Here is a 65,485-nt window from a genome sequence, read left to right on the forward strand (position 1 = left end):
GAGAGTAGATCATCAGTACAAGAGAGAAGCCTCCAGCTGAAGTTCCACAAGTTCAAGGCTGCAGAAAATCCTCATCGGTTCTTTTGTTCTATTTCTTTAAGACCATTCATGTTCTTTTATTTTATTTCTATTATGTTTATTAAACTCACCATGAGTGAGTAAATCCTTGATTCTGGAATTAGGAGAGTAACGCTTGTAATTATTATTATGGACGAATATTGAGTTTTATTTATTAGATTTGAGTTTTGCCATTTGATTCAATTTCTTGTGATCTTAATGCATGCTATGTGTTGATACCCACTTGGTATTGATTACAAATATTAATTGAAGGACTGAAAGGTGAAGATTAATATTAAAAATCAGGATTTTGAACCTAGGAAATCTGACCTAGAGATAGGCTGATGACCTTTGTGGAGTTTCAAAATTAATCATAGATCTTAAAGGGTTTTGTTAGGACTAATCACTGACGAAAGTAGGGCTTGGCTCTAATTGGAACACACCTTAGGTGCCTTGAGAGAGGACCTAGGATATCCTAGGATTAATTTCCATCAAAGTGACGATCCTCAATCCAATGAATAGACGAGATTAAAATCCATAATAAGATTACAGTGTGATATCTTAATTCTGGAATTGTTTCAATAGATAGTTTTAGTCAAAGTTTATTTTCAGCATCCAAAATAAGTTTAATATACTCTTCATTCATATTCGGTAGCCTAAACAATCAGAACTGCTGTGTAGTTTGGTACTTACTAACTAAATTCCTCGTGGGACGATACTTCACTCACTACTTTATTACTTGTTAGCGATTTGTGCACTTGCAGGGTTGAAAAACCAGTAAACATACACATGTAGAGAAAAATTTGAATGTCATCTTGACTGTCACTCGGCTGCCATGAGCTGGAGTTGAAATTCTACACCTTCTGTATTGCTCTTGTTGACTTGCTTCCATAGAGAAACTCTTGAAGGATTAAACCTATTGAATAAAAATTGACAACAATAGTAGAGCTAAAATTTTATCTAACAAATTAAATAAGAGAACATTTTAATTTTACTGAATAAGAATTAACTAGTGATGTGCCAACCAAAATTTATTTAATAAAATTAGCTTTGAATTTTTTCTAATACTGGGCTCACAATTTTCTCTTAGCTCTTTATTTTATTTTTCTCTTTTTTTTTTATAAACACACCACTCTCTTTTTTTTCAACTAATAACCAATGGATCAATTCTTCTCCCAAGCCACAAAGACCCTCAAAAATTAAAATAATATGGTATTTTAACTCTCAGAGACCCACTCACAATTATTTTTCTCTCACTCAACCCATCAACTTTCTTACCTAATTACATGAAAGAAAAATAGAACCAAAGGTGTGAAATTAGCAATTTTAAATTTTTAAACCCTAATGTGTCATGCAACATGTAAGTTCTTTGTACTATTGTAAAAACACATGTTTTAGTTACAACACTTGTAACTCAATTGCTAAAAAGCCTATTAGCCATTTGGAAATTTAAACCTTAAAAATATTAAGATAAAATTAAGGACTTTACTCGTATAGGCGCAGAATCACAATCAACACCTAATTCGAGAAGCTTATATCGCCAAAAGTTAATCCTCTAGTCCGTCCACATGAACAAGATGATCAAAGCACCAATTTCCACCCAAAACTCCTTTATGCTTCCTCTCTTTGTCTTGACCAAGCTTTCACAAAGATGAAGTTTAAGGTTTTTCTTGGTTTTAAGCTAATGAAAGTATAGAGAAATAATTTCTCTACCTTTAATTCAACAGTAACAACTTCAAATTTCTCTTGAATTGATCATAAGGAAGAAGATAAGAAATCTTGGCTTGAGAGAAAAGCGGAGGAGAGGAAGAAGATTAACCCCTTAATCTTTCATTCTCTAACTCTTAGAAACTTTTAATTCCCTTAAGGTCAATTAGTGGTTAACCACTAATCATTACCTCCTTTACAAGTGTCCACATCTAATTCTCCAATTAGATGTGTTTTCTTATTTTGATTTGGCCACTTGTCAACTTAACTTAATTTAGGGAATTAAAACCTTAATTAATTAGTATTAGGTAAAATACTAATTAACTATTAATTTTCTCTCTCCTCTCCCATGACTTTCTAAGTCATTTTAATCAAATTAAAATCTCTTACCTTATAATTAATTAATCAAGTTTATATTTAAACACTTTAAACATTAACTTGAATACTTTCATTGATGAATTTAGTTTCAAGTCATGTTAGAAACTTTGTAATCTTATTGCAAACCAAAAGCATTAATTTAATTAATTAGTTAAATCATTTAATTAATTAATTTAATTAATTATGCTTTGATCATATTATTCTTATTATGTGTGACTTTCTATATTCATTACTAATTGGCAATGAGAATAATATTAACTCTTTAATATTACTAAAACTATTTCATACTTAGAGTGAAATTCTCATACCACTCTTAGTTCTCATAAATCATAGTTGACGCCTAGCATAGTATATCATTACTATCTAACTAGTGATGAATTAATTTATACTTAACTCATAAACCTTGATCATACATACTGTACACTAAAATCTCTCTGTTATATAATCCCAATTCTAGCTAAAGTCACGGTTTATGTCAAACCCTAATTACTTAGAATCATATGTGCTCATCTTAATTCCAATTCTGGATTAAGACTTTTCAACTAGAAACTCTTTTCTGAATCAGTCTATCTATCCTGACCAGGAACTTTATATATCAAGAACAATTGAGATAGACATAGGATTTTATCCCTATTTACTTAGGGCAATAGATTCCATCTTGACTTAACACCTATCTCCATATATAACTAGTTAGAGCCAACACATGCCCTTATACTCATACCCAGTACAAGTATGCAAGCGGTATCAAACTCAAACCACCTATATAAAAGATATGTAACACCCCTCATCCATCTATAGTGTAGTCGAGCAAGGTGTGCTACATTCGGTGTCGGAGCACCCTATCCTGTCTTGTCGTGTACAATATTAATTTAATGTCTATTTAATTTCATTATCTTACGTGTAGATTTTTTTTTTTTATCCCATTTCATTTTTATAGAGACCTAAACAAAGTCTCCTCTGTTTTATTAGTGCATGGCGGGTTTCCTTATTTACCTGTTAAAATCAATTATATCTATTTCATCACATCATTTCTCATATCAATTATTCATGTACCATATCATATCATTACTCATAAAATTTTCAAGAAACTAAACTTTCATTACATTCACATAACATTACATACAATAATGTACAATTATATATATACAATCCAAAATTTAATTACATGTCTCAAAATAATTTACAACATTTACTTATATACAATGATCAAAATGCAAAATCTAAATTTACATGAGCCCTACCAAAACGGACTGCTGAGGTGACACCGACATCAGAAAGTGTCTGATCAAAGTCCTATCTAAGCTCTACTGTGGCTGCTGGTGGTCTCCTGTACCTACGCGATGGAAAAACCCACGCGCTAAGCATAACGCTTAGTGGTGCATAAATTAAAATAAAAGTAACTAAATAATTGAAATATTTATTCCACGTATAACTTTATAAAGAAATATAGATTTCATGAGTTTATAGTCTTTTACATGTTTATAGAACTTTGGAAGCAATTAAGTTAATCAGGATCTTTTCTGTTCATTTATTTCATGTTCAGTCTTATTACTGATATCTGTGCCCAAGTAACCTATAACAAACTATAAAGACTGGATACACGAGAGTATACTAGTTAAATATCCATATGTCTAACATGTATACATCTGTCATATCAGGCACAAGGCCAGCGGACAGGCATAAAGCCAGAAATAAAATCAGGCACAATGGCCAACGGGCAGGCATAAAGCCTATAGAACAATCATATCAGACATATATTGTCTATCAATGATTATTCCTGTGAGCAGTACTGCAATCTGTAGTCCCTAATTGGTATACCAATTGATCCATACTATATAAATAAGTCTAGATATACTTTGGGCAAATTAATATTATTAATTACTTATGATCTTATCATTTCATGTCATGCACTATTAGTGCTTTACAGTAGTTTCATGTTAATTTATAGTGAGAAAATAGGTTCCCCCTTCATTTTCATGTAACTTATACATTTAGCAATTCATATAGGTAATTTACATGTCATGTATCACATAATATCTTGAACCTTTCTTTAGGTCTAGATTTGGTATCTTATCTTTTCTTAGCAATTTGGCCAAGATGTGGCCACTGTTTGGCTATGCTTCCTTCATGGAAGTTGTCTCTCTATGTCTTGTCTTTGTTTTCCTCTTTGAATCATGTTATTTGAAGTTTTAGAACTCAAGTTATGGTCAAATAACCAAAACTAGTTCCTTAACTCACTCAAGTTTCAGAACCAGGCAGATTCTGGAGTCAATATTTTTCCTAATTATTTGGGCATGTTATAGCCACTTTTAAGCCTAATGTTCTTCATAGAAGTTGTTACCCTATGTCTTATGATTACTCAGAATTTTAAATTACAATTTTTTAGGTCTTGTAGAATTAATTATAGCAAATTAACTGGCCTGGACTCAGGTGCCCTGTGTCTACAGGATTCCAGGTTCAGGTCAGTAGCTTTGATTCTCATTTTAGGGTTCTTACACTCAAATTTTGAGAAAAGTTTTTAAATCAAAGTTGAAGCCCTATCTCTTAGGTTTCCAGAACAGTTTGGCTCATCCCATTTGGGATTTCCTAGTAAAAGTTATGATATAAATTCTGTTCTGGGGTTAGGTGGTAGTTGAGGCAAATTCTAGGATTTGGTATACTAACTTGTTCTAATAATTTGACTTAATTCCCTTAGGTTCTGGGTTCTGGTCAAAACATCAATATTGTAGATCTATATCTTGTGGAAATTTACCACTGGTTTCATGGCATTTGGATTTTTGTAGACCAAGTTATGGCCATTTTGCCAAAACTGGTCGGGTATGCCTAAGTCCAGAATTTCTGGACAATATGATTCTGGATAGTTTGGTATCCTAACTTGGGCCAGCAATTTGGTTTGGTTAGAGGCATTTCTAGGTTCTGTGTTCTTCACGAAATTTGTAGTCCTATGTCTAAGCTTTCCAATGGTATAAAATTCAGGTCATTTGGACCTGTCTAGAGGAAGTTATGGCCGTACTGTTCATTTGGCCATTTTTCTGGGTTCAGGATTTGGTAGGCCAGATTGGAACAGTAATTAGGTCAAGATTTGAACAGAATTTGGGTATGGTTTCTTTATAAAAAAAATGGAGTGTTTTGGGTCTAGTTTCATATCCAATTGGCCTCATATCAATTGGAGCCACACAATTTCAGTTATGGGTCAAAATTCAAGCTGGACTCAATGAGTCCCTCAACCTGCACAAGAGAGCACTCCCAATTTCAAGTTCCTCCAACTCCCTTACTTCAATTTAACATACATGGCACTTCAATTAAGCAACAACCAATCTCAAGATGCAAATTTTCAATAATTTCTCAAAAGTCCTAATTTATGGCCAAAACCCTAACTCAAAGTTACAATTTCAAGCATATCACTTACAATTCAATATATGTATCATCTCTACTTATTAATTAACACCACTAATTACAATTATGTTCATAATTTCATCAAATCTCTACATCTCCTAAGGCTGTGGAATTTTAGGATATTCAATTGGTAAGAATTTCCTTTTTATTTTATGCAATTTCTACTCCTATCAACTCCAATTCAATGTTTAATTAAAGAAAAGAAAAAGGATTAGCACTAACCTCTTGTAGTTCAATTCTTGACTTGTCTAAACTTTGGAATTTCTTCACTTTTTGATAACCAAAATCTTTCTCTTGGTGTGAGGATTAATTTTAGTGAAGGGATATTAGGAAAATTATAGTGAGCAAGGGGGAGATTTCAAGCTCAAAAGCTTGAAAATGGAAGGAGCACCATAACCATGGTGGACGGCAAGATGGAGAAGGAGATGAAGAAATAATTTCAATTTTAATTCTTTGTCTTCTTTAAGTGTTCTTATCTCTTAATAACCCTTTGTCAATTTCCCATTGGCTAATTAATTTAAATGATGTCATTAGGACATCATGCCTATGCAATAAATTTTATTTCCTTTTCTTTTCTCTTCTTGTCTCATTTTTTCATTACATAATTCATAATTTAATTTATATTATGTGTCTTAATCTCTTTTATTTTAATTGACATTTAGGTCAAAATTTAACTCTAGGGTTAAAATGACCAAAATGCCCTCCGTTGGACTTGTCGGTTTATAATTTCCTTTACCGATCGACTAAATTTTCTAAATTTTCTTTGGCATTTTTAATGTTATTTATGCCTCAATAAGCCTTCAATTAAGTCCTAAAAATTATTTCTTATGACTCCCCGCAGGTCTGGGGTCGACAACTGACTTTGCAGTTACTTCCCCGTACGGTCACCCATCGCTGTAACCCCAGCTCGTTTAACTCATTTACAATTCTTGTCTTTTATTTTCTCTTAATTTTTCTTAGTCTTTATTCCATCATTTAATGTCTCCTCACCCTAGTTTGAGTGTAGTTCCAGATATTCTGGCTGTCAGAACAGACATTAGTAATCGGAACAGTAGAATACACGGACTACCTAAAGTGAGAACATTACAAGATAACCGTATCATCTCTGGTCAAGAGATTATATGCACTATTATATATGATCTAGATGATAATGTATTGACAAGAGTAAACTCCACGTACACATCATCTTAATGTCACTGGTTCAGTTTATTTATTTTATAAGTGTCCACCATGCTTGTTATATGGTATGAGACTTAGCATTATATCTCATTAATATCTCATACTAATATCTGGAAACAAATAGAAGTATAGTCTATACAGATAAATCATACCCAATGAGGTATCCTTGACTGTGAACCAGGATTTATAACACTTGTATTAGATTGTTCCATCACTCATATTCTTAACATCTTAAGAATGAAATATTTAACAAGCTGTTAAAGAATATTTTCAATTAAATTTAAACAATTTAAATTAAAAGAAAAGATATATGCCATTAAATAAGAATTAATATTTACAAAATACAAATTATAAATTATACTCTAGAACATGCTGCTAATATTATAGTGGACTCGTTCTCACAAATTCCTTACCCAAACAAATTAGAGTATCAACTTTCTTTTAAAATGGTCTCAATCTCATATCCCTCACTTTCCAAGCTTTTCAAATATAATGAGCCCATTTCACAACTCTTTTACCCAAATAAGCCCATCAGCTTTCTCACCTATTCAGACCCAAATTTCACATTGAAACCCAAACCACCAAGACATATCAAAGTCTCACACACACACACTCTCTCTCTCTCTCTCTCTCTCTCTCTCTCATCTCACAAATTTTCTCTCAACTTTCTCAATTTCCACACCCAAACTGTCATCTCAAATAAGAACTTACAAAACCCACCCTAATAACTATTCTAGTTGGCAAAAAGGAAGAACAAGGTGCCACCATTGCTGACCAACAAGGGAGGAGGAAGAAGGGAGGACCACCGTCAATGAAGGGAAGGAGGAAGACAGCAACGCGCCAAAGGGAAGAAGAAAAATGAAAGGAAAATAAAAGAAAGGAGGAAAGGAAAAGGAAAAGTGAAAGAAAAAGAAGGAAAAGGAAGGGAAAAAGAAAGGAAAAAAAGAAAAGGAAGGGGAAAGGTACGTGTTCTTGGGATTTTTCATGGCTTTTTGATGTATCAAAAATTTTTTGGGTAATGGACAATTGATAAAATTGATGAAACTAGTATCAAATTGCATGATTCTAAGTATCAAAAAATTTTGGAATGATGAATCGTAGTTGAATTTGATGAAATTGTATGAATTTTTTTAATATTAGAACCTTATGGGTAACGAACAGAATTGATGAGAACTGACGAAGATGGGTATCAGGATTTTTTGGGGTAGCAAATAATTGATAGAAACTATTAATCTTGGGTATTGGATCTTTTGGGTAACGAATTTTGATGGGAATGATGAAATTTGTGTATCAGAAAATTTTTGCATAACGTACATTTGAAAAAAACTGATAAATTTTGGCATTAAAATATTTCAGGTAATGCACCTCTGATAAAATTAATAATTTACTGCATGATTATTGATTGTACCATGTAATTGCTTGATGATACTTGTGAATTGAGCTTCTATGAATTTTTCTGGACCCTTGATGTTGAGAAAAATGTTGATCACATGTTGAACCTTTGTATTGTGTGACACAAAATTTGTAAACTTTGAATAACATCATTAATTTTTATGATTTGTGTGCGGTGTTAAGAAAATTTTATTAAAGCAATTTATATGAGAAAATGCTGCCAAAATTTCTGTAGGACCAAATTTGCACCTTGTAACACCAAATTTTTTCTTCCTCAATGGAAAATTGATATCCACTACACAAAACTAATACTTTTTGCTTCTTGAGCAATTCTGGACCTAATTGACTTGTGGTGCCAATATGAACTATTTATTGCTTGCCCAATAAAAACAAGTTGTAAAAATATATTTGTATAGTTGTACCAATTAATTTTCATTGCACAACACCATAAACTCTTCATTATTTCTCAATTGTACTCCACTATATCCTGTACTAATCAACTCTTAGGCTTGCCCAAACACTTAGAAAGCACAACTTCACTTCATCATACCAAGATTTAGTCCACTTGTATCAGCTTAAACCACAAAACCTTCCAGCACATTCAAAGAAATCAAGCCATCTCATAGAAACAAATAATGCATCACAAAAGTACTTTCTCCAAAACCCAAGGATACTTTTAAAAAATTCTAGCAAGGCAATCTCATGGAGCACATACCAAGTTCTAGAAATTTAAACCTCAAGCCACGCTGCAATTTAACCTAGATACCGCAACCTACTTCCAGTCATTCAACTTTAGCACATAAAGCACACACATATTCTACCAAGATCTCATTTTTGCCTTCATTTTAGCTATGCCCACCAAAAATTAATCTAGCATAGCTAAAATCCTTAAAATAATGAAACTTTAGGGCAATGAGAGATACCTTTCAAGCTCCTTTATTAATTATGCTTGTACTTTCATAGCTAGAGTTATGTTGGCATTTCCACCGGTACCCTTGATAGACATCTTTCCAGCCAGTGTTACCAACATGGACAGGAATTCATCCATCAATCCCAATATGTATCATTTGTCCATTCACTACAAGAAAAAAGGGAATTTGAAACCAAAAATTTGGTTTCAAATCATTGAAAATCGATTTCTAATTGCAATTAGAAACTGATTTGAAACTGAAATATTCAGTTTACAATCCACTGGTTTCTAAATAAATTTAAAATGGATTATGAAATTCGTTTCAAATTCTGAAACCATTTTAAAACAGACATTTCCGTTTTTAAATTAGAAACCGAATTAATTCTGTTTCTAAATTCGTTTCAAGTTAGAAACTGACACTTTTTTGTTTCTATTGACCTGAAATGGATTTCCATTTCTAATCAGTTTCTAACTTGTAATATTAATAAGACAAAAATAAAACACTTTTTAAAATCGAAATGCATTCGATTTTCCATTTCAAATCCATTTCTAAACATAATAAAATTAAAAAAGAAATCCTTTCTATTTCAAAACCAAATGCAATTTGTTTCAAATTACTGTAAATTTTTTTAATATATTATTTCCTATATTGAAGCATATAATAGTGCTCAATATCACAATATTTATGATATAAGGGTATCAAATATTAAATATCAATCAATATTATATATAGATAACATAAACAATTCAAGCTAGGAATTAATAATAACATAAACAAGTTCCATTGGAACCTAGAGTCTAACAAAATTTGGGACATAATAATAAAAGATAAAATAATTGCCTGGCATTTTGGAACTAAAAACAACTCAAACCCTCAATCCCTTGCTATTTCTCGTCCCTCTAGCTCTCTCAAACTTCCTTCCCTTTGACCGCACATGTGGTCTAGTACAGCTGTGTGGCACACCAAAAGCTGGGCCAAAGTTTTTCATAGTTTCATGAGCATTCTTTGGATTTCATGAGCATTCTTTGGACCTCCTAGGAGAACCTTTATAAACAATAGAAACAACAAGCTATAACTAAATAAGAAGCAATTCGTGAATTCATGCAGCCCCAATACACAAGTTTAATACTGCCCATAAGATAGTATAATTATTCACAATAAAGGAAGACAATCAAGAGTGAATAAAAGTAAAGAGAAATATCATTCAACAAATTCATTGTCATATAAATACTTGCAAGATATAACTTATCTTTTTTTTTTTTTTTTCTGGAAAACAATTGTGTGAAAGAAGGATTTTGTTATCCACAACTTATTATAGAATCTCAAATTTCTCCCATACCTTAGACATATCTCAAACTGACTTGGAGCAGAGAGGGCAAGCATATCTGTTGACAGTAAACAATATTACATTTGTAAATATTTTGCACCAAAATGTTTACAAAAGAGTAAAGAACTAAATAGAACAGAAATAGCAATAGTTGCATAGGCACTCACTAGTAGTGTTCTCTCATCTCCTTCAAGCATTTCTTGTGAATTGTGTGTCCACATGGCAATATAGTCACATAATATCTCAACTCAAAATAAAAACTGCAGGTAATCATTTGAATTGTAATTGCAGAGTTAGGTGCTAGCCATTGTCCAAATGCACTTCTATAATAGCCATGAAAAGAGGTAAGAGAGTTATAATCTACCTCAAAACAAGCGGGCAGTCATGGTACATTGCCCCCAGTACACATGGATAGCTGCCTTTCAGAATAATTGAGTAGCAGCAGCCTTCATAGGATGCAAAGAAAGCAGAAAAACTCACCATATTAATCATGCCATAGCAGCTTAAGTTCAAAATTTACCTGCAACTTCTATAGGTGAGCCCTTTGCTGTCAATGATGCATTGCTACAAAGAATACCTTGTATATGATGGAAGTGACTATTACTTTGACTAGATTATGCTAGACCATGGCTCTTGACATTTCTCTGAAAAAAATACAGCAGCTTCTCAAATTTATGTGCTTTATTTGTCAAAAAAGAAAAAACACAGCAACTCCTTAAATTTACAGCAGCAAAATTGCAGTGAAAGTTCTGAGAGGAAAAAAATACAATAGCTTCTCAAATTTGCATAGAGCAATTAATTATGCAATTGATAATTGATAATTCTTGGAACTGTTGTGATAATTTGAGCTTCATGATGCCATGTATTTGCTAGGCAGGCGGAACATGCATCTTCCCATGGATGAAGATCCAGCACAAGATCTTGGACCTCAGGGAAAACTGATATAAGTATTTGTTCAAGTATTGCATATGCAAGTTGCTTTATGCATATAGTAGACTACAATTTCCAAGAGATTGTACCAGTAGGTTCAAGTTATATTATAAAATAAAATACATAAAAAAAGATTGGGAATAAAAAGATTTTACAACACAGCTCATCATATAAAAACAGCAAAAAGCTAGATAAAATTTCACTTATTATGCAAAGTGTTTCTTCCTTTGCTTATTTTTCCTAGTTACCATTTCTTCTCTAAAACAACATCAAACTTCCAATACAATTTAAGGGTAGCAAAGAAAGTGCACACAAGCATGCTAGCATGCATGTATATACAACAAAGAGAGACCAATTGAAAAACCGAGGATAACATCCAAAAAAAAAAAGAGCTGAGATAAATAACTCATAAGTCACAACTGCAAATAAAATAAATATATACCTATTTAGGATATTGGAGGTGAAAAGTAATTCAATGAGTAAACTAAGATGATACGACAATCAAGGACACATACACATACCTGCCAGAGTTCATATAATTGAGGAAGATTTCCCAAAGGAGTAATTCTTCTAAAAGGAAAGAGAAAAAAATATAAAATAATAGAATCATTCATCTTACTAAATGAAAAAATAACGTAGAGGAAAAAAGAGAATTAAAATATGTTCAAGCAAAATCTGTGGCAATAAATATCAAGATGTCAACAGAATTCACACCTTGGAGGAAACAAATAGGAAATCCCATACTTCATGCTGTTCAGCAACATTAGCTATAGAGGAAACAAAAGGCAGCATAATTAGAGCAGCAGAAAATAGAGTAATCTAAAGAAGAAAAATAGAGCATGTGATAAAACTTGTATTTGGTGAAAAGAAATTGTAATTGCCACATCTGAAAAGAAATACAGTAGAGTTTCTTTTATATATCCGTATAGCTGAGCTGGAACTAATAGGGTTCAAGAAAGGAAAGAGATGTTTATCACCGATATGTTGTCCAATCATGCAAGGTATGAACTGGATTGGTCATCAAGAAAGAAAAAAAGGGTAAATGATAAAACTTATATGTGTATGCAGCCCCTAGCAATATATTATCCACACTAGAGGTGAGCATTCGGTTCAAATCGAACTGAATCGAATTAAATTATAAAAATTGAATTTTAAATTTTAGAAACCGAACTGAACCGAAATGGGTAAAAAATCGAATCGAACCGAACCGCTCTATTTAGGTTTGGTTCGGTTTAAACCCATCGGTTTTGATTTTTGATTGGTTTTTTAATTTAAACTTGATTTTCAAGTTATTTGGTCTAATTTTGACTTTGGTTTGAACCTAATAACCATTAATCAATGAAATTAAACAATTAGTATATAAAAAATTAAATATAATTCATAAATTTTTTATAAAAATAAATCAATTCAAAAATCGATTCGGTTAGATTTGGTTTGATTTGAATATATAAATTATTATTCGGTTCGGTTTAATCGATTTTTTTCTCTTCAAAACCGAACCAAACCAAGATAATCGAAATTTTTATAATGTAAAACCGAACCGAACCGAACCGATTAAATTTTAAAACCAAACCGATTGAACTGAATTGACTCAGTTCGATTCGATTTTTCAGTTTGAACCGAATTCTGCTCAGCCCTAATCCACACGAACCTGAGCAGCATATCCAAAGAAAATGAAATTAAGGCAATTTCCAAGAAAGAAAAATAGAATACCTGCACAACAAATATCAAATATTCAAGGTGAACAATACAAGTTATGTCACCTTTATTATATAAGAGAATTCCTCCAAATAATTTAGGACAGCCTAAGACAAGAATTTACTATCTCTCCAAATCTGAAAGTATATGATAGGCTTCAAATGACTCTTCCCACTAGTTCCATCAGTGTCTAGAGTAGAATGCCTCTCTCTGTGCATATAATTTAAGCCAGATTCATTGAAGCTCATTACATGATATGAAGATGTGAAGGTATCGCAGTTGATGTCTTTAATTGTTTTCGTATTAAATGGAAGCATAAACATGATAAAAAGAATTAAATTAGTATTTGGAAAGGTAAAATCTATTCATTATCTCCATACTAAACTCAAAAGTTAATTTGGCTCACTATAACATAAATTCATACAGGTCATGCATTATGAAGCTAAATAAATTGGCCTTTCACTAGCAAACGAATTAGAGACAAAATTTTATTAGGATTAAAGTACCACACAACTCAAGCACAAATTTACACAGCTGCTTTAAGAAACTATAGGACTTTTGGAAACATGTCAAGGATGTTTAAAGTGAGCTGCATTACTAAAAGAATGCTAAATCCTAAATGGATGGCTGGACTAATTGAGCAAGGAAAAAGAAGTAGCATACCTCAGTGTGACCCAATTTAAGAAGGTTAGTCCCAAAGTTAATGGCAATGTTGTCAAATAGATTGATGAAACCTCCAATGATCCACTCTCCCGTGGCTTACAACATTTGAAGCTCCAAAGGAGAGCCCATATGCAGTCGAAATCCAAAATTATATGGTTCTAAGATTCTCAGAATGAACTCAGATGCAAACAAACAAAAATTGTTTGGAAAAAGATGAGAAACTTCTCTCTTGACTTCAAAACAGAAAGTCTGCAGCAACCTCTTCAACGAAACACCAATTCCCAGATATATAAATGATAATAAATTATTGTGCTTTACCTGAAATAATTTACAAAATATATAAAATTGAGTTGTGAATATACGGAGCTGATAAAATCCTATCCTTATTGTTAACAGATGTCAAAGAAAAGATCTCAAGAAAAACGACAGAGAAGTTGAAAGAATTTACAAATTGAAAATTGAAAGGGTTAAATTAAAAGGACAAAGAAGACAATTCCTAATCTAACAAACTAGAAACCAAGAAATGCAAATCAATCAAAGATTATAAATAGAAAAAATGGAAAAAAAAAAAAAAAAAGAAGGGGGGAGAGGGGTAGGAAACATCGAAAGCAACAATGAAGAAACGAAAAATAAAAAGAGCTTTTTACCTCAGAATCCTGATAAGGGATAGTGCACACCATAAACTTTCTCCCTCTCTATAATAATTCCACACTATCCATTATCAAGCCATCAAATCTCACCGCTTCCACGACCTAACCAATCGATAACAACACACATCAAAATCACATACAGAGCGAAATGAAATGCAGAAGAAAAAACAAAAACTATAAGACCTTGAAATTAGGGGATTGCGTCGAAGAAAATAGCAGACGGTAGAAACCTGGGGATTTCGAGAGATGGGCAGCGTAAATTGGATAAGATGAGTGGGTTAGGATCCCAAAGCCACTTCCTTCACCAGTAGAGGGAGAGAGTGTGTGTATGTGTGTCAAGTGGAACTCAAAAGCCTTTCTCTGAAATTGCTAGAAGTTGTTTTCACTGCAAAATCAACAAAGAGTAAAGATTTGAAAACTTGTTCCCTGATTTTTAATCTCCAATCTGGCGAAACCGCCGCAGTTTCATAGCATCATATTGCAATTGTTGGAGGACAAAGAACCCCCAGCAAGTAACGGTGTCGCTCGTCGAATCCAATAGCCATGGCATAGTCTGTAAAGATTAATCGTAGCAAGGGCAGTTGTAGAGGTAGTTTTAATTTTGCCTAAAACAATTGGCGCCAGGTTTTTATTTTTAAAGGAAATTGTGAATTTTATTTAATTTGATTAATATTATTAATAAGTTTTCCTTTTGATTAATATTATTAATAATTTCTTAGAAAAATTATTTTTTATTAATATTAATAATAAAAAATTAAAGTATAATAAATTTTAAATTAAATATTGAGTTAGATATATAGAGAATTATTAAATTAAAAATATTTATAAATATAAAAAAATAAATAGTTAATTAAATTAATATTTAATAAATTAAAACATAACAATATAAGAAATTAGAAATCGACCGAAGTAAAATTTCTAATTTGGCCTTAAATAGAATTCCTTAACTTTGAAACCGAGAGTTATCCATTTCTAAATATAATGAATTAGAAACCGACCGAAATAGGTTTCTAATTTAGATTTCAAATTTAATAAATATAATACCTTAACTTTGGAAACTGAAAGTAATCAGTTTCTAAATATAGGAAATTTGAAACTAACTAGCATCGATGTCTAATTTGGCATTTAAATTTAATAAGTAGAATACCATAACTTTTAAAATAAAAAACAATCAGTTTCTAAATGCAAGAAATCACAAACCGACCAAGATCGGTTTTTAATTTGGCGTTAAACTTAAGAAGTAGAATACCTTAACTTTAGAAACCGCATGCAATCAATTTCTAAATATAAGAAATTAGAAATTGATATAAATCGATTTCTAATTTGACCTTAAATTTAATAAGTAAAATATTTTAAGTTTTGAAACCGAATGTAATCGATTTCTAAATATAAGAAATTAGAAACCAACCATAATCGGTTTCTAATTTGGCCTCAATTTTAATAAGTAGAATTGTTTAATTTTTCAAATTGAAAGCAATCAGTTTCTAAATATAAGGAATTAGAAACCGATTGAAAACGGTTTCTAATTTGGTCTTAAATTTAATAAGTAAAATACCTTAACTTTTGAAACCGAATGCAATTGGTTTCTAATTATAAAGAATTAGAAACCGAATCGAATCTGCCTCTAATTTAGCCTTAAATTTAATAAATAGAATACCTTAACTTTTGAAATTGAAAGTAATCAATTTCTAAATATAAGGAATTAGAAATCGACTAGAATCAGTTTCTATTATCGGTTTCAAATCTGTTTCTAATATATTTGATCCGTTCTGCTTAATTTCCATTTCAAAAGCCGTTTCAAATTACAAATCAATATGAATCCGTTTCTAAATTTAATTTCTGTTATGGTAAATTCTTGTAGTGATGTGCACATACCATCTGCTCCACCTACCTTCATTAAATTGACTTTCCATTAACTTTTAAGTCCTTCCAACACAACCATGGGAATGTTGGCGTCACCCACTCCTACAACTAATATTCTAGATACCATCACCAACTTTCTTTACTTACAATGAATTTATTGTAACTTGATTTTCACTTAGTGACTTCTTTGTCTGCTTTTGTGCCATTTGCTCTAGTTGGAAAACTTCTTCATTTTTTCAGGTATAAAACAAATCCTTTTTTTTTTTTTTTGCCTACAGACCGAAGAAAAAGCTTGCCTATAGTGCCTTGCAGCTTCCCTAAGCTCTAGATGCCAACAAGCCAAAGAGTGATTCACCAAAAGATAGCAACTTGCCCAGAAGATTAGAGAGTAGTCAAAGCAATGAGATTATCTTCATGCCCCCTTCCACTTTAGCTTTCTTTGATTGAGTTGTGCCTCCTCTATTATTTTTCTAAGGTTTATCTGCTACATTTGTAACTCTTCTTGAACTTAGAGTTCTGCTGATGATTTGGACAGTCGTGTTTTTGGTTTTTGAGACTTAATGAGACTGGATGATTTAGGCTAAGCCCTAGCTTATGACTGTGAATTAATGAATGGGGCTGAGCCCTCTGCCGTGCCACTGTCACCCATTTCACCATGTATATGAATTATCTTCAACAGGTACCCAACAACCTATAAAGCTCTCTGCATACTTTGTTTGACTTGTCTATGCATGATAGGAACAATAAAATAACTTGTTGAAAACTTTGTCTACTCCACTATACTATTGCTATGACTTTATTACACTACAGACATGGTAGCCATGAGGCTAACTCGATGTAGGCCATGTTAATGGCCCTACACTATTCTGCTTGAGCCTTTTGATTATGCCACCTCTAAAATATAAGGGTAGTACTTTTCAAGGTAGTGTCCATTGATGCACTTCTTGTGTGGGACTCTATCTAGGCTAGTTGACCAATATACCTCATGCTTTAGAATTGTGTGCACCTTGAATGGTCCCTCCTAGTTGGGTGACCATTTTCCTAGTTCTTTGTCTTTTGTCTTGAAGGCAAGATAACCTTCCAAACCAGCTCACCTTTCACAAAACACTTTCTGTTCATTCTTTTGTTGTATGCCTAAGCCACTTTCTGATACCCAAAGAGCCTTTGGTGCTAAATTCCCTTTTGCGATGTTGTTCTGCTTTTAGCCATTGTAATCTCCTTTTTTTTTATGTCCTAGTCAGCGGCTTAGGAAATTTCTTGTGTCAAACTAAACTTCATTCACCAATAGGTGTCTCTCTAGGCGATACCACAAACTGAACTCTTTCCTTTATTTCATTTGGCTTTCAATACCTAGGTCCTATGATCTACCTCATAGGTGCAACCTTCCTTATTAGTCTCATCTGTTGTTTGTCAAGAACCTTGTAAATCTATTACTTTAGAACCTAGGCCCATTTTAGCTTTGGACCAGGAATTTTTTGTGTCCTATTCTCAGTTTTTCCTCCCTCTAATAGTGTCTTTATATCAATATTAGTGGCATTGATGGTTGCCACTAGTGGAAACAGATCCTTATCAATCAACATTAAAGTCTCACTTTTATATGAAGACTTGAGAACAACTTTGTTGATCTTGTCCTATATCATATTCCTGAATGCCCAGTAGTAATTAGTATGATGAGTCCAAACGTCATGGTACTTGCAATAATCCTTGCCCTTCACATCTTCTTTGGATGACATCTTGTATCCCTATGGAAGAGTCAAGGACTTTTCCTGTAAGAGAAAGTCAAAAATCTCCTCCACCCTTATTATGTCAACAAAATATTATTGCTGAAATGACAAAGGGTTAGAAGAGGCTTTCCTCCATGTTACTGGAGGTTCTGCTGCTTTAGATAACACAGGACAAATACAACTACCCATATTTAACAAAATCAAAAATACCATTATCATGAAATGTTTCCTGAAAATATGTGCTCATGGAGGTTTCCCTTTTTTGATTCTCTTCCCTAAGTAGCTTTTCATAGTTTGTCACTTTCCTAGCAAACTCAAAGAAATCTCTAAACTCTATAACTTAAAACTTCTTTCAATTAAAATTTCTTTCTTAGCTTAATATCTAAACCACCTTGGGCCAACTTAATAAACTCACATTTAGGAAAAAATACTTTACACCTATTGCAAATATTTTTGAATGTAGATATGTATCAGTTCACAAATTCTCCTGGCCTTTGGTAAATTTTGGACAACTCAGCAATAGACACTTCACGTTCAATTTTGCAAAATTGTGTGTAAAACAAGTGTTCCATGTCTTGCCAATTGTGCACAAAATCTTTAGGTAATGAAGCACACTTAGAAAATGCAACTACAATTAAGGAATTGGAAAACAACCTTAATAATTCCTTAATTTAAATATGTCAAAATTTTTATAATTAGAAGCTCGCCACATTGAACAATAAACCTACAAATATGTTCTAAAGTAGACTGTGACCCATCTCTTGAGAACAAATTGAACTTAAGTATTTATAACCCCTAAGGAAGGGATTGTTCCTATCCACCTAGTTTGGATAGGGTTTATGAAACTCAGGACGACTTATGTAACGAAGGACAAGTCCATACAACTCTTCAACAACTGTCATAGGGGCTTCACAATCAACATGAGGTTTAACACGAGTGCATGCATAGGTGGTGGTGGTGGTGCTACATAATTCTTCCTAACATTTCCTCATTAGTCACTGCATTATTGAAGAAAACATTTAAAATTGCAGCATTATGTACATATGGGTGAATGGCAGGATTGATAGTAGCATAGAAATTACCTCCCTGTTGGCAATTGAATGACCTTACTCTTTGTGTTGGAATAGCCATTGGAGTTGTTCCTCTCCTTAGATGTTGTTGCTAATGTTGCTCTTCCTGGGTTGGTGTTCCTGGTTTATAAAAACTGTATAAATAGAATTATTAATTTCAATTACGGAATAGAATAAAAAGAAAAAAACAAAAAAAAAAAAAGAAGTAAGCAGTAGTAATAGAAAAGGGATGAGGAAAGGGATAAAAGGTGTACTTAAATTTATCAAAATTATTAGTTGTACAATTATCGGGAGAAAGTCAGTACAAGTCTTAGTAACAAACAAAAACTTTCCTAATTATACATTAAATGTTACGTTAAATGTGACTGGAGATATGAGATATTGAACTTTTAAATATTTATAAATATAAACAATTATAATTTATTATTTTGTTAGATTGAAATATTTATATAATTATGAATTTAAATTATAAAGTGAGTTAAAGTTATGTAGAACAATTAAAATTAAATATTAAAAAAAATTAAGCTGGGTTGAAGGCAGCATGAGATCACAAAAGAATAATTATAATAGGTACCTAATTTTTTTTTTATTAAGAGTACAGTAATCCCTGCTAGCCCCCTCCCTCCTATTTTAATCATTGCCTTCATATTTTTTTGCTATTCCTTTGTAAGTACTTGGGAAATTTCAAAAGAATCACATTTCATGTTAGGTATGGATTCTTTGACTCACATGATACAAATAAAAAATTAATAAAAAAATCCTCCCAATAGGCTTAAGAAATTCGATTGTGGCTTGTGAGATTATAGACAAAAAGTGACTTTCATTGATTTTTTTTGTTTACCATCAATTATAATACATTATGACTCTCCATAGAAATATCAATTTCATTATATATATATATATATATATATATATATATATATATATATATATATATATATATATATATATAATTTCATAAATTAAAAGTGCTTGCAAAGAATTAATTTTTGAATAATTTAATATTAAAATTAAATTTTTTTAATTATAAAATATTCTCTCATAATATCAATCGACTCTAACCAAATAACGAAATAAAACACTTAACAACTTTGTATTAAAGCTAATTTTAATTATAAAAGAAAAAGTAAAAAAAAAAAATGTTATAAAGATAAGTATTATTTTGTATTGATCACTATTTTTAAATGTATTGTTTCCCAATAAAATATATTAAAAGGCAAACCCTAATTAACACACAGAAAATTTATCTTGCATGCATTTTATTTTTCATTTGCGCTCATTGAATTCCTCCTTGTTTTTTAATATAACTATTCTCTTTTATTTTTTGTTTTTACTCCTTTCTCTTTGTAATTTAAATTATTTTTAATTTATAATATTATTAACAATTAACTTTATAGTAATTTAAAATAAATAACCATTACTAATGCATTAATATTTTATCAATTTAATTAAAAGATTTTCAATTTCAATAAATTTAACAAAATAAATAATATGCAAAATATATGAATGGATGCAATATTTTAAAAAAAAATATCAAATTTATATTAAAAACTAAAATAATAAAAAATTTAAATAACCCCCTCTCCCCTATGTCTCATCCTGCTCCCTAACCTTAATTTTAACATTTTTGCTACTAATTTTAATAAAATTAAAATATGTTATAACATTACTTATTTCTAGGGGATTATAATGAGTACTTGAACTTAAATGAAGTCAGATTGACAAAATACTTTAATAATTTTATTAAAAAATTTAATTGGAAGAAACTTATTTTAAAGTATCACTAATTTTAATAATTTTATTAAAAAATTTAATTGGAAGAAACTTATTTTAAAATATCACTAATTTTAATAATTTTTCTTATTTTAATATAATGTTTAAAATTTGATAATCCCTTATTTCTTTTTGTCAATTTTGCATTTAATGAAATATATAAATATAAGAATATTTTAATCTTTTAAAAGGTAAAAAATAAATAATTTAAATTTAATTTCATGATAAAATATTTTAAATTCATAGTTAAAAATAATATAATTTTAATATACTATTATTGCTAGTTGAATGAAGAAATTTGTAATAATTGAAAATAATTCAGATTGTTAATCAACTTTAAAATTAAAAATAATTTAGATTGAGAAGAAAAAAAGTCATTATTAAATAAAATTGTGTAATTTCAAGTAAAATAAAATATAAAAAAAAAGTAAATAGTAATTATCTCTATATAAAGTAGGGGTGGTTTCGAACCATGGTGAACCGGAACCGGTTCAGTCAAAACCAGACCGAAACCGGTCAAAATCGGAATCGATTTCGAACCGGACCGAAACCGTCCTTCTACGGTTTGGTTCAGGTTCATATTTTTTAAAAACAGTGAACCGGCAGTTCCGAACCGGATTGAACTGACAGTTCTAAACCGGACCAAACTAGTGACTTAAATACAAAAAAATTCAATAAATGCCTCACTCCACTCCTAATTCATATATATATATATATATATATATATATATATATATATATATTCTCTACACAATTATTCTCTACACAATTATTCTCTACACTCTCTTTAATTCTCAATACTCTTTTAATTTCTCTCAAATTTTCTAAATAATTATTTTCTACACTCCTTTTAATTCTCAATACTTTCATAATTCTCCTACTTTATTATTTTATATGCTCACTAAAATTTTTAATGCTGTATCAATTACTCTGTTATTATTTTATATATTCAATAAAATTTTCAATACCCTCTATTTTGATTTTTTTTCTTTTATATTTTTTTAATTATCAATTATCATATAATTTTTTAAAAAACAGCAAGTAATACTCAACTCAACTCAATACAACTAAGCTTTTATTCTAAAAATTTATTGGGGTCGGCTATATGTATTCTTTTTCTCCACTCTAAACGATTTTGGGTTAAATCATCGGAAATGTGTAATACTTTTAGGTTATGTTGTACTATTTTCCTTTAAGTTAGTTTAGGTCTACCTATTTTTTTCTTTCTATTATCTAACCCAATGTGCTCTACATGCCTAACTAGAGTTTTCCTATGTCTATGCTTCACATTACCAAACCACCTCAATCTCCATTCTCTCAACTTATAACTGAAAATTTTGATTCCTCTAAATCCTAAAGGGATACATAGACAAAATTAAGTTCATGCACCTTTTTTCTAATTTTTTTTTAAATTAATTTCATCTCTAGTTTTTAATAAGTTAAAGTCTTTGCTTATTAAATTTTTCTTAAAAATAAGTTAATTTTATTCTTTTTATTCTTATTTTATTTTGATTAAAAGATTTCTAAGAAAAATTAAAATATTTTTACAAATATAACTTAAATTATAAATCAATAAAATTTTCTTCTAATTTTTTCCTTTAAGTCGCTCTTAAATCACTCTAAAATTGCTTCCAAACCGTCCTTCAAACCGTTTTAAACTGTCATTTTTTGAACCGTCTTTTAAACTGTTTTAAACCGGGGCTCGAACCGGAACCGGCGGTTCAGGAACCGTCTTCCAAACCGTCCCATGACGGTTTGATTCAGGTTCATGATTTTATTGAACCTGAACCAGCGGTTCCTGAACCGTGGCCACCCCTAATATAAAGCTAATTTAACAGCAGAAAACTAAAAAAAAAAAAAAATTTTTAACCCAACCTAAAAGAAAAAGGTACAGCTATGACAATTTTGAACTCATATGACAAATTACATATAAATTTGTGCATGGAGCTACAGAACACAGAATGAGCTAAAAAATTGTATCATTATTAAATGAAATTGTATAATTTTGGGTAAAATAAAATATATAAAAAAAAAAGCCTCATTGATAAATAATTGAAGCCCATACATAATAACTATGTTGATGGACTAAGGACCGTGTCTTTTGCCGAAGAATAATAGAAGAGGCTTTTATAATGGAGTCTCCTTTTTATAAAAAAGATTCTAAATCCAATAATTCCATAATTTTATATGTTTAACTTCTTATTTTATTATTATTTATAAAGTTAGTGGATGATCCACCATCTTAAGATTGAATTTATTATAAACATATAATTTATCATTTTTTAAAATATATATAACTTTTAAGCATATATAAATATAAAATTATAATTACAAATATAAACTATAATCGACACAGATGATGCGTTAAATTAATTTATATATATTTAAATAAATAAAATGAAATATTAAATTAAATGATCCATAAATTATAAATAAATTGACTTATTTACATGTGTAGCTAAGTATAACTAATAATAGATATGAAGATAGATTTATATTTAATATTAATTTAATTTTTAGAAATAAATATATTTATCTATGAAAATAATTTATATTCTATATATATATTTTTACAAATTATATTATTTTCTCCTAAAATTATTTTTAGAGATATATTTTTTATAAATTTCTAAATCTATTTTTAGAATCCAATAAATTTATCTCTTTGCTACTAATACCACATTATTTATTTTTAATGATATATCATTGATTTTCGTTTAAATATATTTTAAACTAAAATATATTTAAAATAACATATTATAAATTCAATTTTATTATATTTATTATAATATTTATAAATTTTAAATTACAAATTTAATTAAAAGTAATACATATATATATATATATATATATATTCAAAAATATGTTAATATATGTATAATAAATATAAATTAAAATCATAAAAATACTTACAGTTAAATTGAGAAGTGTTTTCATTTAATTTTTTAGTTTTTCTAAAAAATTATTTAATTTAAAAAATATTACTTTGTGACACAAATGTAACTTCTTATAAAATAGAAATATATGAATTATTTTGGTTGATATTTAAAAATATTTTTAAAATTTCAAAATTTATTATTATATATGTGTTGATTGCAACTTTTAATTATTAACACTTATTAGCTTAGTAATTAAGAACAATATTTTGATTAGAAGATAAATATATAATTTATTTATTTTAATATAAACAGACATAATACAATAAAAGTATATATGCGTATTACATGTTTAATTTTTTTTTAAAAGTTACTTTTATTATTTAACTCTTTATAATCTATAAACACTTAACATCTAATACAATTTATTCATATATGGTTTAATTAGTTATTAAAAATATATATTTTTTGACATGGAAAAAAATATTCCTTTTAGTAAAAAATTTTTAAAAAAAATACTTAAAACCTTTTTATTTAAATAAAATTAATCTTAATGAATTAGAAATAAATAAGTATAATATTTAGAGATTACTAAGTTTTTGTCTCAAAAATTTCACTTTTAGAAACAAAAAATTTAACATTTAGAAACTAATAAATTTTTATCTTAAAATGTTTATTATTAGAAATAAATAATTTAACATTTAAAGACTAATAATTTTTTACCTCAAAAGTAAGTTTATTATTAAAAATAAGAAGTATAATATTTAGAGACTAATAAAATTTTACATTAAATAAATAATTATGATAAAATTATCTTATTTATCTTCAAATATATATTTTTAAAAGTCAATATTATTATATGAATTTCTGCAACTTGAATTGATAGGCAGTGTTAAAATTTTAATATATATAAAGTTTGTGGATAATCATTATCTTAATATTCGATTTATCATACATGTGAAAGCACAGTATCCGAAAGTAAAAGTGGGTTTCATAATTGATTCTCTTTTTGGCAAAGAAAATTTCAAATTCAATAATTTCATAATTTTATACGCCAACTTCTTTGGTTTATTATTATTATTATTATTTACAAAGTTAGTGGATGATCCACTGATTGGATTTATTAAACACATATAATTCATAATTTAAAATAATTATATACAAATAAATATTAAATAATTATAAATATATAGAATGTAAGTTGAAGTATATGTTATAATAATAATAATAATAATAATAATAATAATATATTTTTAACATTTCTTCGAAAGACAACTCTAAATTCATATTATAAATAATATAAATTTTTTGAAGGAATAAGTGATATAAATTTATTACTAGTATTTTTATATACCTAATTTTAAGTAATTACAATTAATTTTAAATAGTTATTGTCCATTAATATTAATTTGAGTTTAATAGTAAATTAGGTAAATTAATTAAATATTAAAAAGAAATATTTCTGATATAAAAATAAATAATTAAATTTAATTTATAAAGATAATATTTATTAATTTCATATTAATATATTAATATTTATTTAAAGATTATTATTTATGTAATATAAATTTAATGTTTACTAAATAAATAATGTATGGATTCATTCGTTTACAAACTAAATAAATAAATAATCGTATTTATGTAATAAATAATCATATGTTTACTAAATTTGTTGTAAAGAAATATGATTCATTCGTTTGTAAGAAAAATAAAATAACAAAATTTTTTGACTAATTCGAAACATGATTTAGAAGTGGCAGACAAACTTTTTTAAAGTAGTGGACAACGGCAACTTTAAAATACAAAGGCAAAAGGTGATAATTTTTTAAAATATAAAAAAGACATATAATGAGTTAAAAAGTTATATCATTATTAAATAAAATTGTATAATTTCGAGTAAAATAAAATATAAAAAAAGTAAATAGTATTTATCTCTATAGAAAGCTATTCTACCTACAGAGAATGCGTTGTTCACATGTGCAAACTTGCTTTTTCAGTCCAACCTAAAAGAAAAATGCACGGTTATGAAAATTTTGAACTCATACAACAAATTACATATAAATTCGTGCATAGAGCTACAGGACATATGATGAGGTAAAAGCCTGTATCATTGTTAAATAAAATTGTGTAATTATCTCTATATAAAGCTAATTTAATAGCAGAAAACACATGTTTGCATGTACAAATATGCTTTTTTTAACCTAACCTAAAAGAAAAACGTACGGTTATGAAAATTTTGAGCTAATATAAAAAGTTATACATAAATTTGTGCATGGAGCTATAGGACATATAATGAGCTAAGAAATTGTATCATTATTAAATAAAATTATATAATTTTGAGTAAAATAAAATATAAGAAAAAGCCTCGTTGATAAATAATTGAAGCCCATACATAATAACCATGTTGACGGACTAAAGACCCTGTCTTTTGCCAAAAATAATAGAAGAGGCCTTTACAACTGAGTCTCCTTTTTATAAAGAAGATTCAAAATCCAATAATTCCATAATATTATATGTTCAACTTCTTGTTTTATTATTATTTACAAAGTTAGTGGATGATCCACCATCTTAAGATTGAATTTATTACAAATATATAATTCATCATTTTTTAAAATATATATCACTTTTAAGCATATATAAATATAAAATTATAATTACAAATGTTAGCATAATTATAGCAATTAGCATGATTATAGGAGATTTGTATAGCATAATTACAGTAATTAGTATGATTATAGGAGATTTATAGCATAATTATAGCAATTATTATTCTTGTCTAAATTAGCTCATATTCTCATGTATAAATAGATATAATATCTCTGTAAATAATACACAGACAAAATACACAATCATTTCCTTCATTACTTGTATTCTTTCTTCTAACATGGTATTAGAGCCGTAAAACTTTTATTTCTAGTTTCTGGGGTCTCTCTTCTCTCTCTACAACCTGTTCTGATTCATTCTTTTATTCCTGTTATTATACCATTTTTTTTTCTCCTCATCTTGTTATCAATGGAGAAATCTGATATTTCAAAACCTATTGCAACTACTCTTACAACTACTCGATCCTCACATCAGAAATCTGGCAATCAACTCTGTAAGAATTGTAATCAAATTGGTCATACTTTTGCATATTGTCCTACTATAGAATGCAGATATTGTCATGGTTACGGTCATATTCTTGCACATTGTCTCACACGCCCTCCGAGACCAAAAGAAGGGCATTCTAAATTCAAGAATGTCTCAAAGCCTGGATCTTCCTCTGTCACTGTTGTTGCTGCTACTGAGGGTTCTACTGCCATCACAATGAGTGATCTTGAGACACTATTCAAATAGGTTATCTCTTCTAATTCTCCTGCTGCCATGTCTGCCACTCCGGGTAATTCTTATTGGCTTTTTGACTCTGCATGTTGTAATCATATGACCACTAATCTTAAATTATTGTCTTCTGCAAAACCTGTATCTTCCTTACCACGAATCCATATTGCAAATGATACTAAAATGAACATCACACATACTGGTCATGTGTCTACCTCAAATCTTCATCTCCCTGACAACTATTATATCCCTAATTTGGCACTCAATCTTATTTCTATTGGTCAGTTATGTAAAAAATGACTAAATGTTATTTTTTCTCCCCTTGGTGTCCAGGTACAGGATCCACAAACGGGACAGATTCTTGGGGAGGGTCGCAGAGTGGGTCGATTATTTGAGCTTGCAACTTTACATCTTCCTCAGAGATTTGTGTCTGCAGTTACAATCCCTAATTCTTCCATTCACCAATGGCATCTTCGTCTTGGTCATGCTTCTGCCAGTAAAATTCAACCTTTAATTTCTCATGGATTATTAGGATCTACTAAGTTTGAGTCATTTAATTATTTAAATTGTCAGCTTGCAAAATAACCTGTATTATCTTTTTCTCATAATAATACTACTTCAGACACTCATTTTGGTTTAATTCATTTTGACATTTGGGGTCCTTCTCCTATTTCTTTAATAAATGATTTTCGTTATTTTGTGATATTTATTGATGATTATTCTCGGTTTACTTGGATATATTTTTTGAAACCTCGATTTGAGTTATCACAAATTTATATCACATTTGCAAAAATTATTAAAACTCAGTTCTGTTGTGACATTAAAATTCTCCGAACAGACAATGCCATGGAATATCGAGATTCTTCTTTACTTCAGTTTCTTAGTCAACAAGGCACCGTTGTTCAGCGTTCTTGTCCTCACACCTCTTAATAGAATGGGTGAGCCGAACGCAAGCATCACCATATTCTTGATTCTGTACGTACTCTTCTTTTTTTTGCCTCATGTCGAGAAAAATTTTGGGGAGAAGCAGCTCTTCATGCTGTTTATATTATTAACCGTCTTCCTACATTGGTTCTTCATAATTTATCTCCTTTTGAAAAGTTGTTTGAACAACCTCCTGACTATTCCATCCTTAAACCTTTTGGATGTGTTTCTTTTGTTCTTTTACAACCTCATGAACATACCAAATTAGAACCCCGTGCTCGTCTATGTTGTTTTCTTGATTATGGCATTGAACACAAAGGGTATCGTTGTTGGGATCCTATTTTCTAATAAGTTACGCATCTCTCGTCATGTTACCTTTTGGGACAATACTATGTTCTCTTCTCTTTCCAAATTTCATCACTCTGTCAATACTGACTCTCTATTTTTCACTGACTCCTCCAAAAAGTTATTTCCAAGTCTTGATCCAGGTGATTGTGATGTGCTCAATATTAGCTCAACTACACCTGCCCCTGTTGAATCTGCACTAGTTGTTGATCCAGTACCTGCGCCTGCATCTCCTCCTAGTACTACTCTTCGTTGTTCTACCCGTGTAAGAGAAACTCCTCATTATCTTTTTTATTTTCACTGTTACTCTACTATTGCAACCCTTCATGAGTCTTGTTCTTATCGTGAGGCAAGTACTGACCCTCTTTGGTCACAAGCTATGACTGATGAACTTCAGGCTTTAGATAAAACTCATACTTAGGATTTAGTTGATTTTCCACCAAACAAGACCTCTATTGATTGCAAATGGATTTACAAAATCAAGACCCATTCTGATAGAACTATTGAATGCTACAAAGCTTGCTTAGTAGCCAAAGGGTACACTCAAGAGTATGGGATAATAACAGGAGATGATTCATCTGGTATTTCAGAGTTACAACATTATCTCAATCAGCATTTTGAAATGAAAGACTTGGGTTCTCTCAGCTATTTTTTGGGTCTTGAAGTTTCTCAAAATTCTGATGGCTATTATCTATCTCAAGCCAAGTATGCATCTGACTTACATTTTCGAGCAGGCATCACTGACAGCAAAACAGTATCAACCCTGATGGAGCTCAATTGCAAACTTACACCTCTTGATGGCACTCCTCTTAATGATCCTACTTTATATCGACAGCTTGTCGGGAGTCTTGTTTATCTCACAGTTACTCGATCTGATATTTCATATGCTGTTCATCTGGTCAGCCAATTTATGTCTGCTCCTCGCTCAACTCATTTCTCTGCAGTACTTCGAATCCTTCATTATATCAAAGGCACTCTTTTTCATGGTTTGCACTTTTTCGCTACCTCCTCCCTAGTATTATCTGGCTACTCTGATGCTGATTGGGCTGGTGATCTGACAGATCGTCGCTCTACAACTGGTTATTATTTCTTCTTGGGTAATTCTCTTATCTCTTGGCGTAGCAAAAAGCAAACTGTTGTTGCACATTCTAGCACAGAATCTGAATATCGTGCTCTTACTAATGCTACATCTGAATTACTTTGGTTACGGTGGTTATTAACTGATTTGGGTGTCACTCATTATTCTGCCACAATGCTTCATTGCGATAATAGAAGTGCCATACAGATTTTTCATAATGATGTATTTCATGAGCGTACCAAACACATCGAAATTGATTGTCATTTTGTACGTTATCATGTTGCTCATGGCACCATATGTTTGATTCCTATCTCCTCTGTCAGCCAAACAGCTGATATATTCACCAAAACGCATCCTCCTGCTCGTTTTCAGGATCTCTTAAGCAAACTCAAGTTGGCACCTGTATTACCACCTTGAGTTTGAGGGGGGGGGGGGTGTTAGCATAATTACAGTAATTAGCATAATTATAGGAGATTTGTGTAGCATAATTACAGCAATTAGCATGATTATAGGAGATTTATGTAGTATAATTATAGAAATTATTATTCTTGTCTAAATTAGCTCATATTCTCATGTATAAATAGATGTAATATCTTTGTAAATAAGACACAGACAAATACACAATCATTTCCTTCATTACTTGTATTCTTTTTTCTAACATTTTTTAATATAACTATTCTCTTTTATTTTTTGCTTTTACTCCTTTCTCTTTGTAATTTAAATTATTTTTAATTTATAATATTATTAGCAATTAACTTTATAGTAATTTAAAATAAATAACCATTACTAATGCATTAATATTTTACTAATTTAATTAAAATATTTTCAATTTCAATAAATTTAACAAAACAAATAATATGCAAAATATATGAATGCATGTAATATTTTTAAAAATAAATAAATAAATAAATAAATAATATCAAATTTATATTAAAAATTAAAATAATAAAAAATTTAAATAACCCCCTCTTCCCTATGTCCCATCCTGCACCTTAACCTTAATTTTAACACTTTTGCCACTAATTTTAATAAATTTAAAATACATTATAATATTACTTAGTTTTTTTTTTTATTTTTAAGTCGGGAATTATAGTGAATACTCGAACTTAAATCTATTAAATGTATAATATATTTTTTGCCATTAAATTTAGTCAGATTGACAAAAAACTACTTAGATTAAAATATGTTAAAATTAACAATTTTATTAAAAAATTTAGTTGGAAGAAACTTATTTTAAAATATCACTAATTTTAATAATTTTCTTATTTTAATATAATGTTTAAAATTTGATAATCCCTTATTTCTTTTTGTCAATTTTGCATTTAATGAAATATAAAAATATAAGAATATTTTAATCCTTCAAAAGGTAAAAAATAAATAATTTAAATTTAATTTCATGATAAAATATTTTAAATTCATACTTAAAAATAATATAATTTTAATATACTATTATCGCTAGTTGAATGAAGAAATTTGTAATAATTGAAAATAATTCAGATTGTTAATCAACTTTAAAATTAAAAATAATTTAGATTGAGAAAGAAAAAAAAAGTCATATTAAAAAATAAGAATGAATTTTTATATATATATATAAAAGAAAAAAAGTGAACTCAACAAGGGCAAATGGAAAAAAAGAATGCATATAAGCTAAATTTTCTCTGTTGATCAGAGTTTATCTTTTAACGAATTTTATTCACATCAAATGCGCTTAAAAATAACAGACAGCTCATGTTCGCCTTTATAAACCTACCTTTTCCAATCCAACCTAAAAAAAAGGTTCGATTACGAAAATTTTGAACTCATATAATATGCTACATATAAATTCGTGCATAGACATAAATGAGTTAAAAAGCTGTATCATTATTAAATAAAATAGTATAATTTCAAGAATAATAAAATATATAAAAAAAATAAATAGTGTTTATCTCTACATAAAGCTAATCTGACAGCAGAGGCTGTTGATGGACTAAAGACTGTCTTTTGCCAAAAACAATAGAAGAGGCTTTCATAATTGACTCTCCTTTTTATAAAGAGGATTCTAAATTTTTTACTTATTTTCTGAATTTATTTACACTTTTTTTTTTCTCTCTTTTTCTGCTTACAATTTGCTATATTTCATAGTAGGTATAAATTCCTTGACTCACCGTGAAAAAAAGAAACTACTCTAAAAGTAGAGAGTGCATGCTCACATGTGCAAACCTATTTTTTCCAGCTCAACCGAAAAGAAAAAGGCAAGGTTACGAAAATTTTGAACTCATACGACAAATTACATATAAATTCGTGCATACAGCTACAAGACATAATAACTATTTGGAGTGGCAGACAACCAATTTTTAAAGGTGTGGCAAAAAAGGCAAAGACAAAAGAAAATGGGTATACTCTGACACAGGTGCAGCAATAATTTTATGAAAAATGTCTCCCTTATCTTCCCCTTTTCCACGCATCACTTTTTGATTTGCATTGCTTTTGATTGAAGGGAGAAAATAGTAAAAAGAAAATAAAAAAATAACAATAATAAGAGAAATATTGAAAAAAAAAATTATTTTATAAATAATAAAATTATGATTTTATCTTTAATATAAGAAAGAAAACTTTATAAAATATAAAAATATATTTATAATTTTTTATATTTTCTTTTCTCTTTCTCAGTAAAATGAAGAAAAAAAAATTTTGTTTTCCTATTAAAATTTTTTTATTTTTTTTACCAATTCAAATACAAAATAATAAAAATTAAAATTATTTTTCTTTTAAATTTTTTTTCTCTTTTATTTTTCCTCTATTTAAATATAATATTGATTTCATAATTTCTTTTCCTCTAGTGTCTTTTATTTCGAAAAATTTCTTTATTTTTATTTTCATTTATCATCTGAATTTTTTTTTTTTTAAGATATCTATCCCCTGAATTTATTATTGTAGTAAAACGTTATTTTATTTAGGTAAATTTTGGAGATTGTTATTCCCCTTCCTACTGAAAATGCCCGCCAAATATAATTAATATAATTAACTTGCATGATTCTTCTGTTTATGTAATTACACCAGTAATTATAATACATTATATCTCCTCATTAAAAATATCAATTTCATTGTAAATTGTTATTGTTATTTGATAAATTAAAAATTCTTGCAAATAATTTTTTCTTCAATAATTCAACATTAAAATTAAGTTTTCAATTTTAAAATATTCTCTTATAATGCAATTCAATCATTATCAAATTAATTTTCTCAAAATATTCATAAATTTTAAAATTAAAAAATGTTAATATATATTTTTTCAAATTATAGAAATCCAAAGTCCTTACATTAGATTAAATCATAAATGGCTATAAAGAAAAATAAATGGTTAGAGTGACAGACAAACTTCTTTAAATTATTTTTTACTTTTTGTAATTAGAAAAAAATATATAATAATTTGACAACGACAAAGCATGATTGTTGTATGGTGGGCCATAATCATTAATTTCCCATTGAATATGCACAGCTTATTTTCCAAATTTTTAATATTAAATTTTGTTTCGCTTATTATTTCTCTTTAACAGACGGGACTGGTTCCTCTACGACTTCGCCACGGCATATGCACAACTTTCCCTTTTCTCTCCATCTGTTACCTTCTTTCTTTCTGCTGCTCATGCGTCAAATAGCATTCACTTTCCTTTGTATTCTGTGTTCTTGATTTCGAAAAATTCTCTAGCTCTGTTGCCCTTCTCATCTATCATTGAATTCCGTTGCACTACTCTTATAACAAGTTACATATAAATTCGTGCATACAGCTACAAGACATAATAACTATGTTGATGGACTAAAGACTCTGTTTGCCAAAAAATAATAGAAGAGACTTTTATAATGGAGTCTCCTTTTTATAAAGAAGATTCTAAATTCAATAATTTCATAATTTTATATTTTTAACTTCTTATTTTATTATTATTTACAAAGTTAGTGGATGCTCCACCATCTTAAGATTGAATTTATTACAAATATATAATTCATCCTTTTTTAAAATATATCACTTTTAAGCATATATAAATATAAAATTATAATTACAAATATAAACTATAATTGATGTAGATGATGATGCATTAAATTAATTTATATATATTTAAATAAATAAAATGAAATATTAAATTAAATCATCTATAAATTATAAACAAATTGACTCATTTACTGAATTACTCATAAATTATAAATAAATAAATAATCATATGTTTACTAAATTTGTTGTAAAGAAATATGATTCATTCGTTTGTATAAAAAAATAAAAAAAAAATTTGATTAATTCGAAACATAATTTAGACAAACTTTTTTGAAGTAGTGGACAACGGCAACTTTAAAATGCAAAGGCAAAAAGTGATAATTTTCTAAAATATACAGAGACAGTGTTTCGCTTCATCAATCATATTCTCTCTCATCTTCCTTTCTATTGCTCATGCATCACTTGCTGCTTTTATTTCCTCTGCTTTCAGTGTTCTTCATTTCGAAAAATTTCTCATTTATTCCCTGAATTTATTTACACTTTTTTTTTTCTCTCTCTTTTTCTGCTTGCAATTTGATACATTCACTGTTCTTGCCGTTTGCACCTGTTGTCTCCCAACCTGCCGGGCATGGATACAATTCTTGCTATTATATTGAGTTATATTTAAAGGAGATTAAAAAAAAATTAACTAATATATTTATAATGAATAATTTAGTATGTGAATTCTATTGATTATCGCTAATATATTTTCATATTGCCTTCATTTATTTGCTATTCTTTTAGAATTGCTTAAAAAATTTCGAGGAAATCACATTTCACGGTAGGTATGGATTCATTGACTCACGTGAAAAAAAAAAAATCCGCAATGGGCTAAAGAAATTAGGTAGTGACTAGTGGGGTTATAGATAGAAAGTGACTTCAATTGACTTTTCCTTGCTCACTATCAATTATAATACATTATGGCCCCTCCCCTCCATAAAAAATATCATTTTCATTGTAAATTTAAAGGTAGAACAAACTGGAGAGATTACAATTTTTTACTTCATCTTTTCTTGTTTCCTTTAAAGAAAAATATGAGTTTTTTTTTTTTTTTCATATGTCCATTTGATGAGAAACATATTCTACTCGATGATAGACTATCACTATTTGATTTTACGATCTTTCTATAAGTTCAATATGGAACTAACCAAATATTGATATCTTCATAAATAGAAAATCTATAATTCTTATCAATTCACTCTTAACTAAATAATAAAAGAAAACATCTAACAACTTCATGTTAATCAGAGAAAAAAGTTAAAACAAAGGTTATATTCACCTGCTTTTTCTCTCGTCAGATTAATTTTGTTTATAAAGATTTCTCACTCTTTTTACAATATTTTTCAGTGTATTTCATTTCAATAAAATATATTAAAAGACAAACTCTAATCAACACAGAAAATTTAGCTTGCATGCATTTTATTTTTCATTTGCGCTCATTGAAATCCTCCTTTTTTTTTATTCCTTTCTCTTTGTAATTTAAATTATTTTTAAATAGTAATTTAAAATAATTAACTATTACTAACATTAATATTTTACAAATTTAATTAAAAGATTTTGAATTTTATCAAATTTAATAAAACAAATAATATGTTAAAATATATGACTGGATGTGATATTTAAAAAAACCAAATAAATAAAAAAATATCAAAATTATATTAAAAATTAAAATAATAAAACATTTAAATACCCCCCTCTCCCATCTGTCCCATCCCACTACCTAAAATTAATTTTAACACCTTTGCTACTAATTTTAATAAATTTAAAATTATTAAAACTTTAAGTTTTTTTTTTTAATAGGGGATTATAGTGAGTACTCAAAATTGAATAGGTTAAATGTATAATACACTTTCAGCCATTAGATAAAGTTAGATTAGCAAAATATTATTTAAGTTAAAATATTTTAATATTAATATTTTTATTAAAAATTTTAATTGGAGGATATTTATTTTAAAATATCACTAATTGTAATAATTTTTCTTATTTTAATATAATGTTTAAAGTTTGATAATCCCTTATTTGTTTTCGTTATTTTTGCATTTAACGAAATATAAAAATATAAAAATATTTTCATCCTTTAAAAGGTAAAAAAAAATATAATTTAAATTTAATTTTACAATAAAATATTTTAAATTCATATTTAAAAATAATATAATTTTAACACACTGTTATCGCTAGTTGAATGAAGAAATTTGTAATAATTGAAAATAATTTAGATTGCTAATTAACTTTAAAATTACAAATAATTTAGATTCAGAAAAAAAAACTTTAAAATTACAAATAATTTAGATTCAGAAAAAAAAAACCAAACATATTAAAAAATGAGGATGAATTTTTATTAAAAAAATGAATTCAATGAGTGCAAATGGAAAAGTAAAAAGAAAGACAAAAAAGAATGCAAGCAAGCCAAATTTTCTCTGATGATCAGAGCTTGTCTTTTAACTTATTTTATTCGCATCAAATGCACTTAAAAATAATATTGTAAAAAGAGCACTAAATACAACATAATGCTTATCTCTACATAAAGCTAATACAAATTTTTATAAATATTTAATTTTATTATTATTAAATTTATTTTAATATAAATTTGAATTTATATTAGATATTAAAAAAAAATAATTTGACAACAATAAAAAGTAATAGATGTATATAAGTGAGCAATATAATCAGGTGTAGCATTAATTTTTTTTTCCCATTATTTTCCAAAACAACTGTGTCCGCTACTATTTTTGTCTAGGCAATCCTCAATGTCAAAGACTAATTCATAAATTATATTATATTTTAAAATTAAAAAATTATAATATTATAATTATATAAATTCAAAAAAATGATTGAAATTTATCCTCATGTTCGATGGGTCTGTCTTTTGTCAAAAAGAAAAAGAGGCTTTTGTAATTGATTCTCTTAAGATTTCAAATCCAATAATTACATAATTTTATATGCCCAACTTCTTTTGATTTATTATTATTTTACAAAGTTTATGGATGGTCCACCATCTTGCAATTGGATTTATCACGCACATATAACTCATAATTTTTTTAAAAAAATAAAATTATATACAAATAAATTTTAAATAATATTTATAAATAAAAAATGCAACTGTTAATCATTATTTTATATTTTTAACATCTCAAATGTAATAGCGTTATAAATAATATAAATTTATTACTAATATTATTAGATAATTAATTTTAAGTAATTATTACGTAATTAAATTTAATAAATTTTAATTATAAAAATATTAAAATAATAAAATAAATTTTTTCAAACTATTTTTTTAATAATATATAATAATATTTTTATTTAGAAAAATTATTTTCACCCTCCAAATACAAGATCAGCACTCAAAATTTTATGCTGATAGGAAAAGGAAGTACAGAAACCCACTCTAATACTTTCTCAAAAATTGAATTTCTTTCTTTTTTGATTATTGTTGAGTGGCTTACCAATTCTCCTTGCTACTGAAAATGCCCAGCAAATATAACTATCCAATTAACTTGTATGATTGTTATGTTCATTGCAACTACACCAGCAATTATAATGAATTACAGCTACATTAAAAGTTCATTGTAAATTTATTTTATTTATTATATATATATATATAATTTCACAAATTAAAAGTTCTTCCAAAGAGTTATTAGATTATGGCTTAAATTGACAGATAGTAACTTTAATTGACATTTCCTTTTTACCATCAATTATAATACATTATAACTCCTCCATAAAAATATCAACTTCATTGTAAAATTTATTATTATTATTATTATTTCATAAATTAAAAGTACTTGTAAAGAATTAATTCTTGAATAATTTAACATTAAAATTATTTTTTAATTGTAAATTATTCTCTCATAATGACAATTGACTAATTTAACATTAAATTAATTTTCTTAAAATATTCATAAATTTTAAAATTTTTGAAAAATAATCTTTAAAATTTTAAAAATTCAAATAGTAACACAAGGAATAATTGATAATTTGCTATAAAGAAAATTAAATGGTTAAAGTGACAGACAAACTTTTTATTTTTTTAAGTTGTCCACAAAGATAATATGATGTAATATGTATATAAATTAGTAATTTTCCTTAAAAAATATAGATTTTATTTCAAATTTAAAAGTAGTATAAACTGGAGAGTTTATAATTTTTAATTTCTTTCTCTCTCCATTTTCTCTAATGAAAATAGTGAGCAAGAAGACTGAAATCTGAGTTCTTTTAGTTGTGTTCTTATTAATACTTGATAGAAAAACAAATGATTTTCGTAAAATATTATTATTTTTTTATTCATGTTAAAACTTTATTTTTAATTATATTGTTTTTATTAAATAAAGATAGAATATAAATTTAAAATACAAAATTTTATAATTTTATATACCTAATTTTATTTATTTATTATTATTATTTAAAAAAATTACAGGATGATTCACTATCTTAAGATTGGATTTATGATACATATATAATTTATAATTTTAAAAAAATTATAAATAAATAAATTTTAAATAATAATTATAACTATAAAATTTAGCTTTTTAAGTATATGTTAATCATTTTTTATATTTTATATTTTGGAGTGGCAGACAACCAATTTTTAAAGGTGTGGAAAAAAAGGCAAAGACAAAAAAAGATGGGTATACTCTGACACAGGTGCAGCAATAATTTTATGAAAGATGTCTCCCTTATCTTCCTCTCTTCCACGCATCACTTTCTGAATTTGCATAGCGTTTGATTGAAGGGAGAAAATAGTAAAAAGAAAATAAAAAAATAACAATAATAAGAGAAATATTGAAAAAAAAAATTATTTTATAAATAATAAAATTATGAAAACTTTATAAAATATAAAAATATATTTATAATTTTTTATATTTTCTTTTCTCTTTCTCAGTAAAATGAAGAAAAAAAAATTTTGTTTTTCTATTAAATTTTTTTTAATTTTTTTACCAATTCAAATACAAAATAATAAAAATTAAAATTATTTTTCTTTTAAAATATTTTTTCTCTTCTATTTTTTTCTCTATTTAAATATAATATTAATTTCATAATTTCTTTTCTCCTAGTGTCCTTCATTTCGAAAAATTTCTTTATTTCTATTCTCATCTATCGCCTTAAATTTTTTTTTAAAATACCTATTTCCTAAATTTATTATTATAGTAAAACGTTATTTTATTTAGGTCAATTATTAGAGAATAAACTCACAAATTTTACACTTTTTAATAAAATAAAAACTCGTAAAATTAACAATAAAATTATTATTATCATTATTATTATTATTATTATAGAAAAAAATTGCCAGGATGTGAAATTTCCCAAGCAATGGGAAGGAGCCAAATGATTTTTTGTAATCCTGATGATAATATATATATATATATATATATATATATATCACAAAAATCATCAACTCAACTAATATATATTTACATTGCAGAAAAAAATTCTACAAAAAAAGAGATACTTTTCTAGCTAGAGTGAGTTTCTGAGCTGTATATAATAGCTTAAATCTTGTCTGAATATTCACCTATTAGTCGGTTACTTAGTATTCATCTATAAATATTAATTTTGGAGATTGTATAATTAATATAATTAATATAATTAACTTGTTAAATTTTTATTAAATTGTTAAATTGTTATTCTCCTTCCCAGTGAAAATGCCCTCCAAATATAATTAATATAATTAACTTGCATGATTGTTCTGTTTATGTAATTACACCAGTAATTATAATACATTATATCTCCTCATTAAAAATATCAATTTCATTGTAAATTGTTATTGTTATTTGATAAATTAAAAATTCTTGCAAATAATTATTTCTTGAATAATTCAACATTAAAATTAAGTTTTCAATTTTAAAATATTCTCTTATAATGCAATTCAATCATTATCAAATTAATTTTCTCAAAATATTCATAAATTTTAAAATTAAAAAATGTTAATATATATTCTTTCAAATTATAGAAATCCAAAGTCCTTACATTAGATTAAATCATAAATGGCTATAAAGAAAAATAAATGGTTAGAGTGACCGACAAACTTCTTTAAATTATTTTTTACTTTTTGTAATTAGAAAAAAATATATAATAATTTGACAACGACACAGCATGATTGTTGTATGGTGGGCCCATAATCATTAATTTCCCATTGAATATGCACAGCTTATTTTCCAAATTTTTAATATTAAATAATTTTTGTTTCGCGTATTATTTCTCTTTAACAGACGGGACTGGTTCCTCTACTATTTCACCACGGTATGTGCAGAACTTCCCCTTTTCTCTCCATCTGTTACCTTCTTTCTTTCTGCTGCTCATGCGTCAAATAGCATTCACTTTCCTTTGTATTCTGTGTTCTTGATTTCGAAAAATTCTCTAGCTCTGTTGCCCTTCTCATCTATCCTTGAATTTCGTTGCACTTTCTTGCTTGCATCTGTTGTTACCCACCACAAAAAAAGAAAGAAACAAAATAGGAAATGGCCCTGGATCCCATTCTTGCTATTGTTCCGATGATTGTCGAGTACACTTTCGTCCCCGTCAAGCGACACCTCAGTTACGCTTTCAACTGCGGAAGCAAGGTTGAAAAACTGAAGAATCAGGTTGAGAACCTAAAAAATCAGAGAGATGGTTTGAAGCCGCATGTTGATGAAGCTACGAGGCGAGGAGATGAGATCTATGCTAATGTTCAAAACTGGCTGACCAGTGTGGACGAAGCTATTGGGGAGGCTGATGATCTCGTCGATGAAGAACAAGCAAGGGAAAGCTGTTTCTTGGGATTGATTCCCAATTTGAAGAAGCGTTACAAGCTGAGCAAGAAAGTAGAGAAGAAAGCTCAAACAGTTGCTGAGCTTCGGGAGAAAGGCAAATTTGATCCCGATCGAATTGCCTGCCGCCCTCCTCTTTGGCAAATAGTGCCTCCATCTGTCTATAATAATGAAGAGTTGCATTCAAGGATTTCTATCTTGGAGAAAGTTATGAATGCGCTGAGGGATCCTGCATTTAACATGATAGGAGTGTATGGTCTGGGTGGTGTCGGAAAAACCACTCTAGCAAAAGAAGTCCGAAGGAAAGCAATAGAAGACAAGTTATTCGATGTTGTACTTATGGGTACTGTGTCTGAAACACCGGAGCTTCGAAAAATTCAAGGGACGTTCGCAGATATGCTGGGCCTAGAATTAAAAGAGGAGACTGAAGAAGGGAGAGCATGTCGATTGCGTCAACGATTACTGCAGGAGAAGAAGATCCTCGTGATTTTGGATGATATTTGGGAACAACTCGAACCGGAGAAACTAGGAATTCCTTTTGGGAATGATCACAAAGGATGTAAAATATTTCTGACCTCCAGAAGAGAAGATATATTGTCCCGAGACATGGGCACCCAAGAAAGTTTTGAGCTTCGAGTTCTATCAGAAGCAGAGGCGTGGAGTTTATTTGTGACAGTGGTTGGTGATGTTACGAATCAGGACTTGCGCTCTATAGCAACTGAAGTAGCAAAAAAATGTGCAGGTTTGCCCGTCTTAATTGTTACAGTTGCAGGAGCTTTGAAAAATCGGGACTTGAACGAATGGAATGTTGCTTTGGAAGAGTTATCTAAGGTTGACAATGAAGGAATTCAGTCAAAAGTATACGCAACTCTGAAGTTGAGCTACAACCATTTGGCTAGTGAAGAACTGAAGTCTTTTTTCTTGCTTTGTGCTCAAATTGCTCAGAGTGATATTCAAATCGGGGACTTGCTGTTGTACAGTATGGGTTTGGATTTGCTTAGAAGCAAGGATACAGTGGAGTATGCAAGAAACAGAGTATATAAATTGGTAAGAGACCTCAAAGCCTCTTGCTTGCTATTAGACGGTGACAGGAATGGATCTCTGAAAATGCATGACGTTGTTAGGGATACTGCTCTCGATATTGCATCTAAATCTCAACACCCATTCACATTCAGAGATGTAGTTGAAACAAAAGAATGGCCAAACAGGGATTTCAGAAGCTGCTCCAGAATCGCTTTGCCTTCCTGTGAAATCCATGAGCTTCCTGAACGGTTGAGTGCCCAAAATTAGAGTTACTTGTCCTCGGAAGGGGATCTATTCATTCGGAAGGCCCTGATTTGAATATCTCTGATATATTTTTTGAAGGGATTACAAAGCTTAAAGTACTCCATTTCACTGGGATGTGTTTACGGTCCCTGCCTCCATCTCTTGGTTACTTAACAAACCTTCTTACTTTGTGTTTAGATGAATGTGTATTGCGGGATGCATCTGTGATAGGTGAACTGAAGAGATTAGAGGTCCTCAGCTTTCGTAGATCTATGATAGAAGAGCTGCCAAGAGAAATAGCGCATTTAACTGGGCTGAAATTGTTAGATCTGAGCGACTGTGACAAACTCAAAGTCATTCCGGCAAATGTCATATCAAGGTTATCCCTATTAGAAGAACTGTATATGCTGGAGAGCTTTGGTCAATGGGAGCTTCAAGGTCTCAACAGTTCAAACAATGCAAGCCTTGCTGAATTGAAAAACCTGTCTAGGTTGACAGCGTTGGAAATAGATGTTCCAGATGTCAAGATGTTACCGAAAGACTTATTCTCTAATAAGTTGGAAAGGTATGATATTGTTATCGGAAAAAAGAGGATTCGGTTTAATGAGTATTTATCCTCAAGAAGGCTGAGGATTCGGCTTAATACAGACATTCATCTGGATCATGGAGTTGATTTGTTGCTCAAGAAAGCAGAAGTTCTATATCTAGATAATGTGAAGGGGATCAAGAGCATTTTGTATGACATGGATCGGAAAGGGTTTCAGCGATTAAAGCATCTTGACATCGAAAACAGTGATGACATTCAATATATTATTAACTCAACGGTGCAGGTCCCTAGTTTAAATGTCTTTCCCATCCTGGAGTCTTTGTCTTTGAATAATTTGGTGAGCCTAGAGAAGATTTGTTATGGGCGACTAACAACAGGGCCTTTCACCAAATTAAGAATATTAAAAGTCGGAAGATGCAACAGATTGAAGAGTCTCTTCTCATTCTCCATGGTTAGAAACCTATCTCAGCTTCAGGAGATGACAGTAGAATATTGCCAGAACATGGAAGAGATTGTGATCGATCAAAGTGGCGTAGGAGAAGACAATATAGAAGTGGCTGAGTTCAGTCAATTACGTTCCCTGACACTAGGAGCTCTCCCAGCGCTCAAAAGCTTTTGCTTGAAAGTGAAGGAGTCGGCGAGTGATGATGGAGGATCCAATGAAATTGTGTTAGAGGATGACGTTCATAATCCACGGCCACTTTTCGAAAAAATGGTATGTCCATAAATTTTTATTTTTAATACTATTCTAGCATTTTGAGGAATTTGATGCCAATTTGTTAAAATTTATTAAAATTCTAATTAAATTATGAGACTAAATTGATAATTAGGTTTCAATTTGTATAATTAAATATTTATATTTGCAAAGGAGAAGGAAAACTAAATCATAATTTTTTATCCATTTCAAATAATCACTTATCCAAATCCAACAATTATCTGTTGATAAATAAATAATTCAATGATATATCATATATAATTAAATATATATTTTACATTTTTTTGAAAAGGTCAGTTATTGAATTTTAATTTTTTAAAATAATATCACTCAAATTTAATTTATATTAAAAAAAACCTAACCTTTATCATTTTACTATAAAATTATCATTTTAATTTTAATTTAAAATAAAATTATCATTTTACAAACGTGACCTCTATCCCTCTTCCTTTTCTCTCCCTCTTCTTTCTCTTAATCAAAATAAAAATTAAAACTAATCATCAAAATAATACTTTTAAAATTTTAAAATATAAAATTTTTGTTATTTTAAAAAAAAAATCATATTATTTTAATTTCTTCTACCAAAAATTGGATTCAGTTAATGTTAAATTAAAAAGTATTGATTACTTTAATATAAGCTTAACTGAACTTCGTTTAAAAATTTAAAGAGAAAATGAATTTGTTATTTTATTATTTTTAAAATAATATAATTAATGCATTATTAATTTATTTAAGTTATTAAATTCAAAAATTTCATGGTAAAGTCATATATATATATTATTTTAAGTGTTTGGCTTTGATTAAGTTGTGTACTTAAACTCTAATAACTTTATAAATTATGTAATATAAGTTTATTGAAAACTGAATTGGAGTTGAAATTTCTTTAAAATTTTCCGTTAATATATAAATTTATAATAATAAATTCAAAAATTATAATAATAAAAAATAATACATTAAAAAATTATCCAAAAAAAAAAGAAACTGAGTTTTAATATTTCTTACATTTAATTATAATATCTAATAATAAATATATATTTGTTAATAAAAACTTATAATTTAATTAAAAATATATGCAAAAAATAAAAATTCCCCAATCACCCAATCAATAAACACAATTAAACATTAACCATCACATTTTCAATCAAATTAATCAATAATTTTTCTAATTAAATATTACTCTAATTTAGTTTTTGACAAAAATTAAAATAATATGACTTTTATTTTTAATAATAACACATTTTAATATTTTAAAATAATTAAAAATTTTATGAATATAAAAAATTAAACTTTATTATTTTGATAAAAAATTGTGTTTTTTAAAAGCAGTTTTCATAAATTTTTGTAGCTAGTATTAATTTTTTTAGTAAATTTTATTTTGATGAAGAGAAAAAGGTAAAGGAGATGAATGGAAAAAGAAAAGGGAGAAAGAGGGTAAAATAGTAATTTTATTTTGATAAGTTGGCTCACAATGATTTTTTTTTTTTTTGTCAATAATGATTACAATGATTGTAGGATAAAATTTGCAATCATTTAATAGATTTTGATAGCATTTTGTTAAAATTCAATAAAATTAAGTTAAGGGATTAAATTGGTAATTAGGTTTTAAATTGTATAATTAAATATTTATGTTTGCAAAGGAGAAGGGAAACTAAATAATGAATTTACATCCATTTCAAATGAGAAATATATCTAAATTGATCATTATATTATAAATAATAAAAATAATGTATCAAGGTAAAATTCTTTCATTTCAAGTAATTACTTATCCAAACTCAACCATTAATTGAATATATAATTACTTAATTGGCAATGTTTAATTCTGCTCCTTGCATATATGATTGCATGTTGTAAAATTTCTTGATTAAAAGAAAACAATTTTTATGAAATGAAGCATTTTATGTGCATGTTTTATTTCCCAACTTGGAGAAACTCTATGTATGCTCCATAGGATGTCAGGATTTGAAGTATTTATTTACAACTTCATTTGTCAAAAGCCTTTTACGGCTCAAGACACTCTGGATAACAGATTGTGGGTTCATGGAAAGGATAGTTCTCACAGAAGAATTCGCAGAAGAAGAGAGACTGGATAAGATAATCTTCTCTGATTTAGAAAATTTGACTCTCCGGAGTCTTTCAAATCTCACAAGTTTTTGCGATGGGCATTTCATTGAATTTTGCTCTCTGATCGATCTACAGATAGACGATTGCCCTGTGTTTAAGACTTTCGTCTCAAATCGTCTAAGTCAATCTCTTTTTGATGAAAAGGTTAGTCTTTTCTATCATTAATTTGTATTTTTTATTCACATTCTAACACACACATATATCAATTAATTTTGAATTTATTTTATTTTAGTCACTCAACTTTAATTTATTAAAATAAAAATCTTCAGTTACCAAAATAAAATTACCATTTTACCTCCCATCCTTTTTTTTTTCCCTCTCTCTCTCATTCTCTTAATCAAAATAAAAATTACAACTAATCATCAAAAAAACAAAACTACTTTAATTTAAGATTTTAAAGCGTAAAATTTTTGTTATTTTTAAAAAATGAAAATCATATTATTTTAATTGTCTGTCAAAAATATGATTGAATTAATGTTAAAATAAAAATGATTGACTAATTTGATGGAAAACTTTAATTTAAACTGAATTGAGATTCGTTTAGAAATTTAAAGGGAAAATGAATTTGCTATTTTATTATTTAAAAAAAAAATTAGGATTAACATATTATATTAATTTGTTTAAGTTATAGGTCGATATTTATTATTATTTTTTTAGTGTTTGGCTTTAATTAAGTTGTGTACTTAAACTCTAATAACTTTATAAATTATGTAAGACAAGTATATAGAAAACTGAATTGGAGTTGAAATTTCTTTAAAATTTTCCGTTAATATATAAATTTATAATAATAAATTCAAAAATTATAATAATAAAAAATAATACATTAAAAAATTATCCAAAAAAAAAGAAACTGAGGTTTAATATTTCTTACATTTAATTATAATATCTAATAATAAATATATATTTGTTCATAAAAAGTTATAATTTAATTAAAAATATGTGCAAAAAAATAAAAATTCCCCAATCACCCAATCAATAAACACAATTAAACATTAACCATCACATTTTCAATCAAATTAATCAATAATTTTTCTAATTAAATATTACTCGAATATGACTTTTATTTTTAATAATAACACATTTTAATATTTTAAATTAATTAAAAATTTTATGAATATAAAAAATTAAACTTTATTATTTTGATAAAAAATTGTGTATTTTAAAAAGCAGTTTTCATAAATTTTTGTAGCTGGTATTAATTTTTTTAGTAATTTTTATTTTGATTAAGAGAAAAAGATAAAGGAGATGAATGGAAAAAGAAAAGAGAGGAAGAGGATAAAATAGTAATTTTATTTTGATAAGTTGGCTCACAGTGATTTTTTTTTTTTGTCAATAATGATTACAATGATTGTAGGATAAAATTGTAATTATTTAATAAATTTCGATACCAATTTGTTAAAATTAAATTAAGGGATTAAATTGGTAATTAGGTTTTAAATTGTATAATTAAATATTTATATTTGCAAAGGAGAAGGTTAACTAAATAATGAATTTATATCAATTTCAAATAAGAATATATCTAAATTGATCATTATATTATAAATAATAAAAACAATGTATCAAGGTAAAATTCTTTCATTTCAAATAATTACTTATCCAAACCCAACCTTTAATTGAATATATAATGACTTAACTGGTAATGTTTAATTCTGCCCTTTGCATATATAATTGCATGTTGTAAAATTTCTTGATTAAAAGAAAACAATTTTTATGAAATGAAGCATTTTATGTGCAGGTTTCATTCCCCAACTTGGAGGAACTCTCTGTAAAGTCCATAGGATGTCAGGATTTGAAGTATTTATTTACAACTTCATTTGTCAAAAGCCTTTTACGGCTCAAGAGACTCATGGAAAGGATAGTTCTCACAGAAGAATTCGCAGAAGAAGAGAGACTGAATAAGATAATCTTCTCTGATTTAGAAAATTTGACTCTCTTCAATCTTCCAAATCTCACAAGTTTTTGTGATCGTCTAAGTGGATCTCTTTTTGATGAAAAGGTTAGTCTTTTCTATCATTAATTTGCATTTTTTATTCACATTCTAACACACACACATATATCAATTAATTTTGAATTTATGTTATTTTAGTCACTCAACTTTAATTTATTAAAATAAAAATCTTAATCTACCATATAAAGTTTTTCGGTTACCAAAATAAAATTACCATTTTACCTTACATCCTTTTTTTTTTCCCTCTCTCTCTCATTCTCTTAATCAAAATAAAAATTACAACTAATCATCAAAAATACAAAACTACTTTAATTTAAGATTTTAAAGCGTAAAATTTTTGTTATTTTTAAAAAATGAAAATCATATTATTTTAATTGTCTATCAAAAATATGATTGAATTAATGTTAAATTAAAAATGATTGACTAATTTAATGGAAAACTTTAATTTAAACTGAATTGAGATTCGTTTAGAAATTTAAAGGGAAAATGAATTTGCTATTTTATTATTTAAAAAAAAAATTAGGATTAACATATTATATTAATTTGTTTAAGTTATAGGTCGATATTTATTATTATTTTTTTTAGTGTTTGGCTTTAATTAAGTTGTGTACTTAAACTCTAATAACTTTATAAATTATGTAAGACAAGTATATAGAAAACTGAATTGGAGTTGAAATTTCTTTAAAATTTTCCGTTAATATATAAATTTATAATAATAAATTCAAAAATTATAATAATAAAAAATAATACATTAAAAAATTATCCAAAAAAAAAAGAAACTGAGGTTTAATATTTCTTACATTTAATTATAATATCTAATAATAAATATATATTTGTTCATAAAAAGTTATAATTTAATTAAAAATATATGCAAAAAAATAAAAATTCCCCAATCACCCAATCAATAAACACAATTAAACATTAACCATCACATTTTCAATCAAATTAATCAATAATTTTTCTAATTAAATATTACTCGAATTTAGTTTTTGACAAAAATTAAAATAATATGACTTTTATTTTTAATAATAACACATTTTAATATTTTAAAATAATTAAAAATTTTATGAATATAAAAAATTAAACTTTATTATTTTGATAAAAAATTGTGTTTTTTAAAAAGCAGTTTTCATAAATTTTTGTAGCTGGTATTAATTTTTTTAGTAATTTTTATTTTGATTAAGAGAAAAAGATAAAGGAGATGAATGGAAAAAGAAAAGAGAGGAAGAGGGTAAAATGGTAATTTTATTTTGATAAGTTGGCTCACAATGATTTTTTTTTTTGTCAATAATGATTACAATGATTGTAGGATAAAATTGTAATTATTTAATAAATTTCGATACCAATTTGTTAAAATTAAGTTAAGGGATTAAATTGGTAATTAGGTTTTAAATTGTATAATTAAATATTTATATTTGCAAAGGAGAAGGTTAACTAAATAATGAATTTATATCAATTTCAAATAAGAATATATCTAAATTGATCATTATATTATAAATAATAAAAATAATGTATCAAGGTAAAATTCTTTCATTTCAAGTAATTACTTATCCAAACTCAACCATTAATTGAATATATAATTACTTAATTGGCAATGTTTAATTCTGCTCCTTGCATATATAATTGCATGTTGTAAAATTTCTTGATTAAAAGAAAACAATTTTTATGAAATGAAGCATTTTATGTGCAGGTTTTATTTCCCAACTTGGAGAAACTCTATGTATGCTCCATAGGATGTTAGGATTTGAAGTATTTATTTACAACTTCATTTGTCAAAAGCCTTTTACGGCTCAAGAGACTTTGCATAGATAATTGTAGGTTCATGGAAAGGATAGTTCTCACAGAAGAATTCGCAGAAGAAGAGAGACTGAATAAGATAATCTTCTCTGATTTAGAAAATTTGACTCTCTTCAATCTTCCAAATCTCACAAGTTTTTGTGATCGTCTAAGTGGATCTCTTTTTGATGAAAAGGTTAGTCTTTTCTATCATTAATTTGCATTTTTTATTCACATTCTAACACACACACATATATCAATTAATTTTGAATTTATTTTATTTTAGTCACTCAACTTTAATTTATTAAAATAAAAATCTTAATCTACCATATAAAGTTTTTCGGTTACCAAAATAAAATTACCATTTTACCTCCCATCCTTTTTTTTTTCCCTCTCTCTCTCATTCTCTTAATCAAAATAAAAATTACAACTAATCATCAAAAATACAAAACTACTTTAATTTAAGATTTTAAAGCGTAAAATTTTTGTTATTTTTAAAAAATGAAAATCATATTATTTTAATTGTCTGTCAAAAATATGATTGAATTAATGTTAAATTAAAAATGATTGACTAATTTGATGGAAAACTTTAATTTAAACTGAATTGAGATTCGTTTAGAAATTTAAAGGGAAAATGAATTTGCTATTTTATTATTTAAAAAAAAAATAGGATTAACATATTATATTAATTTGTTTAAGTTATAGGTCGATATTTATTATTATTTTTTTTAGTGTTTGGCTTTAATTAAGTTGTGTACTTAAACTCTAATAACTTTATAAATTATGTAAGACAAGTATATAGAAAACTGAATTGGAGTTGAAATTTCTTTAAAATTTCCCATTAATATATAAATTTTTAATAATCAATTCAAAAAATTATAATAATAAAAAATGATAAATTAAAAAAAATTAAAAAATAGAAACTGAGGTTTAATATTTCTTAAATTATATTATATTATCTAATAATAAATATATTGTTACTAATAAAAACATATGATTTAATTAAAAATATATGTAAAAAATGGAAAAGTCCCAATCATGCTCATCCGAAGGCTTCGTCGGTGCAAAGGCAACAACCAATCAATAAACATAATTAAACATTAAGCATCACATTTTTCAATCAAATTAAAATATTTTTTTTAATTTAATATTAATTGAATTTATTTTTTGACAAAATTAAAGTAATATGACTTTTATTTTTAATAATAACACATTTTAATATTTTAATATAATTAAAAATTTTATGAATATAAAAACTTAAACTTTATTATTTTGATAAAAAAATTAAAATTTTCTTAAAAAAAAGCAGTTTTTATAAATTTTGGTAGTTAGTATTAATTTTTTTTTAGTAATTTTTTATTTTGATTAAGAGAAAAAGATAAAGGAGATGAATGAAAAAAGAAAAGGGCGAGAGAGGTTAAAATAGTAATTTTATTTTAATAAGTTGACTTATAAATTTAATGATTACAATGATTGTAGGATAAAATTGCAATCATTTAATAGATTTCGTTACCATTTTGTTAAAATTTAATAAAATTAAATTAAGGGATTTAATTGAATATATAATTACTTAATTGGCAATGTTTAATTCTACTCCTTGCATATATAATTGCATTTTGTAAAATTTTCTGATTAAAAGAAAACAATTTTTATGAAATGAAGCATTTTATGTGCAAGTTTCATTCCCCAACTTGGAGGAACTCCATGTAGAGTCCATAGATTTGAAGTATTTATTTACAACTTCATTTGTCAAAGGCCTTTTACGGCTCAAGAGACTTAAGATATATAATTGTGGATTCATGGAAAGGATAGTTCTCGCAGAAGAAGAGAGACTGGATAAGATAATCTTCTGTGATTTAGAAAATTTGAGTCTCTGGAATCTTCCAAATCTCACAAGTTTTTGTGATGGACATTTAATTGAATTTTGCTCTCTGACCAATCTATCGATAGACAATTGCCCTGTGTTCAAGACTTTCGTCTCAAATCATCTAAGTGGATATCTTTTTGATGAAAAGGTTAGTCTTTTCTATCATTGATTTGCATTTTTTATTCACATTCTAACACACACACACACCTGTATCAATTAATTTTGAATTTATTTTATTTTAGTCATTCAACTTTAATTTATTAAAATAAAAATCTTAATCTACCATATAAAGTTTTTCGGTTACCAAAATAAAATTACCATTTTACCTCCCATCCTTTTTTTTTTCCCTCTCTCTCTCATTCTCTTAATCAAAATAAAAATTACAACTAATCATCAAAAATACAAAACTACTTTAATTTAAGATTTTAAAGCACAAAATTTTTGTTATTTTTAAAAAATGAAAATCATATTATTTTAATTGTTTGTCAAAAATTCGATTTGGTAAATTAAAAATTATTGACTAATTTGATAGAAAACTTTATTTTGAACTTAATTGAGATTCGTTTAGGAATTTAAAGGGAAAATAAATTTGCTATTTTATTGTTTAAAAAATAAAAAAATAATATAATTAAGATTAACATATTATATTAATTTGTTTATGTTATTAAATACAAAAATTTCACGTTTATTCATTTTCATAGGTTGATTTTTTTTTTTAGTGTTTGGCTTTGAATAAGTTGTGTATTTAAACTCTAATAAGTTTATAAATTATGTAATACAAGTATTTAGAAAACTGAATTGGAGTTGAAATTTCTTTAAAGTTTCCTATTAATTTATAAATTTATAATAATCAATTCAAAAAATTGAAATAATAAAAAATTATAAATTATAAAAATAAATTTCTTAAAAAAATACAAACTGATGTTTGTATTTCTTAAATTTAATTACATTATCTGCTAATAAATATATTCATAAATAAAACCCTATAATTTAATTTAAACATATATGTAAAAAATGAAAAAAGGCCCAATCAGGCTCATCCGATGGCTTCATTGATGCCGAGGCATCAACAAATCAATAAACATAATTAAATATTAAACATCACGTTTTCAATAAAATTAATCAATAAATTTAATTTAATATTAATCGAATCTAGTTTTTGACAAAAATTAAAATAATGTGATTTTTATTTTTAATATCAACAAATTTTAATATTTTAAAATAACTAAAAATTTTATGAAATAAAATTAAAATATTATTTTGACAAAAATTAAAATTTTCTTAATCTTATTCTGTAAAATAATTATTTTTTAAATATAGTTTTAGATTTTGATGGTTAGTATTACTATTTTCTTCCATTATTATTTGTCTCATTTAGGTTTTATACGGTAATTAAAGAAATAATTAAATAACTTTGCTTTTATAAAAGTATACTAGTAATTGACTAAATTATCATTTATCTCGCTTATAAAATTATATAGATAATAATAGATAAAGGAAATAATTTTTTATTTTTATTTTGATTGAAAGTGAAAGAGAAAGGAGAAGAATGGAGAAAGAAAAGGGAGAAAGAGGCTAAAATGGTAATTTTATTTTATCATTTGGAAAATTAACAATAAATTTGGAACAAAATTGCAGGTTGCATTTCCGAGCTTGGAGGATCTGTTAATAATTAACATGAGTAACTTGGAAAGGATATGGCACAACCAACTCGCTGGAGGTTCCTTTTGCATGCTAAAATCAATGACAGTAGAAAAATGTGAAAACTTGCACACTCTTTTTCCATCAAATGACTTAAGAAGATTCCAGAAATTGGAGCAGTTAAATTTAAAGAATTGTGATTCACTAGAAGAGATATATCAACTCCCAGAATTCAATGCTGAAGAAGAAAGTTTTGCAATAGATTTGAATTTAAGGTCTATGAAAATTCGTGATCTGAAAAATTTGAAAAATCTCTTTCCTGCTTCCGTAGAGCACAAAACCTTTTACTACTTGAAAAGCTTAGTGTATACTCTTGTGGGGTGGAGGCGATTGTTGCAAAGGCAGAAGGTGCAAAAGCAGCCCCTTCTTTTGTGTTCCCAAAACTGCTCTCCTTGAAACTCTCAAATCTAGAAGATATCAGGAGATTTTATCCAGGAATACATAGCTTGGAATTTCCAAGGTTAAAAGATTTGAAGGTGCATGATTGTGGAAATGGAATGGAGTTTTGTTCAGATTTATTTAGTTTACAGGGACAACATGGAGAGGAACAACATCACGTCACTATCCAACAACCATTACACTTGGAGAAAAAGGTACAATCCTCTTATTCTTTAAATGACATTCATTGAAAAAGTAGGTACTTCCTTTAAAAAAAGAAAAAAAAAAAAACTATAATTACACTATATAAAAGGTATACGCCATAATAATACACTAGTTTAAAAGTGTTTTTTTAAGAAAAAATATTTCAAAAATAAAATTTTAGAAAAAATTATTTTCAAGTAAAAAATTTTTTAAAAAATAAATTCTGCAAAAAAATTTTCTTTTTTTAGTATTTATAAATTTTTCTATTTAAATCTTTTTTTTAAACAAACAATGTTTTCTTTGAAATTTTTTTATGAAAAAAATTTTGTTGACAAAAAAATTTTTTGATATCTTTTTTTAGAAAAGTTCTTTATTTGAAAATGATTTTTCAAAAGCATTCTTCTGAAAAAAAAAATTAATAAAAAATAATTGTGAAATTTTACAATGCTTTAAATGTTTGATTGCTTTAATTAACGAAAAAGTTTTAAAAAATAGAGAGAATTTATAAGTGAATAAGAATTTATAAGAGAATTTATAACTTTTAAAAAGTTTAAAAAAAGTTTAATTTTATTTAATTTTATAGACTAAATAATAATTTTCTTTTAAATTACATGAATAAGAATTTATAAGAGAATTTATAAGTTTAAAAAAGTTTAATTTTATCTAATTTTATAGACTAAATGATAATTTACTTTTAAATTACATGAATAAGAATTTAGAATAATTTTTAGAATAAATAATTTAATTCATTTAGTAACTATATAGTATAAAATGCAAAAATACTTTTTAATATTAATCACTAAAATAAAATAAATTCAAAATAATAGAACGAAAATTAAACTTGACTGCCATTATATTAATTTCAAATTCATACTTGAGAAAAAAGTTGTTATAAAGTCAATGGTCTTGACGTCATTTCCCTTCTGTGGATTTTATTGCATGTTATAATTTCCCTTCTGTTGGTTTAAATCATTTCATTTTTAAGAAGTAACAAGAAATTCATTAAGATTAGCTGAGAAAATCTGCCTGTAATACATCAGAAATAGAAAATGGAAAATCTTCTATGTCTATATACTATTCTTTAATACCATTATCAATTCATGGCCTGTGAGATAATCAATTTGCTTTTGCATAGGTTTTCCCCAATTTGGAGGAGTTGTCATTAGATGGTCAGATGTTTAAGATGATCAGAAGGTCAGATGGTCAATCTTTTTGGATTCCTTCAAAGATTACCCAATCTGGAAAAAATGTCCAGGATGATGAAGAAAAATGAAGCCATCTTTCATTTTTGCAAATCTGGAACAAAGAGGCAGATTTTCAATGAAGTAAGAAGCCTTTAATCCTTCGATCCATTCTCTTATATCATAGTGGTTTCCTTTGAGCTCATACTTGTTCTCAGCACATTCTCTAAATAGACTTTGTTTTTGAGTTTCTGCAACTTGATTTCTTACTAGTGTTAAATTCCTTAACTGGCAAATGTTAATTGAAGATTACGTATTTCAAACTGTTGACAGAAATTGTAGCAGATGAAGGAGATGGAGAAGCAGAAGAGATTGAATTCAACAAATTGAAAACTTTGCAACTCATTCATTTAGCAAGCCTCATAAGTCGTTCAGAATCAGTAAAAGTGAAACTTTCTAAATTCTCATCTTTGTTAGAAGTAAATGTAAAAGCATTAAGCATACCAAAGCTTCAACATGTACAACTGACATTTTTGGAATTGGCTTTGGAAGGGAAACCTCAATGCCACCACAAAACAGTTGTATATGGTAATGGTATGCATGTATCCACTAAATTTTTTCTTACAATGTCAGTTTGAGTAATTTTATTTCTTCTTTAACTAATATAGCATTATGGCTTTTTCAGGATGGATTTAAATAGCATCGAGAAAGTGAAACTTTCTAAATGTCCTCAAGGGGAAAATGGCATAGTCACTTTCTATTGAAGAAATTACTAAAACCATATTTCATTTGGCTGATGTTCTTGGGATTTTTCTGAGTGGTTTTCATTGTTTTTCACTTTGTAGTAGATATGGTTTTCATCTGAGCTTTTATTTCTTCTTCTTCTTCTTCTTCTTTTTATGTTGTTGAAGTTCACATCCTGGATAGAAGACAATTCAACTAATATATCTACTGTGTAAGGGTATGAATTTGAGCATGGTATTGAATTGTAGAAGCTGCGAAACACTAAAAATTACTTTCACAGTTAACTGTATTACCTTTTGGTTTTGTTTTCATGATGACAAATTCATGAAATTATTGCAGCTTTAATTTTATAATTGCAATCTAAATTTTCCCAATTCATGATTCATAATTTCTCTTTCTTTTGGAGTGGGAGACTAGAATTAACACACTTATGTGCTAGCCTTGAGTAGCAGTTAGAACTTAGAATGCCAACAATTCTGCAGATAAGAGATACTGATGATAGGTTTGCTAAGACTCACAAAGAACAGAAACATAATCTTTTTTTTTTTTTTTTTTTTATATATATATAGAAAACAGCAATGAAAAGAACAGAAAACAGAAAACATAATGAAATGTCTCAGGGACATAACGAGGACTTAAAACAGAAAATTGACAACTAAGGCCACAGGTAGGAAGTGGAGAAATATTCCTCAATAGAATGAATGAATATTTCCTATAATGAGTATAACTCTTATTTTAGTGTTATTCCTAAATTGAGTTTGACTCCTAATCAGATAAGTATTGCGGAAATTTATTTGGCTTTTGCCCATTGAAGAGAGTGGCTTTTTTTCCCCATTGAAGAGAATGGCTTTCAGTCCATGGAGTGAGGCTGTTACCCATTGTAGAGAGGGGCTTTGCCAATTGTTGAGGATTTGGCTCTGCCTATTGATGAGGGGCACTTGCCCATTGCAGTGGAGAGAGGATTCGCCCATTGCAGTGGAGAGAGGATTCGCCCTAAAGTGGAGTAAGGACATAGAATTCAAGAGGAAGGAATTCTTGTCCATTGGTGAGAGGGCTCTTGCCCATATAGGTGAAGACACCCTTTGTGGTGTGGTGTTGTATGGATTCTCTTGGGTGTAATTGGGTTGATGGGTAGTATAGTTTGAGCTTGTAATTGATGATTCATTATTGATGATAGTGGAAGATGGCATGTCCATAGATGTAGTCCTATGTTGAGAGGGTGAACCACGTAAATATTGATGTTTTGTATGTTTACTTTGTTTCTTTGCAGTTTATACGCTTCTGCGATGCACAATAAATAATAATAATAATAATAAATCCAATTAAAAGCAAGCAAAATGATGAAATTAATTGAGGATAATGACAATCATTTTATTAAAAGAATAATAGCAAAGATTAATCTTTGCTATTAATTAATTAGGGGTAGAGGACTAGTCGTGGTCGATTGGAGCCGAGCGAAGGTTATAAAGGCTAGTCAGAATCTATTCTCTCATTTACACCCATGAGGTCGCAGTAGAGTCAAGGTAGCAGCCTAGACCAAAAGAAGACTCACCTGTCACCTCCTATTGCTCCAGCCTCCACGATGCCTTTACTCTCTACTCTCCAAGTGTTGATTAGAGCTTTAACATCATCAACTACCCTACCAAAGTAAGAACCACCTAAGCTTGAACCATTAACAGCATAGTAAAGCACTGCAGAATCTGTTTCAAGAACCATACACTGATACTCTTGAACTTTAGCCTACTTAGAGCCTTCATGGCAGAAAGAGCTTCAGCGGTTTCAACAAGTATCAAACCCTCTCGATTCTCCATCTTTCCACCCAAGAAATGGCATTAAGAGTGCTGCAAGAGCCAGCCAAATCCTATATTGCCCCCTCCTTATCCATCGCAGCATCAAAGTCACACTTTAAGGAAGCAAATGCAGGAGGATGCCACTTTACATCAAATTGAGAAGGGCTATGTGAAATTTGACCAACTCAACCATCTCTCACCTGCTTCCTATCACATCGTACCAACCTATAGGGACGGATGCAACCTCAAAAACTAACAGAGTTTCCCTTAAAAATATAACAAATGAAACATATGGAACCTGCTGAAATACATTTGAATATATATGGCTCTATTCCAGTCAAACATATCTAAAGACAAACATATACAATCATCCTCTAAGTGATGATCAAAAAGAAAATATTTACAATATAGAGCTTCTAACTGCCTAAACATGTGTACAACAATTCAAAACAAAACAAAATATATAAATGAAACATATTAGCCTGACCTCTATTAAACTGTACAACTAATGAAGTAAAAGAAAGGACAATAATGAAAGAGAGCTGCTAGTACTACAATAAGCAAAAATGATTTGAAATATTAAAATTAAAGGATGAATATAATTACTCAATGAACAGATAAATAAATAACATATATGGAAAGAACAAGGGTTTGGTACTTAATAGTACCAACTTGCTATGCTAGAACAAGTAAGCTAAATAAATATCATTTATTCCAAATCACATAATAAAGCTAAAATAAATTTTATGCCATAAAAATATTGTTGAAATATCCTAAAATCTAAAATATCTTCCTACATTTACAATAGGTTTCCTGTAGATAATGCTGGCATCTTAGGTGCATAAATAAAAATATTAGCAATCTAACAGCAACGCTGACATCTTGGACACTATAATGACATTGATAGCCCAAGAGTAATAAAATGCAGGTCATACACATGTGCAAAGCTACCCCGAAGGGCAACCACCAGATATACGCTTCAAAAGCTGTGTATATGAAGAATTGTCCCAAAGATAGTATAAATATAAGTTATGCTAAAAATAAATAATCAGTCATTAAAGTGCTATCTATTCGGTATATATATAGAGTGTATTCAGCCATTTATTTAGCTGTGATTCTAGATCTCATTTTATTTCAAGCCTAATGTTTCAAAAAAACAAAAACTTTATGTGTTTTTGCAATTATAGCCAAAACTTTTTTTTTGTCAATTTTGGATTAACTTCAATATTTACTGTGGCCCTGTCAAAAATGGAGAATTGGGGATGCTGATGTGATACTTGATGTGACAAAATTATTATTTTTTAAATATGTTGTTGTTGGTGAGGCAGCTGATGTGGCATGAACTTTTACGTTCTTACTAACGTGGTAAAAATATTATTATTTCATCTGCTATTGCTGATGTGGCGTAACTATAATAATAAAATAAATCTAAAATTTTTTGACTTTTATCAATTATAGCTAATTTTATAAGTTTGTTTTTTTTATAGTCAGTTAACTAATTTTGATTTAACTTGGCCAAAAATTAATATTTTATTACTTAATATAATTACAAAAATGAATATTTATATTATTTAGTTTAATAAAAAAAAAATAATTTTTTCTCCTCATTGTCACCTCATTTTTTTATAGCATTTATTAAACTTATTTGTGAAAATAGAAAATTTTTTATTTATTTAAAAATTAAAAATTCATGTTAAAAAGTCAATAATAATCATACTCATCATTTTAGCACATAATAATAATAATAATAATAATAATAATAATAATAATAATAATAATAATCTTCATCATCATCATCATCAATATATGGGTAAATTTTAACAATCGTCCTTGAACTTATATAGTTGTAACGCTACAGTCTTTTAATTTATAAATGTAACATAAAACCCCCTCAACTTTCAAATTTTGTACAGTAAAATTCCTCTAACCTCCAATCACCGGTTTTTCAGTTAGATATTAACGTAGATAGTTCCAGTGTAATGCTTAGTCATCATTTCTCTTTTCTCTCTCAAGCCATGTACAAATTGAATCTTTTTACTCTCCGTAGAGAAAATAATTTTTCATGTATAGAGAGAATAATTTTACACTTTGCATAAGAAAGGAAAGAAAAATACTGACTAAGCATTACGCTGGATCTGTTCACGTCAGCATCTAACTAGAAAATCATTAATTAAAAGTTAGAGGGATTTTACTGTACAAAATTTGTAAGTTGAGGGGGGTTTTATGTTACATTTTAAAGTTGAATGACTATAATGTTACAACCATATAAGTTCAGGGACAGTTGTTAAAATTGATCCATCAACATATAGGTGGATGTGTATACATATTATTGGATGACAATTGTCACATCTATCCCTAACATGTGGAGATTGATGTAACCTGGAAAACTGACAGTGCTTTCCCTAAAAATATAGCTAAAGGAGTATATGAAACCTGTTAAAATACATAATATATAGAATATGGCTTTATGCCAATCAAACATATTTAAATACACACATTACAATTATCCTCTCTGCGAGAATCAAAAGAAAATATTTACAATGTAGAGCTTCTAGCTGCCTATACATATGTATATTATTTTTTAAAAGAATTAATATTAAAAAGAAACACACTGGACTAACCTCCACTAGACTCTACAATTGGTGAACTGGAAGAGAGAACAATGCTCAAAGATAGTGTAGACACCATATTTTGGTCGACCCTCAAATGCATGATTTAATATACAATTTTCTTTTAAAGTTGTAATGAAGTTTTAATTTCAAATGTTTTCTTGAATGGATTTTCCATCTTAATGTTATCCATTCTCAACTAATGACCCAATCATAGATCACCTTTCTGAACTCAGCAATGGTTTGTCCTTGGAATAGCTCGATCTCACGTTCAATTTAGGTTGTTTCCCGATCTCTTCGTCTTTATTCGACATGTTCAGATCGATATTGGATTTTTGGACCATTCGATCTTACATGTTATTGTCTTCCGATCTCACTATGTTCGAATACCTCAAAATTCTAAATCTGCGTATAGTTTTGTGATCAGGTATCTCGCTCGAATTGTTCAAACATTTCTCAACAAAGTTAAGGTTTTATCCGATCTTTAAATAATGATTCCAACCCTAATAAGCTCAAGTCATTTTCAAATCTTTACATGTTTCAAGGTTTCAGTCGATATCAGGTTACAGCACCGTCCAATCTCATGCTCACGTGTAATGGTTTTTCGATCTCTTGAAGTGACCTGATGTTTTATGATTAATAACCAGTCTCAGGTTTTAATGTTCAACTTTATTCAATTAATTAAGTACTCATACAATTTGGTTTGGATGTTTTCTGATCTCATCAAGAAAATTGAGCATGAAAAGACTTAATTCATTTCAAAATAGAAATATACAAGTCATTCGGTAGGAGGGTCTCCCCTAACCTGTTCTTCAGATACATTTTCAGTTTCATCATTTCCTCTCTCTCTCTCAGGCTCCTCCTCACTATCTTCTTTAGCTCTCGAGACGAGGTCATCCATCCAGGAGAAGTTTTCCTCAGGATAGCACTTCACAAACTCGGCCAGAAGATCGCCATGAGCACCGGCCTCTCTCGCCAGGGCCTCTTCTTCTTTCACCTTGATCTCCTCAGTAAGTCGAGTGACATCGGCGGTCGGGCAGAGCATCTTTAAGTTCCCTCTCCAGTTCAGCTATCCTTTCCTCGTAAGACTTTGTCTGATCTTCTATCTTGGCGATGTGATCTTGGGCAGTAAAGAGTTGGGCCTTAGTGGAAGCTACGTCTTGGACTGCCTTCAGAATCTCCTGTCTCAAGAGATGAGCCTTTTCTCTGATCATATGTTGGTTCGCAATGGCCTCCAAACCCAAGCTCATCATCTGAGCTAGGAGATCGTCAATGCTATCCGGGGCCAATCTATTCCGATCTTCTTGAAAATAGATGGTGGCGCCCAGGACCTTGGCTAGGTCAGGATTACCCTGAACTGAATGGTTTCTTTCCAGAGAATGGATAAGGACCTGAGCACCTCGAGAGAGTGTCCTTACGACTGGTCGGGAAGGCCCCCCTTCTGCACTTGAAGAGACCGGCGGAGGTGGAGATTCGGCTTGTCGTGGTGGAGAAGGAACGATCTCCACCTCCGAGGCTGGCTGCTCTGGACGTCGGAATGGAGAGCTCGGTACTTCTACCAAGTCCTGCACTTTCATTTCCTGCACTTTCTAGGTGAGCTCCCTTTTTCGCTTGCTGCTCTCCTTTGTACTCTCGCCTCCCGCCATATCTGCATAGAGAACAAGTTAGTGAGATCACTAAAGTTAGGAGACTGAAGATCTAGATTATACCGATCCCGGGGCTGAGGTCAGAGAGTTGCAGCTCATAGTTCTCGAGGGCGATCACTTGCATTAACCACCATTTCAGTTCGGCCATAACCGCATCCAAACATGAGCACTTGTGAGTGACCACCTGATCCTTCAACTCCTTTACCATGGCATCCTTATCCTTATTTAGGGCGATCTTCTTTGGAACTGAAAGAACCAAATACTGCCAACTATGTGGAATGCCCTCAAAGCCATTCAGGTCCTTGCTCCTCAATATGAAAAATCGATCTTTCTAGTTCTTCAACGAGGAAGGGAGATCATTAAAGAGCCCGTAGTTTGGCTTGGCTTAGAAAAACCAATATTCATCATCTTTTCGCAGAGCAAGCCTATGTAATTCAGCAAAAACCTTCACCATGGGCTCAAGCTTTTTAGCTCGGCATAAACCTCTGAAAGCCACCAAAGTACCTGGGCTATACAGATATGATGAAACTTTAGAACGGCTCTATAGAATTCGTTCAGGGGTAACTGAAGCCCAGCTTTTAATTATTCTTCATATACCATGATCAGGTCAGTTTCTTCAAAAAAATGATCGGCTCGAAGATCGCCATGACATCTGATAAGTTCGAAGGAGTCAATCGAAAGGTTGTACTCTTGGCTAATAGATTGGAGATCGGTCTCCTTGAGGACCGATGGCAACTCGTCCATAGATAGGTTCTCTTAACTTAAAGACGATGCTTGTTTTGACTTGGCCGCTCGACCATGGACTGGGACAATGGTTGTAGAAGGTTCAGGTCGCTCACTCAGTCTGGCCACTTCACCTTCGTTCGATGTCCACGAAATGTGAACAGAAGGAGGACTGGCAGCTCTCTGACCGTCGATATCGCTCATTTTCAAAGATAAAAATAAATTGATTGGGAAAAGATTAAAGCCCTTACCAGAGTATAAAACGGTGCCGAAAAACTTTAGAAGGCAGGAAAGAATGTAGTAGTTGCTCAGAGAATCTCAAAATGGCGTAAGTAGGCAAATGGCCAACACTCCTCCCTATTTATACCTGCCCGAGCATTAAATGCTCACGCAGCCCCAAGAGACGCATCGGTTAATGGGATTGGATTGTTTTGATGACTCATCAAAGGTGAATTCTAGAAACATGGCAGGGAGATCAGATATTTAAAGAGCGATCAGGAGAGATCGGTCGATGAGTGTGAGTTGTGAGATCAGATTGGATACAGTTATAAGAGATCGAAAAATAATGCAATAATAAAATAAAATAAACCATCAATTTTGAATAAATAAAACTTCATTTCATTTCTAAAAGGTCAGATTACATCATTTGGGCGATCTCTCAAGATCAACAATTACAAATTTCCCTCCACTACATTCTACCTATCTTGTTCCTGCGGATCAAACCACTCTCGATTTCAAGATGCCGTTCAAGAGATACGTGGAGATTGGGAGGGTAACTCTCGTTAACTATGGCAAAGACTACGGGAAGCTCGGTGTCTTTGTCGATGTCATCGACTAGAACCGAGCTACGATCGGGACCCCGGAGATGGTGAGGAGCCAAATGAACTTCAAGAGGCGGTCACCGATATTAAAATTGAAATTAGCGGTTCCCTTGTCAGAGATCGGTCTACAAGCCATACCGATAAGCCGATCCGAGATTGGCGCGGTAGTCAGTTTCGACCTTGATTGGTCAATTAGTCCAGTTCCCTCACCGTCATCAGACGATGCCCTCATAAACCTCTGATCACCGGAATTGTCCATTTTCAGGAGATGGACAAAGGAAACATTCGGAAAAAGATCAAGGTGGTTGTCGTGAGAGGAATTCTGGCCGGAAAAGCCAAGAACGGGAAAATAAAACATTGGAAATTCACCGGAGAAGGGAAGTTGTGAGTATGTGAAGGACAATATTCTCCTGCATATATATAAGGCCTTGGCATTTATTACGTGCAGAACTCAAAGCGGCTCATCGGTAATCAGAGGATTTATTGCTTTGACTGGTATAGGTTGGAATCAAGGAATAAGAGAGATCGGGTAAAACAAGGAACAACCTATAGAGATCGGAGGTGATGGAGGAGTCCAACCATTCCTAATCATAACCTTTAATTTATGAGTTTAGCCCCTTGATCGTTGGATTGCAGGCGGTTAAAGCAGCCCAGTACATTCTAATCTACACCATTGATCATAATTGTAAGGATGAATTTGAAGCCCTTAGATCAAAAGTAAATAACTACTTAGGCACCTTTTGTTTCCAACCTTGGGATCCATTCTGTAAGGCATGACTCCTAACCGTTGGATGAAAGGATGAAGGATAGAAATTTGGAATGCAATCCTAATCTTCAATTTTGATCCTCTTTAATTCCAGAATGTAGGATTATTGGATCATAACCCTTCATTCCCTCCTGCTGATATCTTTAGCCTCTATCTCCGAGCACCCATCTCCTATAAATACCTGCATGTAATGCTATGGAGGTAGTGGTGATTATTAAGGAAAAACCCTGGAATTTTGCTATAGCTTTATTTCAATCAGAAACTCTCAAGATTCCTAGAGACTTTAGAAACAAGTTTTCTAAAGAATCTTACCTCGTAAGCTATAGGCCTTGCAATTTATACCATGAACAACTGCGCACTGTCTTGAAAACTCAATCATCGCCTGTCAAGAAGATTTCATTTTAATCATTTTCAACTCCTCAAAATCACCTTACCGTCTCAGTTTTAGTGGCTTCGAATACACGAAGACATCGGTACTAGCTTACTCATTATTTCAGCCTTTTCCACAGGTAAGTGCTCAACTTATCATTCTCAAATGTTCATGACATAGAGTCTTTGTTAGATCCTTCGTCGCAACAAATCTTCAGAATAAGTTTACGCCGAATTGGACTTATTTCACCTTTTTGTGACGTTCACGAGTTTTACCTTTCATTTTTACGTTGTCCTTAATTTCTTATGTTATTTCGTGTTAAAAAAAAAAAAGAAGATAGTTCAGGACACTAATATTCTATAAGTACCGTAAGGAGTATGGATGGAAGAAGACAATATGGAGATTCCCAATCAGGATAAAAATGGTTAGGAATAGTACGGACAAATTGAGAGGTTAGCCACCCAGACTAGCTCTGGAAAACAGGAATGAGGTCGGGATTTGGGATTAAGCTCGGACGGGAAACCTCTGAGTTAAGATGTCTAGAAGACTCAAAATGAGGAGTCGTAACAAGCTTAGGAAAGTTCGGATAAATAAATCAGAAGATCTAAAATTAAAAGTCTGGGATAATATGAAAAGCGAGAGGCGATGCGAGCAATACTCTCATATCTAATAGGGTCCAACGAGTTCGGTCTCATGACCAAAACCTCTTAAAATTTACTTTTGATGAATTAGAAGGGAACTAGGAGAGAGCCCTTTCTTAAATCCTCTCAATGAAAATTCTAACATATACATTTTAAGAGATCGGAAGAGAGTCCTTACCCGAATTCTCTTAGCAAAAATTCTAATATATACATTTTAAGAAATCAGGAGAGAGTCCTTACCCGAATTTTCTTAGCTAAAACTCTAATAAAAAACATTTTAAGAGATCGAGAGAGAGTCCTTACCCGAATTCTCTTAGCAAAAATTCTAATATATACATTTTAAGAGATCGGGAGAGAGTCCTTACCCGAATTCTCTTAGTAAAAATCCTAATAAAAACATTTTAAGAGATTGGGAGAGAGTCCTTACCCGAATCCATCTCAACGAAAGTTCTAATATATACATTTTAAGAGAACGGCAGAGATTCCTTACCCGAATTCTCTTAGCAAAAATTCTAATAAGAATATTTTAAGAGATTAGGAGAGAGTCCTTTTCCGAAATCTTTTCAATCAAAATTTTAATATTACTAACACCTAAATACCGAGGTGTATAACATGTGAGCCGGGAATCCTCCTCATTCATTACGAATCTCTAGGGACCCAAACAACACCTCTTTAGAATTAAGAATTCTAATTCAAAGAGGAAAAATTAGACAAAATATGTAATAAATTAAATAAACAAAAACACCAATTCACTGTAGGGTCATTCCATGTACCTGTGTTCTTAGAAAACCCAAAATGGTGAGATATTAAACGCTCCTTTTATCAATAATAAGGACTGACATCATAACTCCAAACCCCCCAAAATTATCAATCGTAAGTTATTAAGAGCATATCGTTAAATTTACCAACCCTTGTTAAGGGATGAGGTGGGGTGCCTAACACCTTCCCCACCTGTGAACGGACTCCGAACTTAGAATCTCTATTTTGGAAGTGGTTTATTATTTTCAGTAATAGTTTCCTTTAATTTCCTTTAATATTAAAGTGGTGACTCCTCACTTTTTTCACTTCGGTGAGAATCGTCTGGCGACCGCAAAACCCTTGCGACAGCTTGGCGACTCCGCTGGGGAAGAAGACCAAAATAACCCTAGTTTAGAAGTCCAAAGAGTGAATTTAATTATGTGCTCTTATAAATCGATAATTATGGGGGTTAACTTATAGAATCAGAAGTTTTAATATTTTGATTATTACTATTATCTCTAACCGTTTTGTTTCTTTTGATTGTTTCATTTATTGCAGTAATCCTCGTCTAAATTGCCTTGAATAAAGAAGAGGTAAAAGTGTCCCTTCACACACTGATCACTTACACGATGTCCTCACACACTTTAGCCCTACACCTGGGCTCTCTTACCCTTTAGGAAGTAGGAGGGAGTCATGTAGCGGTACCCGTGGGTTTTTAGCTCGTTAGTATCCGTGAAGACTTCTGCTTAGATTAGAACTTGTTTCACTTATTATAATACCCATGGATTTTTCCCGTTAGTATCATAATGGTGAAATGAGGCTCTACTGTTTATAGTAGGGACAATTTGGGGACCTATGACTTTAGAAAATTAGACCTTGAGTTAAACCGTCGCATTGGTTAGAGCTTATAGTAAACCATCAT

At 29.0% G+C, this 65,485-nt stretch overlaps 2 protein-coding genes and 3 long non-coding RNA genes across 5 annotated transcripts; 4 read left to right on the plus strand and 1 right to left on the minus strand.

Moving 5' to 3' along the window:
* The first annotated feature begins 7,339 nt into the window (after positions 1–7,339).
* On the plus strand, positions 7,340–11,026 carry LOC110643236 (uncharacterized). Its single transcript, XR_002492591.2, has 2 exons — positions 7,340–7,679; positions 10,639–11,026. It is a non-coding gene; the product is annotated as an uncharacterized LOC110643236 (long non-coding RNA).
* On the minus strand, positions 9,684–10,711 carry LOC131173454 (uncharacterized). The gene is made up of 3 exons (XR_009143762.1): positions 10,515–10,711; positions 10,360–10,405; positions 9,684–10,064 (listed from the first exon to the last, which is right to left on the minus strand). It is a non-coding gene; the product is annotated as an uncharacterized LOC131173454 (long non-coding RNA).
* A 28,453-nt stretch (positions 11,027–39,479) lies between the features above and the next one.
* LOC131173455 (disease resistance protein RPS5-like) lies at positions 39,480–46,505 on the plus strand. The gene is made up of 2 exons (XM_058135829.1): positions 39,480–42,539; positions 46,396–46,505. Exon 1 carries the CDS (start codon positions 39,724–39,726, stop codon positions 41,299–41,301), a length of 1,578 nt encoding a protein of 525 aa, XP_057991812.1. The 5' UTR covers positions 39,480–39,723; the 3' UTR covers positions 41,302–42,539; positions 46,396–46,505.
* LOC131172986 (disease resistance protein At4g27190-like) lies at positions 41,412–48,483 on the plus strand. The gene is made up of 4 exons (XM_058134622.1): positions 41,412–42,539; positions 44,496–44,804; positions 46,396–46,656; positions 48,427–48,483. Exons 1-4 carry the CDS (start codon positions 41,412–41,414, stop codon positions 48,481–48,483), a joined length of 1,755 nt encoding a protein of 584 aa, XP_057990605.1.
* Positions 48,484–54,124: 5,641 nt separating this feature from the next.
* On the plus strand, positions 54,125–54,770 carry LOC131173456 (uncharacterized). The gene is made up of 2 exons (XR_009143763.1): positions 54,125–54,309; positions 54,401–54,770. It is a non-coding gene; the product is annotated as an uncharacterized LOC131173456 (long non-coding RNA).
* Positions 54,771–65,485: the final 10,715 nt, after the last annotated feature.

The sequence above is a fragment of the Hevea brasiliensis genome, chromosome 14 (genome assembly GCF_030052815.1).
Source record: "Hevea brasiliensis isolate MT/VB/25A 57/8 chromosome 14, ASM3005281v1, whole genome shotgun sequence".
In the NCBI taxonomy this organism is placed as follows: Eukaryota; Viridiplantae; Streptophyta; class Magnoliopsida; order Malpighiales; family Euphorbiaceae; genus Hevea; species Hevea brasiliensis.

What these genes read in the sequence shown, in the direction of transcription:
- LOC131173455 (XM_058135829.1), top strand. Translation starts at nt 39,724, where the DNA reads ATGGCCCTGGATCCCATTCTTGCTATTGTTCCGATGATTGTCGAGTAC.
- LOC131172986 (XM_058134622.1), top strand. Translation starts at nt 41,412, where the DNA reads ATGTGTTTACGGTCCCTGCCTCCATCTCTTGGTTACTTAACAAACCTT. An exon ending in AATCTCTTTTTGATGAAAAG is followed by an intron (nt 44,805 to 46,395) that starts GTTAGTCTTTTC and finishes TTTTATGTGCAG; the next exon opens with GTTTCATTCCCCAACTTGGA. An exon ending in GATCTCTTTTTGATGAAAAG is followed by an intron (nt 46,657 to 48,426) that starts GTTAGTCTTTTC and finishes AGATAATTGTAG; the next exon opens with GTTCATGGAAAGGATAGTTC.